Source organism: Ascaphus truei, chromosome 2, assembly GCF_040206685.1.
Source record: "Ascaphus truei isolate aAscTru1 chromosome 2, aAscTru1.hap1, whole genome shotgun sequence".
In the NCBI taxonomy this organism is placed as follows: domain Eukaryota; kingdom Metazoa; phylum Chordata; class Amphibia; order Anura; family Ascaphidae; genus Ascaphus; species Ascaphus truei.
Window position 1 is genome coordinate 489,727,642 of NC_134484.1, and position 72,089 is coordinate 489,799,730.

Sequence of the window (72,089 nt, forward strand, 5' to 3'; positions counted from 1 at the left end):
ACATCCCCCCCACCCCCCCACCTCATGCGCGGCTACGCCATCATGAACTTGCTGGCGGGCATATTTTAAGTTTTGGGGATACGGGTGGGAGGGAGGCACATGTCGAGGGCCCCCCGCGTATGCCAAACGGGCTGCAGCAGTGGGGACCTCCTGCCCCGGGCAGTAATCGGTGGATCGAGGGAAGGGGACAGGAGCAGGCACAGGAGCAGGCACAGGAGAGCTAACGCGGAGGCGCAAAGGGCAGGGGACAGGAGCAGGGGACATTGGAAGGGGACAGGAGCAGGGGACAGGAGCAGGGGACAGCAGAGCTAACGCGGAGGCGCAGAGGGCCGCGGTGGGGAGTAGGGAGCCATGTGGGGACCAGGGGGATCGCAGGGAAGGAGCAGAGGGGCCGCAGCATGGAGAGATTGGAGAGTACTTACTCTCCAACAGAGCTCCAGGCAGAACGAATGGCCGCTCGTTGGGGGCGGGCTCATATAGAGCCTGAGCGCGCGCCCACAACGCCTGGGAGCGCGCGCCCACCAGCTGTCAGGTAGGTGGAGTTTTTTTTTTCAACGCGAGCAGGGAAAATTTCAGCACGAGCAGGGAAATTAAAAAAAACAAACACGTGTGCTGCTTGGGCCAATATTTACTCGCCCGGAGGTTAAATGCACTCGCCCCGGGCGTGTAAATGTATAGAATTGTCGAACACTGTATATATGTATGTATACGAAAACCAACACAGAAAAAAAGAATCCCCTGTTTGTCTCTTCTGGATCCAGTGGTGCTTCCGCCCTACGCTCCCACTACACAGGGAGCTGAAGCAGAAAGAGGAAATAAGTGGCGAGGGGGAGGCGTGAACATAGAAAGAAGATCACAGCTAGCAGGGACACAGAGTATATCACCAGACCTCACTACACACACAGCACAGAGTATATCACCAGACCTCACTACACACACAGCACAGAGTATATCACCAGACCTCACTACACACACACAGCACAGAGTATATCACCAGACCTCACTACACACACACGGCACAGAGTATATCACCAGACGTCACTACACACACACGGCACAGAGTATATCACCAGACGGCATTACACACACGGGCACAGAGTATATCATCAGACCGCACTACACACACAGCACAGAGTATATCACCAGACCTCACTACACACACGGGCACAGAGTATATCACCAGACCTCACTACACACACAGCACAGAGTATATCACCAGACCTCACTACACACACAGCACAGAGTATATCACCAGACCTCACTACACACACGGGCACAGAGTATATCACCAGACGGCACTACACACACGGGCACAGAGTATATCACCAGACCTCACTACACACACGGGCACAGAGTATATCACCAGACCTCACTACACACACGGGCATAGAGTATTTATTTATTTATTTATAAAATATTTTACCAGGAAGTAATACATTGAGAGTTACCGCTCGTTTTCAAGTATGTCCTGGGCACAGAGTAAGACAAATAATACATGGTTACAAATACAGTTACATAAATGAACAGGGTATACATTATATACAAGACATTGCGTGCACAGTTAAAGAAAATATATATTATGGGCGAATGAAACAGTTACAGACCAGATTAAAATGTGAGACAGCCTTAGATTTGAAAGAACTTAAACTGGTGGTGGATGTGAGAGTCTCTGGTAGGTTGTTCCAGTTTTGAGGTGCACGGTAGGAGAAGGAGGAACGTCCGGATACTTTGTTGAGCCTTGAGACCATGAACAGTCTTTTGGAGTCTGATCTCAGGTGATAGGTGCTGCATGTGGTAGGAGTGGGTAGCTTGCCCATGAAGAATTTAAAGGCAAGACAGGAAAGGTGACCTTTGCGTCTAGACCCGAGTGATGACAAATCTAGTTCTTTGAGCATTTCGCAGTGATGTGTGTTGTAGTTGCATTGGAGAACAAAACGACAAATTGAATTGTAGAGGGTTCAAGTTTGCTAAGGTGGGTTTGAGGTACCGAGCCATATACTATGTCTCCATAGTCAATAATTGGCATTAGCATCTGCTGTGCGATGCGCTTTCTGACCAGGAGACTTAGGGAGAATTTGTTCCTGTAAAGTACCCCTAGTTTGGCATAGGTCTTGGTTGTCAGGGTATCAATGTGCATCCCGAATGTTAAGTGGGAGTCAAACCATAAGCCCAGGTATTTAAAACTAGTGATAGGGGTTAGGGTGGTGTTGGCATTGGTTCTAATCTGGAGCTCAGTCGCTGGAAGCTTTAAAAATGTAGTCTTGGTCCCAAATACCATTGTTACAGTCTTGTCAGTGTTTAAAAACAGTTTGTTTTGGGAAATCCAGTTTTCGAGTTTCAAAAAGTCAGACTGAAGTATGTGTTGAAGGTCAGAGAGGCTTTGGCTGTGTGCATATAGGATTGTGTCGTCTGCATACATGTGTATTGAGGCTTCCTGACAAGCTGTGGGAAGATCATTAATGAACACTGAGAAGAGTAGGGGCCCCAGAACAGAGCCTTGCGGGACACCACAAGTGATATCCAGGGGGTTCGAGTTAGAGCCTGAGATGGACACATGTTGGGATCTACCTGATAGGTAGGACTGAAACCAGTTTAAAGCATGCTTCCCTATTCCAGAGCTCTGGAGTTTGTTAAGCAGGATAGCATGATCAACTGTGTCAAAAGCCTTTGCAAAATCTAGGAATGCTGCACCAGTGAGTTGTCCCCGTTCCATTCCACATTGGATTTCATTGCAAACTTTTACCAGGGTAGTTACGGTGGAGTGTTTGGGACGAAAGACAGATTGGAATTGGCTAGGGAAATTTGTCTTGGTGTAGAAATCGCTTAATTGGGAGTGGACACATTTTTCCATTACTTTGGATAGAATTGGGAGAAGTGAGATTGGCCTGTAGTTTGAGACAGTGTTTTTGTCCCCACTTTTGAAGATTGGGACAACTCTGGCAGTTTTCCAGGTCTTAAGGATATGGCCTGCAGACAGGATAGAGTTGACTATGGAAGCAATTGGTTTGGCAATGGCTGGGGCACCAAGTCGTAGGAACCTAGATTGTAGTAAGTCAGGTCCGCATTGGCTGCTTAGTTTTAGTTTGAGGAGCGCTTGTGTAATCTCCTCTTCAGATACTGGTCCAAATTGAAAATTGTGGCAGTGTTGGGAGGGGGTTGGGCTATGTGTGTACTCCCAGGGTGAGATTCAGATTTGTGGTTTGGGCTGCGTTTCGCTGATAAGTTAGTGGCACACCCCACAAAGTAATCATTGAATGCATTTGCAATATCAGTGGGGTTTGTCAGAGTAGTATCCCCCTTAGTGATATTACTTGGTTGTTGATGGTTAGGAGGCTGGAATATAGTGTTGATAACCTTCCAGAAGTTAGCTGGGTTTGATGTATTTTGGTGGAGATAGTCAGAGTAATATTGTGCTTTTGCGTGCCTTGTTTGCCTTGATCACACGTTCCGCAGGCATCTGTAGTGATTGAGATCCTTGGTAGTGCCAGTTACTTTGTATCTTTTCCACAAGGCATCCCTGAACTGGTAGAGTGCAATAAGGTCAGGTGTAACCCATGGAAGGTGGGCCCCCCGTACCCTTATTTTGCGTAGTGGAGCATGGGTATCGCAGAGTTTTAAGAACTCGGATTGGAAATAGTCGAGCGCAGAATCAGGGTCGGGAATTAAATCGATTCTGTGCCATGGGCAGTTAGTAAGGTCATCCAGAAACTGTTGTGGGTTAAAGTTCTTAAATGTTCTAGTGAGGAGAACTCTAGGGCTTGAATGGGGAGGTTTAATTTTCCTTACACAGTACACTATTGCATGGTCACTGAAAATGTCAGGAAGGATGCCAGAGGATTGGATTCTGCTGGGTTTTGAGGAGAGAATCCAGTCTAGCAAGGAATGGTTATGTGATTTCAAGTTTGTCCGTGTGGGTTGGGAAATGAGTTGTGATAGGTTAAGTGACTTGAGTTGTATCTGGATTTTGTGGTTTTTAGGGTCAAGCCAATTGAAGTTGAAATCCCCAAGAACTAGCAGCTCACTCTTCTCATTCAGAGAGGAAATGGAGCCAAGAAACTGGGTGATATCAGTCAGGGATTGTAGAGGGGCTTTAGGGGGGCGGTAGACGCCAGCGAGCAAGATGGGCTTAGAAAAGGGAGGCAGATTTTGCCAACTAGAATTTCAAAAGAGGGTGTGCTTGGGGGGCAATTTAACAGTGTAAATTGTAATGTGTCTGCAATATAAAATAACACTTCTCCTCTCTTTGACCTATCTCTCCTAAAAATGGAGTATCCCTGAATGGCAATATTTGCATCAGGGGTTTTAGAGGTTAACCATGTTTCTGTAAGAACGATGGCTTTTGGTTAATGCATAAGGCACCATGCCCTTAGTTCATCCAGTTTGGGCAGCAGGCTCCGGATATTTATATGGGCGACAGATAGCCCTTTTTTGAATTTAAAGGTGGAATTCTCAGGGGCATGGGACAGATTTGAAATGGGAGGACTTGGGTTAGGTTCAATATCACCTGCTAAAGAGAGTAATAGTATGAGCACAAATTTGGGTAATTGTTTGCAAGTTGTAAATTTGTGATGTTTGCCATTTGAGTGTGCGGTGGTTGATGTGCTGGTTTTTAGAGTTCTCCGCCAACATTCAGTAGATAGTGCAAGGCTTTTGAGTAGTCCAGGGTGTATGGTGATGTTAGGTGTGGGCCAGGATGGAGGATTTTGTAGTGGATAGAGGGAGTAGCATCTCCATGAGGCCAGGAGAAAGAAAAATGTTAAGCTACATAGCAGGTTCATTTTGCCAGAGGTAGGCAGTGCTGCAAGGAGCTGTTGTGAGCAAAGTGAGTGTGTGCAGACTAAACAGCAGGGGTGAGTCTGTTCCTTGTCAAGTGTTTTGCTGCATTGCAATGCTAGAGTCAGTTCAGGGTTTCAGTGTTTTGTGCAGTCAGTTTTGGGAGAGGTTGCAGTGAAAGAAGTTGTAAAGGGGTGGGGGGTTAAAATATGCAGGTTAACAAGCATGGGATCATAGTGTGGTCATAAAAGCTCACCGCTCACAAGATGTCACTACACACACAGCACAGAGTATATCACCAGATGTCCCTACACATACAGCACATAGTATATCACCAGACCTCACTACACACACAGCACAGAGTATATCACCAGACACAGCACAGAGTATATCACCAGACATCACTACACACAGCTCAGAGTATATCACCAGACCTCACTGCACACACGGCACAGAGTATATCACCAGACATCACTACACACAGCTCAGAGTATATCACCAGACCTCACTGCACACACGGCACAGAGTATATCACCAGACGTCACTACACACACAGCACAGAGTATATCACCAGACGTCACTACACACACGGGCACAGAGTATATCACCAGACGTCACTACACACACGGGCACAGAGTATATCACCAGACGTCACTACACACACGGGCACAGAGTATATCACCAGACGTCACTACACACACGGACACAGAGTATATCACCAGACGTCACTACACACACGGCACAGAGTATATCACCAGACCTCACTACACACACAGCACAGAGTATATCACCAGACACACCGCACAGAGTATATCACCAGGCCGCACTATATGCGGTGGGAGATGGGGGTGAGATTGTCACTATGTTTCTCACCAGCCCACAGCCAGCACCCCGTGCATCTCCCACCAGGGGGCACTCACTGATTTTGCTTGGGAGCCCACCAGGGGTCACTATTCCATATGAACTCAGGAAGAGCTGGATAGAGGCGCTCTGGCCTCCCCTCTTCCCTCTCTATGGTCCCTCTGCTGCAGCCGGATGTCCTGGTGTGTGAGGTTTGATTCCGGCAGGAAACACTGACCCTGAGCACAGACTGTCCCACATCCTGAGGGGGGAATCCAGGTCACTCCCACAGGGAAGGACTGAGAGATCACAGGGGCTCCCCCCACCCTCCATAGGAAGTACACACACAGTGAGGGGGGGATAAAGTGCACATCTCAGGCACTGAGGGGGGGGGGGGGACACACTGAGGAATAGGCTCTGCAGCCTCTAAGTCCCTTTTCCTGTGCCCCCCTCACATTGCCCACCCCCTGCTGCACAGAGATCTTCAGCCTGTGTTATTGGGTAAGTGCTTTCCTCCTCCCTTGTGTGACCTGTGCACATTATCCCAGTGCTGCTCTGAGCTTCCTTACACACAGGAGCCTGAGAGGCTGAGCCTCTGATAGTGAGGGGGAGCCTCTGGCACTGGGGGGGTTACTCCTCCTGGTATCACAGGGACTGGGAGATAATGGGGGTTATTTTACATTGGGAATTAACATTAGGAATCAGTGAGGATAAGATTGGGAAAGTTATTAAATAGAGTTAGAAAGTAATTAGATTGAGGGAGTATTGGTTGGAGTTTAACCCCTTCATTACCACAGGGGCAGCATCCTGTGTGTGTTATGGGCTATAGCTTCTCTATACACGATACATAAAGCTTGGCCCCCTGCAGACGCACTTACCTGAACGCCCTCCTACTGTCTCTGTACGTTCTCCCCACCAATTAGATTGTAAGCTCCCCGGAGCAGGGACTCCTCTTCCGAAATGTTACATTTATGTCTGAAGCGATTATTCCCATGATCTGTTATTTGTATTATTTGTTATTTATATGATTGTCACGTTTATTACTAATGTAAGGGGCTGCTGGCCTAGTGTACCCCCACACTGTGTCCACAGTATAACCCCCTTGTCCCGTGGTCAGCGCTACCACTGCGTGAGTACTCTGTAGGTGGTGCTCGTGAGTAACAATACCTGCCCAGTGCGACGGCACCCAGGCGTTCAAAAGATCTTCAAAAAGGGTCCGACGACCTCCTGGTTCCACCAGCGGGATGATCGGTCAGGGTCGTCCACCCTGGGTACAGTTCCGCTCTCTCTGCGGAGTAGGCCTGATCCCAGGCCTCTGGGTAGGAAGCGCAGTGTCCCTGACTGGCACTGTATATGCTAAAGGGGCAGGTTCCCTAACCTCGGGCCTGTCCCTGCAGTAACACAATCTACTGAGTGGCTCGGGTGCTAACTGGGGCCTAAGGGGCTGCTGGCCTAGTGCAGTGGGTCACTGACCCCTGCACCCTCACCTCCTTCCCCTAGACTCTCCTGGCGCCGACTGACGTGTTTCCCAGCGCGCGAAATGTATCAATCCCTGAGAGCAGGGAGATACTGCAGCCCTATTGGCTCCCTGGTGTCATGTGGGGTACTCCTGAGCCTCATGTGACATGTAGTCCCTGCCCATAGCCTCTCCTGATTGGTGGGGGGTTCACGTGCTATAACTGCGCATGCGCGAGCTAGCCGAAGGCCTCCGCAACTACTGCCCTCACTGCGCATGCGCCAGGCAAAAGAAGATGGTGGTGTCCTGCAATGGGAGCCCCCGGGAGTACCTGGCTATGCGATCGCCGCCACACCAGCAACCGCCTGCACCCACTCTTGCGGCCAGCTGACGGGTCAGTTGCTGTGTTCGCAGCCAAGGTGAGTGGGGTACTGTAAAGCCCAAGGGGACCGGGATATATAATATATATATATACTTTTGTCAAGTCCATTATTACATGGAAAACCCTTAAGCCAATGCTTGCTGCTTTAAACACAGCTCTTAAACATAGCCTGGGATGAGATGCAAAGCCAATAAACCCACTCAGACTGTCTTATTGTGTTTACAATACTTGTATTATACGTGTGGATACGTTCCACAGATATAACACAGAGAATAGAGCTTTTCATTCAGTATCAGAATATAACTATTCCTCTGGAAATTTTCTGAGTCGGGAAGCAGTGATCCCGTCATAATAGGACGGGCTGATAAGGGTGTGAGCAGGTCAGAAGTCTGTGTCCTACCTTCAGATGGGCAGAGCCTATTCCCTCATGTCATGTGCTGACATTGAGAGACCAGGGGAAAATAAATAATCAGTGAGTAAAATGTCAGTGTTTCCCAGGCATTCCTTTATATAAGCATGTCCTGCCAGGTACAAATGTGCTGAATGTGAGAAACTGGAGGTGATCGAGGAACAAATTAATGAGGGTGTGAGGGATCAAACCCCCTATTTATTATGGTGGGGTAAGGTGAGGGGAAGTTACTGCACTGGTTCCTCTGCATTACCCACTTCTCACCGTATGAAATAGGAAAGTGAGACTGTGTCAGTATGGAGCAGAACTGCTGGACCTGAGAGAGTATCGGGAGTGTCATGATAATGTCATGAGAGATTGGGTATTTTTAATCCCTTTGGTGCTTGAGGGGTTAATGAGCTACACGTGTGTACAAAATACCAAATGCTGGGTTTGAAACTGGTCAGGACTGTTTTCTGTCTGCTCTGAATTTCAAAGGAACTTACTTGGGGCGGGGGTCCATCCTGGATAGCCCACTCAAGGTGTCAATTGTTTTAATCAAAGAAGAGCAGCTTCAAAGTATTCTGTAGAAAGGGGTGGGGTGATGACGGTGCCTTAAAGTATTGTATCTAAGGGCCTCATGCAGAGAGCAGCGCAAAAAGTGAAAGCGGCATTAATTGGCGGATTCTGCCTTCAGAAAGGCAGAAACCTGCAAGTTTAAAAAAAAGCGCCATTTTTTTTTTTCCCCTTCAAATTCGCCGCGCGCCTGGAGAGTTTAAATTCTCTCCAGTTTTTTTCTCTGCCGTATGCAGAGAGCCGCGAGCGCCATCTAGTGGCTGTTCGCGGCAAAAAAATGGCGCGATTTTCAACATTTTCCCTCTCCACCAAGCAGCTGGCGCTCCGCAGCCGGTGGAGGGGAAAAAAAAAAAACGCAATTTTTTTCCCCAGTAGTTTCAACAGCGCTCATAGCGCTCATAGCGCTGGTTGAAACTCTCCATATGCAGAAAGGCTTGTAAGTGCAGTTTTCTGCCCTTTCTGCATATGGACATAAAAACTCTCCAAAAAAGGTAAAAATTTTCCCCCTCTCCAATTCTGCATAGCGCTGCTCTCTGCATGAGGCCCTAAGTCTGGGAGTAATTGATGTTATTCCTGCTAATATGTTACTAGGTAATGATCTTGGCAAGATGTTTACCCAATATGAGACCGCTGTGACCCAACTAGCCCAGGAATCCGCTGAACAATTCCAGATACTGACGCACACTGGGGATCAGGGAAGGGTGACTGACAGGGGTTGTATCGGAGTGGGGGGGGCAAAGATGGTCTCCAAGTACAGCCTGCCATCACAGAATACCTCAGGGGGGTGTTCAAGGGGGATTGTGCCAAAGGGGGGGAGAGAGCTTCCCATTACAGCCTGTCATCCCTAGGAACCCAGAGGAAATGGTAAAGGTTTTATTTGTTTGAACGCGGGACTAGCGTGTAAGCCAGTCCCTTCGCTCATCTTAAGGAGGGAGATGTCATGATAATGTCATGAGAGATTGGGTATTTTTAATCCCTTTGGTGCTTGAGGGGTTAATGAGCTACACGTGTGTACAAAATACCAAATGCTGGGTTTGAAACTGGTCAGGACTGTTTTCTGTCTGCTCTGAATTTCAAAGGAACTTACTTGGGGCGGGGTCCATCCTGGATAGCCCACTCAAGGTGTCAATTGTTTTAATCAAAGAAGAGCAGCTTCAAAGTATTCTGTAGAAAGGGATGGGCTGATGCCGGTGCCTTAAAGTATTGTATCTAAGTCTGGGGGAGATTGTTACAAGTCAGATCTGTCCAGGGGCATGCTTGGAAAGCATGGCAGACCTCATCTTCTGAACCAGCGCCTCTCTGGGAAAAGTCCATAGCATGTGGTAATGTACTGTATAGGATTTTCTGTTTTACCCCTTTTATTTTAAGAAGCTTTTCTGCCTTATATTATAATTGTATGTTTATTTTGTAATACCTTTTCTGTAATTCAAGCACTGTATTTTTATATATATTAAACCATTTAATAAGTAATGCTTTGGGCTCTGAATGAACTTTGTGCACGCTGGAGAGAATAACTTGCTAAATTCAGGCACATGTTACTACAACTGATTGTGTGTTAGAGTGCATAGTTTTTCCTATCATAAACAGGGACCTGAGGCCCTGGTGGATATTTTAGTCTAAGATCTTTTATCATATGTGCATAACCTCAGGTGGTGGCAGTGGATGGTTATGATGTGCAATTGAGTAGGGGTTAATACTAACTTGCTGGTTCCTTGCAGAGGAGAAAGGGGGGTTGCTAGAGAAGCCTTTGTGTGTTAACCCTGGTTGCATATCTAAAGTCACGTGCTCACTTGTGCGCTGTTCGTGGCGGTGGTATATTGGGACGGCTTGAGGAGAGATACAACTCATTTGAGGGACCCTTGAGGGGGTGAAGAGTGGGGCAGCTTGCGGGTTGTGTATTGATCCTGGATCCTGTAAGAGGGGATACTGTCCATTTGACGGACCTTTGCGGAGGTGAAGAGTGGGTGCGCTTGCGAGCGTCGGTATTAACCCTTGTCCCGTATACAGGTCGCGTGCTAGCAGGGGGTCGTACGTGACAGGGAGCATTTATCAAAGTCTCACTCATGTACTGTATCTGCTTTTTATTCATACTATGGAACTGTACAGTATGTTACTATGTTACACTATGGGGACTTTACTGGTCTTTTGGCTGCTAATCTCCGACTCTCTTTATACTTTTGTAGATGGTTATGTTGTGACACAATCCTGAGCCATTAAAGTTTTGCAGTGTTTGAAATGAAGTTCTTGTTTGCGAATGGACCATATGTGTTTTTTCGTGCCCCTGTCTTCTCCGACTCCTTTGGGGTTAATTATTTAGGTGTGAAAGAGCTGATACTAAATGCTGTATATTTGTCCAAAAAAAATGATCATTCCAATTCTGTTTTATATACAGGCTCATTCTACAACCCAACACATATAGATTAAGTAACCTCCGGTCAGCACCTCCAGAGCAGCACTGCCCACTGCCAGCACCTCCAGAGCAGCGCTGCCCACTGCCAGCACCTCCAGAGCAGCGCTGCCCACTGCCAGCACCTCCCAGAGCAGCACTGCCCACTGCAGCACCTCCCAGAGCAGCACTGCCCACTGCCAGCACCTCCCAGAGCAGCACTGCCCACTGCCAGCACCTCCCAGAGCAGCACTGCCCACTGCCAGCACCTCCAGAGCAGCACTGCCCACTGCCAGCACCTCCAGAGCGGCACTGCCCACTGCCAGCACCTCCAGAGCGGCACTGCCCACTGCCAGCACCTCCCAGAGGACCACTGCCCACTGCCAGCACCTCCAGAGTAGCACTGCCAGCACCTCCAGAGTAGCACTGCCAGCACCTACAGAGTAGCACTGCCCACTGCCAGCACCTACAGAGCAGCACTGCCCACTCCCAGCACCTCCAGAGCAGCACTGCCCACTGCCAGCACCTCCAGAGGACCACTGCCCACTCCCAGCACCTCCAGAGCAGCACTGCCCACTCCCAGCACCTCCAGAGCAGCACTGCCCACTGCCAGCACCTCCAGAGGACCACTGCCCACTGCCAGCACCTCCCAGAGCAGCACTGCCCACTGCCAGCACCTCCAGAGCAGTACTGCCCACTGCCAGCATGGATCCACACTTGTTAAGTGAGTAGAGGAGATATTTTAGTGTCTTTGGAATATGCAAGAGGGGAATATATGATTATTTGGCAGTTATACGAGTCAAACACCCAAACTAATCTTGTTTTCCTATAGAACCATCAGCAGGTAAGAAGATTATATATCTTCACCTCTGTCATGTTCTGCCAGAAGGGCTAGTAATACATTTCTTTACAGGAATTATTATATTATACCAATATCAGAGGAGGTGAAATCACAAGAAGCGCCCCCACTCCCAGCTTTACATGATGGGTTTTCCTTTTCTTATTGCCAGGTTTCCCAGTGGTTGTACCAGAGAGGTTAGAGATTAAGTCAGAGAAAGAAGAGACAGACACTGAGGAACATCTGACCCCAATAAAGGAAGAAATAGATGCATTTCCTGCTTGTGGTAAGTACCGTTACATCCTCACTTATCTGTATTCAGTATGTTTAAAAATGGACTGAAATGTGTACAATATTTTGGGAAATAATATTAAAGCGTGCATACAATTATAAGATACCTGTCCTAATGAAAAAAATGATTTATCTGAGGTTATATTGAGGATATTATTGTTATTGAGGTTTGAACATTGGTAGCTCCAAAATGTTTTCAGCACTTGGGGGTAAAAACTTCTTCAGCACTCAAAGGGTTAATAACAAAGTAAAATCAATCCCTTCACCCCTCCCCCATAGGAATCAGTATAGAGTATTTCTGTATACTGATATCACAAGAAGCGCCCCCACTCCCAGCTTTACATGATGGATTTCCCTTTTCTTATTGCCAGGTTTCCCAGTGATTGTGCCGGAGAGTTTAGAGATTAAGTCAGAGAAAGAAGAACCGAACACTGAGGAACATCTGACCCCAATAAAGAGTGAAATAGATGCATTTCCTGTCTCTGGTGAGTACCTTTTCCCCTTTGTCTGCACAAAGGGGTGTTATCTTGTTACAAGGAGCATGGTCACATTTAGTGAATATTCATGGTTAATTGCCTCTCATAGGAAGTTCCCAGGCCTGCTGGGTGTTCTGGGACAAGCCACATGCAGCAGAGTTAGAAGTGCAATATGGCTCTCAAACACGTAGAAAGGTTGGAAATGCAGAGTTATGGGTATCTGACCATCAATAGATGCGATATAACGCCTTTTTCGAAAACAAATTCAAGGGACCCTTTCCTAAGTAACCTGGTTCCCCATCTTAACAATACCCTCTCATTTAGGGTCATTAGATACGCAATAATATCCAGTCTTTAGACATAGCTTAACTGATAGATGGGGGGACAGCGTCCCAAGAGTTCCGGCAATTCTTCCGGACAGTGAAAGTCATGATGGGGGCGTCCTCCCCGTACTGCATACAGCATAGCAGCGTGCCCCCAGCCTCCTGGCTCTAGGAGAGCAAATGAAGCAGCAAACCTAGCTGCCATAAATACCTGTTCCTTAATTAGAATAGCAGGTGAGGGAGAACTAGATGATTAAACTGACGAGTTTTAATCCCTCTGTAGGCAGCCTGTAGGACGACAGTTGTGACGCGTATACGCCGATAATTTTTTCTTTCCCTTCTTCCTTGGATAAGAGCTTTGCAGGGCTTCTGAATAATTTGAATGCTTTTCTCCCTTTTCAATATGTTTAGTACACTTGTGAGAGAATCCTGTTCCTTGCGTACATCTCGCAATTCTGCTCTCAGAGCCTCCATCTCTTCCTGGCGCTGGCTCTGTGTGCATGACCGTATCCCTCATTACGTTTAGGAACTCAGCCTTCATTACGTCTAGGGCATCTACAAATCCCGTGTCTAGGGCCCCATCAGCTTGCCTTTCCCAGGTTTCTTTCTCCTGGTCTTCCTGACTGTTGGGGATGGAGCAGCGTCTCTGCTCCTCTAGCTCATTCTTCAGTTTCTGGACCTTCTCGTGCTCCCTCTCATAATGCTCTGCGGGGACTCAGACGCTCATTCCTGAAAGGACACCACTTTGTGGTCAGACACATGACGCATTAAACACATATATTATTTCCTCCATTTTTGCACTTTCAAGTGTATTCTTCACCCTGACCTCTGGGGGTGCTATTGCGTCAATACTTTTCACACACTTCCCTGTATATGCTGTATGCAGAACTGGTAGTCATACACAGTAGGACAGACTTTACTCAGTCTGTACTTTACTTTGGCATGGCGGCCATTTTAAACCCCCGCATTTATTTGGAAACCCACTGAGATTAGTGTTGTAGCCACAGGGTTATAATATGCACCAAATAAACTGGGTTGAATTGAATACGACTGTGAGATAATAAAGAGATTTTATTCCTTAAAAGACAGGTGGACACACAATGTTGGACAAATAACGAACGGAATATATACACTTAGGGAAGGGCCAATCAAATAACCAGGATTCAGGTTAGCAGTTCAACAGGCTTCACGTATCATTCAGGTAGAATCACGAAGAACACTGGGAATAGAGATTACATTCGTTTTATATGTGGTTTGGGCTCTATCCCTATGTGATGGTAGCTTGTCCAGGGTTATAATAATACACACAAATAAAAATATCACTGGGTTGAATCGAATATGGCTAAGATATGATAAATTTTGTTTATTCCTTGAAAAAGGTGAACACACAAGATTATACAAATAACATAGAGAATATAGACACTTACGTTAGATGGAGCAATTACGTAATCTGGATCTGGATTAGCAATTCATTCATCAACACAGGATAAAAAACGAAGACATGATCGAAGACAATGGGCATAGACCTTACAATTGGTTATATAGGACTTAAGCCCTATACCATAGCATTGGGTGCCAGGTATTGGTTATCAATTACCTCTACCCAATTACCCTTTGCCACCTCACGTGGGAAGCAAGGGAATACCTGCCCCCAGGGGTGGGCATTCTTCTTATCAAGGGCTCATTTCTGTAGGCCTCTTCCCAACAGACTGGCGTCCCCTAGTCTGCTTTGGGCAGGAAAACCTTTGTCTGAAGGTGTGATTTATAACACCTACAGAACAACTCAGGTCCTGCTTTACTCCGCCCCAGCATATACAATCGGGGTGGTGGAGCCTTTGACCAGGGGGCCTGTTGTAGACCTACAGTCGCCCCCTGAACATTAACATACTGCAGAGCCAGTATCCTTCCCGGGCTTTTATGCCAGACACCAAATACAGTACATTTCCACAATTATATTTATATTAAAATAGTCCGTTTGGCTGGGCCGAGCGGACTACAAATTTCCAGATCCTCATGCCGGAGAGGATTCTATATGGTGGCCAATTTTCAGCTCGCTGGGACCCTCCGAACCGGAGTTACAGAAATACACCTTAAATGCACATTTACAGAAATTGCATTTCTCTGCCATTGATGTCAATGGCAGAAACCCAAACGAAACAATTAACCTGACTCCGTCCTGTTGCTCAGAGAGGGTCGGTATTTGCCATGCAGTCATGCCGGAACAAGGACTACATGGTGGCCAAATCCCAGCTTTCTATTCCGCACAGAACCGGAGTTATGGACTTCAGTTTTTAACTTAGCCGTTTACCTTGAGTCTTCTACCTCCATTGGAATCAATAGGGCCTCCGCTACTATTGGAGTCGATGGGCAACTCACACTTTTCACATTTAACCCTACTCCGTTTGCTTGAGGGGAGAGGGCTGGAAATTGCAGTCATGCCGGAACAGTGATTATATTCTGGCCAAATCCCAGCTCTCTGATCCCCATGGAACCGGAGTTATGAGTTTTCAGTTTACACTGTTTCATACTTAGTGTTTAAAAGCCACGCGGCTTCCCTCCGCCATTGCGGTCAACGGTAGGACTCTCATGGCCGGCGCGACCCTTTCTCGTCGCCATTAATTGTCGGACCTGATTGGGGTCGAGTGAGGGGCTAGGGTCAAAAATAATTTTATTTTGGAATGCCCTAGAACAAAAGTTTCCCACGCTAATTTGTGGTGAACTTGACCGAAGCTATGTTCCCACGCCAATTGTGTGATAAAAGCTCCTCATTGACATTGTATCCGCTTCTGCGGTTTTGCGGTCTGGCTGGCTGCCAGCTCGTTCCTGGAGGTCGGCTTCGAGGAATCCCATTGAAATACATTACCCCTGTCACTTTCAATGGGGAAGCTCCGCTCTTCCTCTCGGGCACCACCTGCAGGTCTTCTATGATATCGGGCCGAAACCACTGAAATTTCCATTAACTTGCATGGGCCTTCAATGGCGGCCTATGGACATGCTGCAAAATGGAGCCTGAAAAGGCGGGAAAGGGGTCAAAGGGCCATAAACCTGCAAATGCAATTAACACTTTCCCTCCCGGCCTGATCCCAGTGTATGTGGTTGATGCATTGTGACGATCGTGAGGGTTTGGCCCGGGATTAACGGGGTTACCCCCACAATTGGCCCCCTCTAACCTCGCCAGGGAGACAAGGGGTAAACTGGGCCGAGGTCCAGAAAGGTGATTTAACCCTTGTTATAACATGAAAATGCTTATTCTCCTGTGTAAATGTATTGTTGCTGGATCAGTGTCTGCATAACCCACCCACTGGGACTTAAGGGGTTAATCTTATATGCAGTGCTGAATAAACAGTTACCTGAAAACTGGTAATTTGGTAACGGAGTAAGCCAGCACCCTGAGTCTTGGGGTGCAGCCTCAGGGGAACCCCCCAAGTACCCACATATTAAAAATATAACTTTGTCATAAGAGGAACATATATTTTTGATATTTGTGCCTTTCTGGTGCAGTTTTGAAATGCATACCAGAACCAAATGTTGCCTCTGTCTGCCCTTTGTAATGCAAGCTTCCTCTCTGGAAGTGCATATCAAAAGGGACCCAGAGGATTCAGGTCTGGGCTTAGGTGTGACACGTAGCCCCAGTGAGCAAAAGGTAATTACCTAATTGTTTATGCGGGAGGCAGGCACAAGGAATAGTTAAGTGTAACAATTCACACTTACAATGGAAGCCAAAAGCCTGCTTCATAAGGTTTTATTGATGGGGCCAGGGTGGGGCTACCTCAAGCAGGATATCTGAATGGGTGACCTTATTAAATATAAGAATATTAGGAGATGTCCTTGGCTGAACATGATAAGAATTACATATGTGTATCCGTGGGATGTAGCCCATCTTTTTGAGTGTAAACATTGTATATTTAACCGCTACTAAGTGCCAGATATTAATATCTCTATTAATTTTCATATTACACTGTAATGTTTGGTCTCTCTGCGAGCGGCAGGTGTGACGGAATGTAGTAATATGTCTCACCTGCCTGTATGTGTGACGGAACGGAAGTTAGTAAGTGATTTGCAGTAAATATGAAATTTTGGTTGAGTTCTGAGAAACTGCCAACCCCCTGTTATGATAATGAGCAGGAAAGGCTAGAATTTACATTGCCTGGTCATCAAAGGCCGAATTGCTAATTGCTTATGCCTGGCCCAACTGACCAAAGGAACTAACCAGTTAAGTGTAACATTTCACACTGGTCAATGGAAGTCCCAAGTCCGCTTCAAAAGCTTCAAAGGGACTTTTGCTAGACGGCATGGTGCCGTAACTGGGATAGAAGGGGTAAAAATGATATATAAGTCAGAACCACCTTTTACCCATTGTTCTTCATGCAAATGTTCTTCATGTTCTGCATGTGTCCTGCATGTATTGCTGTGATGTCAACTGAAATATGGGAGAAATGGCCAAGTCTGTATCCTGATGGCCTTCTGTCCTAATCTTTAAGTAAATGTCTATATTTTGCTGTTATTTGTACATATCTGTTGTGTTCACCTATCCTAAGGAATAAATACAATTTGTTATATCTAAGTCTCGTCCCAGTTCAAACCCAGGTATATATATGCAAACAACAAGAAGAGAGGTATATATATATTTATATATAGTTTTGGTGTAAATTACAGCCTGTCACAAGCTACCGTGACATGCATACACTGTACAGGTACAAACGCCAATAATTGTACCAACATATACATCTAGCAATTAGAACTGAGTCAGGGGAATAAGTATACATGAAATCCCTTTAAATGTGGGAACCGGATAACCAAGGGACATACCTTTTGGTTAAGAAGCAGGGGAACATATGTATTATCGGTACATTTCAGGTTAACCCCTCACTTCCCAGACGGTGGGAGGGGGTGCCTAATGGGGGTGACCCCTTGATTACTCGCTTGGCACCCCTCCCCCATCACACCCTAACGTTGGGACTCGTGTACTGGATGACAATTATCTGGACCCAATTACCTTTTGCTAATGTGGAAAGCACTCTGGTACCTGCTGTCACGGTAGCTTATGACAAGATATAATGAACACCAAATATCTGGGTTGAACTGAACGAGGCTTGGCTATAATAAAATATAATGTATTCCTATAAATAAGGTGAACACAGCAATATAGTACAATTAACAGACAAGAACATAACACATAGGGTTGGGGGATGGAGAAGTATCCAATAGCAATTCTCCAGCAGTCCAGTGACATTCAAGATGGAATCAGAAGCACAACTCCAGCAATCCAGTGACATTCAAGATGGTATCAGAAGCACAACTCAAAACTGTAGGGTTGACACAGTATATAAACTCATAACTCCAGTTCCATGGGGATCAGAGAGCTGGGATTTGGCCAGAATATAATCACTGTTCCAGCATGACTGCAATTTCTAGCCCTCTCCCCTCAAGCAAACGGAGTAGGGTTAAATGTGAAAAGTGTGAGTTGCCCATTGACTCCAATAGTAGCGGAGGCCCTATTGATTCCAATGGAGGTAGAAGACGCAACCCTATTCTTAACATTGAACACAGCCTATTGGTGAACAATTATCTGTATCCACTCTCTAATATGGAGACACAGACTAACAGACTAACCCATGCCCTCAGGTAACAATTAAACTGGCAGAGTTTTGTTGATTGATTAATACTTAATCCCTAGACATTGGATAACAATCACGGCAGTTAACTTTTGATCACCGTGCTTAGGCTTTTCAGTCGTCTGCCCTTCATGACCTATTAGCCTAGCAAATGGCGTCTGCATTTTCAGAACTGATCCAAAATAAAATATATATACACTTTAATATCTACACATACTAATAAGTTCCATTCTGGTGGGCTCAGTGGGTCGACCTTTGCCAGTTTTTAATGCCTACAGTGACTCCACATATTGGCCAAATATCAACTCTCTGCGACCTCCAGAACTGGAGATAAAGAAATGCACTTTAAAACATTAATATACAGGCTTATAATGGAACATGGGAACATACATTTTCAAGGTATAACAAGGTGCAAACCTCATCCCTGGACCGCAGTCCAGTTAACCCCTTGTCTCTCTGGTGAGGTCAGGGGATGGCCATATGTGGTGCAACCACTTTAATACCGGGCCACCCCCTTTCTCCCTCTACATCACCCCTTCTTAATGGGTGACCTGTGGCCCACTGGCCCTAACGGGGAGTGGGGCGCTGCTGGCACCCTTAACGAACTCAGTCTCAGAGGGATAGTGCTGACGTGAAAGTCCATCAGCATTGCTGTTTTCACTACCCTTTTTGTGCTGAATAGTAAATTCAAACTCTTGCAAGGCCAAGCTCCACCTTAGCAACTTGGCATTCTCCCCTGATGCCCTCTGCAGCCAACTCAGGGGGTTGTGGTCTGTGAGGACCATGAAAGCCCTTCCGTACACATAGGACTGGCGTTTTTTGAGTGCCCACACAATGGCCAAGCACTCTTTCTCAATGGTGGCATAGGCCACCTCTCTGGGAAGTGGTTTTCAGCTGAGGTACACCACAGGGTGCTCTCTACCGTCGTCCCCCACTTGGCTCAACACAGCCCCAATGCCATAGTCCGAGGCATCAGTCTGTATGAGGAAATCAGTACAGAGTAGGTTGAAGCAACGCACAGCAAAGAGGGGGTGACAGCAGGTCTGGCAAAAATCTTCTTTATTGTGGAAGCATTAAAATGTGGAAGGCTGCAACCTTCTATGCGTTTCGTGCAATGAAAGTTGCACTTTATCACAATCTGCGTGCTGTCGCCAGAGGGTAGAATGCTGTGCGTTGCTTCAACCTACTCTGTACTGGATTCTACCCTCTGGCGACAGCACGCAGATTGTGAGTAACCCTGGTGATTTACATTATCATTTGTGAGTACTACTGGGGGCCAGCCCAATGAGGTTAGGGGTGGGTGTTTTTATGCAACTTCCCCTGCCTTCAGGGCAACTGGAGCCCTTCTTATAGTTGTACTGTATTCAAGTCCCAGGAGGTTACTTCATTACTGACTGTTACTATTACAAGCAATGGGACTACATACTTGAGCACCATATTACCCTTTTGTATGAGGAAATGTCTGGTATAGTCTGGGGCAGCCAGTATGGGGGCCCCAGCAAGCGCAGTTTTCAGTGCCTGGAAAGCAGTTTCACAGGCAGGAGTCCAGGTGATAAGCACAGGCAGTTGCTTCTTGGTCAAATCAGTCGGGTTTGGCCACGGCACTGTACTGTGGGACAAATTTCCTATAGTACCCTGCGGTGCCCAAAAATGTCATGACCTGTTTCTTGGTTTTTGGAACAGGCCACTGAACTATGGCTTCTACCTTGGCTGGCTCTGGTTTGAGGTACCCTCCACCCACCCTGTGCCCTAAGTACAGGACCTCTGCCATCCCTACCATACACTTAGTGGGTTTCAAGGTAAGCCCAGCTTCCCTGATCCTGTCTAGCACCGCAGCTACATGTCCTAAATGGGAGTCCCAGGAATTACTAAAGACAGCAATGTCATCTAAGTAAGCCCTGGCATAGCTCTGCATCCCTTCCAGTAACGTATTGACCAGGCGTTGGAAGGTAGCCGGGGCATTCTTCATCCCAAATGGCATCACTAAAAACTCATAGAGGCCACTTGGAGTGATGAATGCTGACTTCTCCCTAGCCTCCAGGGTCAGTGGGATTTGCCAATAGCCTTTGCTCAAATCCGTAGTGGTCAGATACTTTGCCCCCGCGAGTTCATCCAGTAACTCATCCATGCGGGGCATGGGGTAGGCATCTGACACCGTCCCAGCGTTGAGCAAGCGGTAGTCCACACAAAACCGGGTGGTCTTGTCCTTCTTAGGAACTAGGACTACCGGGCTTGCCCAAGGACTCTGGGACGGAAAAAATTCAGCATTAGGAATATTTTTTTCCTCTTTGATGTGGTCAAAGGTTTTGACCAATTTTCTTCCTTCCAGATCTTTTAGTCGGAGATACCCTGCCTGAATCCACTTTGAAAAATTAGAACTATCCATGCCTGGACCGAAGTCCGGGTTACCCCAAATGGGGGTCATCAACGAGTATGGTGTTGTTAGAGAACATCTAAATTTGGTAGCCTCCCACACCTTTAAGGAATTCAGCATGGCCTGCAGAGGTGTCTGCATTCTGGTCCGGCTTATCTTGGGTAACCAGATTAGGTTTCCCAACTCTATGGGTGCGCAGCACTCTCTCTGAAGCACCACCCAACTCCGGGGAGTCGGATCTGCGTGCCACTGCAAAATCTGCGTTAGCTGGGCCGCTTCGTAGTAGGCGAGCAAGCAAGGCATCCCCAACCCTCCTCTAGAGGTCGGCCTCCTCAAGATATTTTTTTTAATTCTTGGGCCCTTTTTATTCCAGATAAACTGCGTTATTGCAGACTGTAGCGAGAGAATTTCATCTTTTGACAGGGGGATCGGGAGGGCCTGGGAAAGGTATAGCACCCGCGGAAGGAGATTCATTTTTACGCTATGAATTCGTCCTATCCACGAGATGCCACACTCCGCCCATCTCCTGAGATCCTCTCGTAGAGTCTTAAACAACCTGGGATAATTTGCCTTATGTAAGGCTTTGTAATCCTTGGTTAGATATACCCCTAGGTATTTGATCGTGGAGGGCTGCCATTTAAAGTTAAAGTTTAGTCCAATTAGTTTTTCCACTGGTTTAGGTACATTTAGATTGAGGGCTTCCGACTTGGCCTGATTAATTTTGAACGCCGAAATTTGGTTAAACTTCCCCAGAGTTGAAAAAACATTGGGCAGAGAGGTGAGTGGTTTGGATAATGTCAGGATCACATCATCCGCGTACAGCGCCACTTTATGTGACTTCTCTTTTAATTTTATTCCCGAAATATCCGGCTTGTCAGTTGTGCCGCCAAGGGTTCTATACAGAGGGCGAACAACAAGGGGGACAACGGGCATCGCTGCCTCGTGCCACTGCGGATTTGAAATTGTTCTGATGGGAACCCCTGGTGTCGCACCCTTGCGGCCGGCCCCTCGTACAGCGCCATAATGGCTACCAATAGGCATCCTTCAAAGCCAAATGCTTCTAGCGTCCTCCTCAGGTAGGGCCAGTCGATCCTATTGAAGGCTTTTTCCGCGTCCAGACTTAATACCATTGACGGAATATTTCGCTTTTGAGCCAGATCAATCAAATCGATTATTCGTCTGGTATTGTCTGCCGCTTGCCTTCCTCTGATAAACCCCACCTGATCTGGGTGAATCAACCTGGGAAGGACGATACCCACTCTATTAGCTATAAGCTTAGAGAAATTTTTTATGTCCGTATTGATCAAAGAGATGGGCCGGTAGCTCTTACAGTCTGCCGGGTCCTTTCCAGGTTTATGGATCAGAGAGATAGACGCCTGAAGCATCTGTGCTGGGAACGAGGCCCCTAGCAAGACCGAATTAAAGAATTTCAGCATATGCGGGGCTAGAATTTTTACATATTTTTTGTAGTAGAGGTTTGAGAAGCCATCTGGACCGGGCGGCTTGGCTTGCTAAAGGGACTTTACAACTTCCGTTAACTCTTCTAAAGAGAAGTCTTTCTGTAACGCCTCTCTCTCCGTCCTGCTCAGTGTTGTCAAGTTTGCCTCTTTTAAAAATTCCCGTAGATTGTCCCTCGTTTTCTGATTGTGTATGACCTTACCACCATCGTAGAGCGTTTCATAGTAGTTTTTAAATTCCGCTACGATTCGCTTAGGATTCGAGATAAGTTTCCCCCCCCCCGCGTGCGAATAGATTGGATATGGTAGTTTGGTATTTTGTTTCCGAGTCTATTGGCTAGGAGGGTGTCCGGCTTATTCGCCTTCTCAAAGAATCTGCGTTTAGTCCTGCTCATCTCCTTTTCAGCCTGGGAAGCCAATCGTATATTTAACTATCGTTTGGTATCTAAAATTTGTTTCAGGACAGATTCATTTTTGGAGCTTTTATGCATTGCGGTGAGGGATACCAATTTCTCCCACAGCTCTTTGATCTGGCTCTCTTGCTCTCTTTTGCATCTAGCAGCTAGCCACATAAGAGATCCCCTGAGGGTAGCCTTATGGGCCTCCCACAAAGTGGTGTATGATGACGCACTACTCTCGTTCTCCGTGGAAACTAAATCAACGATCTCATTGGCTGTAGTCCCATGTGACAGCGCCATGTTGGTTTTGTTGATGTCATGTTAAAGGGAAATGAAGCACAGCCATTCTGATTGGCTGGCTTCATTTCCTTTAAATGACGTCATCATTTGTGTTGGCCTTATCCAAAATCACATGCTTTTCACGGACCAATCAGGACCGTGAGAACCATTTGATGCAAAATGTGACGTCATAGGCTTATAGAAGCCTATGTCGTCTCATTTTCCAACTTGACGCCGTGGGGAGAGGACCTCCCCTCTGAAGAAGATGGACGTGCGTCACAGAAGAAGCCAGCAGAGCCCGCAGACGGTGAAGAAGACACACAAAAGAAGACCACAGACGGTATGGATTATAAAGACAAGAAAGAACATTGAAACCACATTGGATTACAAAGGTTTATTATTTTATGGGTTGCTGGTTCCTGTCTTTGGATTTGTTGCAGACATAGCGGTTCCCCCTTAAGTCGGTCATTGGTCATCTAATGGTAAGTAAACTCAAGAAATGTATTTTATTTAAGTTGTAACTTTTTTTTTGTTTTTTTTTTCTCACAAGTCTGATTTATTTTTTTAATGTCCATTTCATGCCCATGTATGTATATATATCCGTCTGGAGCTATATACATACATGTTTATTAAAAGGTTGTTTTTCAAATGTTTATTGCATTTTTTCATGTCTTCTACAAGTCTTTTCCCTGTTTGGTTACTATTGTGTGTGTGAAATGTAATGTAGAATTACTTGTCATTTCAGATGATGATTGCATGGGTATATGTTGGGACCCTGCCTTAATTGTTTATTGTGGCTTACTTGGTGAATTTAGATTGTGTATGATCGTGTTAGTTAGAAATAGATTTGTTTTTGCAATGGTTTTGTGTTGGCATAACAATCTTGAATAGGGTTTTTTGTTTAGATTTGCTTGTAATGTATTTCGGATGGCATTAATTGTGTGTTGGTAATTTATTATTGTCGACTTGCTTTGTTAATATAGAATGTTTACTTTCAATCGTGTATTGGTTTTGGACCATTGATTGCTATTGTGTACATGATGGAAATATTATTTGCTTCATGTACATATTGTTCAATTGTAAGTTTTATTGCAATTTACTCTTTACTGGTTTGGATAGGTGCTTGCTGTATTCTCTTATGAGATGTGTTTTTAATTTCATTTGGCTTTGTTTTTAATTTGGCAGTGATGTTGTCAATTACAGATCTGATGTTTTACATTGCTACATGCATATTCTTTCCTATTTCTTTGTAGATTGCTTAATCATACTTATATTTTACATATATTTATAAAGATATATGTAAAATATTATATGTATATGAATGATGAAGCCACTCTACAAATGAATGGGTGCAGGGTGGCTTAACCCATTAATAACTTTAGTGCTTATTAACCGTTATTGTTATTAAGGGGTTAAGTAACACCACAATATATTTGCTATATGGTGTGGGTGGGTTATGTAAAGTTTATTAATAATTGTTATGCTTCTTGCGGGTGTGTGTATTGTTTTGAATGTGGGTATTGGGGGTAGGAGGTATTGTCCCCAAGGGACGGAGGGTAGGCCTCCCGGTGTGTTGGAGGTGATGGTGGTTATGCCTCACAGTGGTGGGTAGGGGGGTGGGGTGTATTTATGTTAAAGTATTTGTGTTTTTTAATTATTTTTTGGGGGCACAGACTTGATACTGCAGGCAACACCCGAGGGCCACCGCCAGCCTATAGTAACATTCCTGTGCCTAAAAAAATAACTATGGTTTATGTATAAAAGGGGGGTTTAGGTGTTGTTGGGGGCACAGAGCCTGATTGTCTTGTGTATTGCAATGTTTATTGGGGGCCATTGTCCCCAATAAACATGCTACTGTGACTTAACCCCTTCATTGCCTTAACGGATAGCCGCTACGGTAATGAAGCAGCATTACTGTATTTTTATTAATAGTGTACATGTGCAGAGGGTCTCCGGACATGAACCGTGTTGGTTTTATTTCCGGGGACCCCCTGCTTCCCGAGACCTTTATGAGGTGCCAGTATCTCCTATGAATGGAAATGTCCCGCGTCACGTGATCGGGCTATCTCAATGCATAGGAGATACCGGCACCTCAAAATGGGGCCTGTATCTCGGGAAGCAGGGGGTCCCCGGACATGAAACCAACGCGGTTCATCTCCGGAGACCCCCTGCACATCTACAATATTAATCAAATTGTTATGTAAACATTTTTTATTTGCCGGCGAGATTTGTGCAGAGAGAGGCAGATCTCGCCAGCGGAGCCCTTCTCGCCAGGCCTCGCCATCTCTCTGCCGGATTCCTCTCACAGATATGCGCACCTTCCTGCATACTGCGAGGGGAATCCGCCAAAAACATGGAGAGTTCTAAGTCTGGCGAATGGCCATTCTCGCAGTTTATTGCATAGGCCCCTAAGTCACAGTATTTATCAAGTTTTTCACTTTATTAAGTTAAGATTATTTACCACATTTATTGTCATCTCCTCCTCAGAGCGCCTTTTCCGTTTTCTATCACATGACCGCTTTCAGGTAAGAAGACGATACATCTTCAGCCCTAAGTCATTTTCTGGATACAGGTGGTTGGAAGGGAGCAAAAGTCGCAGGAACATCCAAAAAATAAAAGGAAATATAATAGTGCAATATGTTGTGATAAAGCGAATTCTGAGTTATCTTGGCTCTATAGAGTGTCTACTTACAATAAGTAGGTGTATATAAAGCGTTTTGCAAAGTAAGGTGGTGTGTAGCAGGCTGCAAAGACAGGATCCTCGCGAGTTTGAGGTGAAGGAGATCTCACTCAGGTACACATGCCACAGGAAAAAAATACAGAAAAGACCATGGTACAGATCGGACAAAAACAGTTTGTATTAAAAGCGGGGTTAAAAGTTGTACTTACAATAAGTACATAAACAATGTACACGTAGCGTTTACTTTAGAGGTGAAACCGGCGTCTATGTGGATAGCCTCTAGCTGCTGCAACTCCCAGTCCTCCTCGTCGGATCGCGATGACTGGCGTCTGACGTCACTTCCGGCGCAAGGGTGACGTCTTCCGATCCGGAACAACACAGAGGTTAGCAGACAGCAGGGGAACCGCAGACTCGGCACCTTCTCATAAAGCAAGTAGAAAACAGGCACAGAAAGATTACTGGTATCTGTTACCACTCCAGACAGCTGGAACACGCAGGGACAGCAGGTAAGGATATCTTAAGTCCACTTCCGCAATCTGCACATATATGGTATGCAATGTCCTCACTAGACACAAGGCACAATCGGAGAGTCCAGTAGTTGAAACCACCGTGTGTCTAGTGAGGACATTGCATACCATATATGTGCAGATTGCGGAAGTGGACTTAAGATAGCCTTACCTGCTGTCCCTGCGTGTTCCAGCTGTCTGGAGTGGTAACAGATACCAGTAATCTTTCTGTGCCTGTTTTCTACTTGCTTTATGAGAAGGTGCCGAGTCTGCGGTTCCCCTGCTGTCTGCTAACCTCTGTGTTGTTCCGGATCGGAAGCCGTCACCCTTGCGCCGGAAGTGACGTCAGACGCCAGTCATCGCGATCCGACGAGGAGGACTGGGAGTTGCAGCAGCTAGAGGCTATCCACATAGACGCCGGTTTCACCTCTAAAGTAAACGCTACGTGTACATTGTTTATGTACTTATTGTAAGTACAACTTTTAACCCCGCTTTTAATACAAACTGTTTTTGTCCGATCTGTACCATGGTCTTTTCTGTATTTTTTTCCTGTGGCATGTGTACCTGAGTGAGATCTCCTTCACCTCAAACTCGCGAGGATCCTGTCTTTGCAGCCTGCTACACACCACCTTACTTTGCAAAACGCTTTATATACACCTACTTATTGTAAGTAGACACTCTATAGAGCCAAGATAACTCAGAATTCGCTTTATCACAACATATTGCACTATTATATTTCCTTTTATTTTTTGGATGTTCCTGCGACTTTTGCTCCCTTTCAACCACCTGTATCCATTCCATTTGAGGGGGATCTGTACATATCTCCCACAGGAAGGTTGAGACATCGTTTCAGTTACCTATATATATTTTTTCCTGTGTGAATCTATCACTGTATCACTGCACTTTTATTTAGCGCCTATCTAAATCATTTTGGTTTCATCACTAAGTCATTTTCTGCCAGAAGGGCTAGTAATACATTTCTTTACAAGATGTATTATATTATACAAATATCAGAGGAGGTGATATCACAAGAAGCCCCCACTCCCAGCTTTACATGATGGATTTTCCTTTTCTTGTTGCCAGGTTTCCCAGTGGTTGTCCTGGAGATTAAAGAGTAAGGCGGCCCATTGTGGCGTGCATTGGATCTTTGGGAGATGGTTTGTCGCGATATGTTAATGATGTGTTACAACCGATAGTTAAACATCTACCATCCTTCTTGAGAGACTCCTACAGATCTGTTATGTGCTAAAAAAGCTGTTCAATCGCATAAGAACTATAGATGAGTTACGATGGACGTTATGTCATTATACTTCATCATTGATCATGACCAGGGTATTAAAGCTACTCAATTTTTCCTTCAGTCCTCCTCATTATCTATTTCACTTCGCACTTTTCTTTTAGATTCCATCACATTTTTTGGACTCACAATGATTTTTTATTTGATTCAAAGTTTTACTTGCAGACACGGGGTACGGATATGGGTACCTCCTTTGGCCCGTCGTATGCTAATCTTTTTATTGGTCTCTGGGTGTTAGGTCCAATCTACCTGGTACCTAGGGCAGGTAACCTTACTCGACCCGGGGAGTTTTCATCACGGCACCTGCTATATTCTTTTGGTCTCAGATATGATAGTTACGAGCCCCGAGTGCGAGAAAGCAGTAACACAGGGATGCTGAGTTCTCACAACTGATTTAATATGTGGACGGGGCGGTCTTTTATATATAAGGCAAGGACAAAAAAAAGTTTTCAGTTGTATTGTATGTCTTTATTTATATAGCGCCAAAAGTGGACTCAGCGCTTCACAAAGAATACAGTACAGGGAATTATAATAATACAATAAGTGCAGCAAAAATCAGACAATAGGAAAGGAAAACCCTGCCCCGAAGAGCTTACAATCTAAGAAGTTCATTACATCTGTTACAAATTGAGTTCCCACATATAGATCACACATCTAAATTTACATGTAACCTTTAAAAATGCCTTTACTTAAACATTTTACTGCTGAGCAACTGGTATTTAACGGGGTCATATAAAGCTTTAGTGGTCGTGCTTCTTGTGTCGATGACATGTTGAGCCAGCTGATCTAAAACTTAACGGAGACTAAAATATGTAACTATTTAAGTCCCTGAGTAGAATGAAGCTGACACATTGCTTTAACCTTTTCAGTCCCTGATGGGAACAAAACTGACATATACAATTTTTAACCTTACACTGGGGATCCACATTTATTTTTGGGGATTCTAATCCTTTTCGGCATCACATATTTTTTTTTACAAGCGTTATATTGATGACCTGATTATGATTTGGGAAGGGGATTCACATTCACTGGACACTTTCATTAATCCACTTAATTCCAATATGTTGAATCTTAACTTTACTTATGAGCAACATATTCATCACATTATTTAGATATCACTTTATTTATTGGCATTACAGGAGAAATACAGACTGACATTTATAGGAAACAAAATTCCAGGAATACCTTTCTTAAAGCGGATAGCAAGTAACCCTAGGTCACTCATCCGTGGTATACCCAAGGGCCAATTCCTCCGCTTAAGGCGGCTTTGCTCTAACGAGGATTCTTTTGATCAACAGGCCACCGAATTGGCAAACAGATTTTCTGTCAGGGGCTGCAGAACAGGGATACAGAGGAGGCTTACATAAATGCCAAACTCTGTACTCATGCTGAGTTACTGTCTTATGGTTCGACTGGTTCTAGGCAGGGAGTTTAAATCAAGGAGAGACCAGGGCACTCCAGAAGGGTCCAATCCGCTGTTACACGGCATAGATCAAATCTGCTCAATCATCCAGAAACATTGGGAAGTGCTCAACTTGGAGGAAGACTTTAAAGAGTCAATTGAACCAGGACACAAAATTGCATTTAGAAAGGCTAAATCCTTGGCAGACTATCTTTCGCCTAGTTTATTTACCTCCAGGTCAGACAGTGTTCATGAATCAAGTTTAATACACTTTATTTTATTTTTTTTCAAATGTGGTAAATGTTGTATTTGGTGCTATGCCAATCCTATCAAATCTATTGATATTGTACACAGAAAACACACACAATTCCAGTTTTTATTCATTGTAATTGTAATTTTGTGATTTATTACTTAACCTGCGGTTGTGGTCGAGGATTCGTTGGGCGGACAATTAGACCAGTGAAGGTCAGAATTATGGAGCACATTCGTTCTATTAAAAAACTAGATCAGATGCTCCCAGTTTCCAAACATTTTACACATTGTACATTGGGAAACTTGTCCACCATTCATTAGCGATTGAATCTATACCTGTTTCTACACGAGGGGATTGAATCTACAGTATACCTGTTCCTACACAAGGGGATTGAATCTATACCTGTTCCTTTACGAAGGGATTGGATCTATACCTGTAACTACACGAGGGGATTGAATCTATACCTGTTCCTACACGAGGGGATTGAATCTATACCTGTTCCTACACGAGGGGATTGAATCTATACCTGTTCCTACACGAGGGGATTGAATCTATACCTGTTCCTACACGAGGGGATTGAATCTATACCTGTCACTACACGAGGGGATTGAATCTATACCTGTTACTACACGAGGGGATTGAATCTATACCTCGTCCTACACGAGGGGATTGAATCTATACCTGTACCTACACAAGGGGATTGAATCTATACCTGTTCCTACACGAGGGGATTGAATCTATACCTGTTCCTACACGAGGGGATTGAATCTATACCTGTGCCTACACGAGGGGATTGAATCTATACCTGTTCCTACACGAGGGGATTGAATCTATACCTGTTCCTACACGAGGGGATTGAATCTATACCTGTCCCTACACATGGGGATTGAATCTATACCTGTTACTACATGAGGGGATTGAATCTATACCTGTCGCTACACGAGGGGATTGAATCTACCTGTCGCTACACGAGGGGATTGAATCTATACCTGTTCCTATACGAGGGGGGTGATAGAATTAAACAGCTTAAATCAGCGTGTGATGTTTTGGATCCACTCACTTAATACTCTATCCCCTTTTGGGATTAATACAGAATGGGACCTAAAACATTTTCTCTAAGATATATTACTCCTTTGCCCATTCTCAGGTTATATAATACTGTGTGTTTTTCATATACATTTGTCTCTATCATTGAGATACAAATGTGTCTCTCTAGTCACATTTGATGAGTAGTATTGTATCCTTAATGTGGCAATTTTCTCAGTGTGGTTTGTTTATTTACATCTTATTCATTATGTACAGTTAGGTCTGTAAATAATTGGACACTGACACAATTTTCATAATTTGGCTCTGTACGCCGCCACAATGGATTTTAAATGAAACAACTTTAAATGAACTTTCAGCTTTAATTCAAGGGGTTGAACAAAAATATCATATGAAATGTTTAGGATTTGCAACCATTTTCATACACAGTCCCCTTATTTCAGGGGCTCAAATGTAATTGGACAAATTAACACAATCATAAATAAAATGTTCATTTTTAATACTTTGTCGATAATCCTTTGCATGCAACACTTTTCTCTCACCCATTTCTCCATTTCTCCTTTTCCTTTCTCCAACTATCACCTCATCTAATTTTCTCTCTCTCTCTCTTCTCCCCCTCTCCATCTCGCCCTCGTTTTTGCAGGAACCTGCGCTCTATTAACCTACCAGCTTTTGATTCCACTTTACGCTCCTCCCTCTCCTCGCTCAGTTCTGCCTCGGATCTTGACAACCTGGTCAGGAACTACAACTCTGCCTTATCTTCCTCTCTTGATCTACATGCCCTGCTTTCTCTCTGCTGTCCTCTCCCTTCTAACCCCAGACCCTGGCTAAATTGCCACACACGCGCGCTGCGTTCCTCCACTCGTTCCTCTGAACGCCTCTGGAGGAAGTCTCGCACTCTCGCAGACTTCCTTCACTACAAATTTATGCTGTCCTGTTTCAACTCTGCCCTCTCTCAGGCTAAACAAACCTACTTTTCATCACTAATCAACACGCACAAGTCTAACCCATGCCGACTCTTTTCTGTCTTAGAATCTCTACTCAGACCACCCTCAGCTGCCTCTTCTTCCTCCATCTCACCTCAGGACTTTGCTGACTTTTTTAAGGGAAAGGTGGAATCCATACGTCAGAACATCCCATCTGTTGCCGCCTCCCATCCCACACCGCTTCCTAACTTTCCTCCTGCCTTTCTTGACTCTTTTTCTGCTATCTCAGAGGAGGATGTATCACTACTGATCTCCTCTTCTCCCTCTACCACCTGCCCTCTTGATCCCATTCCTTCCCATCTCCTAAAACCTCTTGCTCCTTCTATAATCCCTATGCTCACACAGATTTTTAACTCTTCCCTCTACTCTGGTACCTTTCCATCCTCCTTCAAGCATGCAACCGTTATACCATTACTCAAAAACAGCAAGCTTGACCCTACCTGTCCTAACTATAGACCTGTCACCCTCCTGCCTTTTGCATCCAAACACCTTGAACGTCTTGTATTCTCTCGATTGCTATACTTTCTCAACACCTATTCTCTTCTAGACCCTCTACAATCTGGCTTCCGCACTGCTCACTCGACTGAAACAGCCTTCACTAAAATAACCGACGACCTTCATGCTGCCAAAGAAAGAGGTCATTACACTCTACTTATATTACTCAACCTCTCTGCAGCATTTGACACAGTGGACCACCCTCTTCTCCACATTCTCCATACTCTTGGTATTCGTAACAAAGCTCTATCCTGGATCTCCTCTTACCTCTCCCATCGTACTTTCAGTGTCTCTTTTGCTAACACCTCCTCCTCTATCGATCTCTCTGTGGGGGTACCCCAGGGCTCTGTCCTGGGACCCCTTCTCTTTTCTCTTTACACACTCTCTCTAGGTGACCTAATCATATCTTTTGGGTTTAAATATCACCTTTTTGCTGACGACACACAAATTTACATTTCAAACCCTGACTTGCTATACAGACCAAAGTTTCTGAATGTCTCTTTGGAATATCATCCTGGTTGGCCATCTGCCGACTGAAACGTAACATGGTAAAAATAGAGCTCCTTATACTTTCTCCCAAACCTTGCCTTACTACCTCCTTCCACATTACTGTTCAAAATACGATCATTCACCCAGTAGCCCAAGCACGCTGCCTAGGGGTCACACTCTTCCTCTCTCACATTCTCCTCTCGCATTCAAAACGTTTCTAAAACTTGTCGCTTTTTCTTCCGCAATATCACAAAGATACGCCCTTTCCTCTGTTACTCGACTGCTAAAACTCTGACTCGGGCCCTCATTCTCTTCCATCTCGATTACTGCAACCTCCTGTTGTCCGGCCATCCTGCCTCTCACCTGTCTCCCCTACAATCTATCCTAAACGCTGCTGCCAGAATCACTCTACTCTTTCCGAAATCTGTCTCCACGTCTCCCCTCCTGAAATCCCTCTCCTGGCTTCCGACCAAATACTGCATCTCACACTCAATTCTCCTCCTCACTTTTACAGCTTTACACTCTTCTGCCCCGCCTAACATCTCAGCCTTGATTTCTCGCTATGCACCATCCCGACTCTTGCGTTCTTCTCAAGGATGTCTTCTTTCTACCCCCTCTCCCGCCTTAAACCTTTCTCACTGACTGCCCCGCACCTCTGGAATGCCCTTCCCCTCTATACCCGACTAGCACCCTCTCTATCCACCTTTAATCCCCACCTTAAGACACATTTGCTTAAAGAAGCATATGAATGGCACTGTGGATAATCCTCGACACATGATACATAAAGCTTGGCCCCCTGCAGACGCACTTACTGGAATTCCCTCCTACTGTCTCTGTACGTTCTCCCTACCTACCAATTAGATTGTTTAGTACCTCGGAGCAGGGACTCCTCTTCCTTAATGTTACTTTTATGTCTTAAGCACTTATTCTCATGACCTGTTTTTTATATATTATTTGTTATTTATTTGATTACACCACGTATTACTACTGTGAAGCGCTATGTACATTTTTGGCACTATATAAATAAAGACATACAATACATGCAATGACTGCTTGATGTCTGGAACGCATGGACATCACCAAACGCTGGGTTTCCTCCTTTGTGATGCTTTGCCAGGCCTTTACTGCAGCTGTCTTCAGTTGTTGTTTGTTTGTGGGTCTTTCTGCCGTAAGTTTTGACTTCAGCACGTGAAATGCATGCTCGATCGGGTTGAGATCAGGTGATTGACTCGGCCATTGCAGAATATTCCCCTTCTTTGCCTTAAAAAACTCCTGGGTTGCTTTTGCAGTATGTTTTGGGTCATTGTCCATCTGTAAAGTGAAGGGCCGTCCAATCAACTTCGCTGAATTTGGCTGAATCTGAGCAGACAATATATCCCTATACACTTCAGAATTCATCCGGCTGCTTCTGTCTTCTGTCACATCATCAATAAACACTAGTGACCCAGTGCCATTGTAAGCCATGCATAACCATGGCATCACACTGCCTCCACCGTGTTTTACAGATGATTTGGTATGCTTCGGATCATGAGCCGATCCAAGCCTTCTCCATACTTTTTTCTTCCCATCATTCTGGTACAGGTTGATCTTGGTTTCATCTGTCCAAAGAATGCTGTTCTAGAACTGGGCTGGCTTTTTTAGATATTTTTTGGCAAAGTCTAATCTGGCCTTTCTGTTCTTGAGGCTTATGAATGGTTTGCACCTTGTGGTGAACCCTCTGTATTTGCTCTTGTGTGGTCTTCTCTTTATGGTAGACTTGGATAATGATATGCCTACCTCCTGGAGAGTGTTCTTCACTTGGCTGGATGTTGTGACGGGGTTTTTCTTTATCATGGAAAGGATCCTACGATCATCCCCCACTGTTGTCTTCCGTTGACATCCAGGCCTTTTTGTGTTGCAGATCTCACCAGTGCGTTCTTTTTTTTTTTTTTTTTTCTCAGAATGTACCAAACTGTTGATTTGGCCACTCCTAATGTTCCTGCTATCTCTCTGATGGATTTTGTATTTTTTTTTCCAGCCTAAGGATGCCCTGTTTCACTTGCATTGAGAGCTCCTTTGACCGCATGTTGTGGGTTCACAGCAACAGCTTTCAACTGCGAATGCCACGCCTGGAATCAACTCTAGACCTTTTACCTGCTTAATTGATGATGAAATAACGAAGGAATAGCCAACACCTGTCCATGAAACAGCTTTTGAGTCAATTGTCCAATTACTTTTGGTCCCTTGAAAAAGAGGGGGCTACATATTAAAGAGATGTCATTCCCAAACCCTTCCTCCAATTTGGATGTGAATACCCTCAAATTAAAGTTGATATACTGCACTTTAAGCCCATATTCATTACTTAACTGTAACTTGAATTTATTTGCGGACACAGATGAAATAATAAAACTTGTATCAGTGTCCAATTATTTCCGGACCTAACTGTATATTCCCTTTATCAAGATTCAAATTGTTCTTTGCCTTGGTAGTTGAGTTTACATTTATTATATGTATATTATTACGTGATTATATTATATTATTTGGTGTTATAGTTAATTTAATTTAAATAATTTTATTCTCTCCACATCCTATCCATTTTTAAATTTGATGCTTTTTCATTTAATTTTTATTATCCTTATGAGTCTATTTAAGTTTATTGTTATTGTATTCTTTATTGTGTCCTTTTGCTGGATTTCTCCCCCACTGCCTTCTTTCCGTGGTTACATTTTCCCCGGACTGTTTTGTTCCCATGGTACGTTTCTACCTGGCATACAGGTAGGCAGTGTTTCTGGATGGGAGTGCCTATAACGTGACACGTGAAGCAGTCTCAGGGGTTCCTCCCATGGACCACAGCTCTCCCACCCCCCCGGGGGTGGAGTTTTTGTTGTTATTTATTTTGTAGGGTGGATTGAGTGAGAGGGGTAATTGACGGAAGGTAGGAGAGTGAGAGTAAGCGAGTGAGAGGGGGCAGGAGGGTGTGAGTGAGGAAAAGAGTAAGAGTGAGACGCAGGGGATAAATACATGTGAGGGTGGGAGACTGACTGAGTGAGACGGATGGGAAGAGAAATACATAGGTAGAGGGTGAGAAATAGAGGTGTCTTGTGAGGTGTGAAATTTTGTGATTTACCCCAATCGAACCTATTATGTGTCAGCCAGATAGGGGTTCCCCGAGATTTTTCAAAATACTTCAAGGGTTCCTTCAAATAAAAAAGGTTGGGATACACTGCTCTAGACAGTGTTTCCGACGGGAGTGCCTATAGACACCCTCTAGACTCGGGAAACCACTCTTTGATAAAGCGCCCACGGTGAGAAACGCGTTGGAGGTTTCTCTTTTAACTTAGGCTGTGTCTCAGTAACACTCTTTTTTATTTTTTCTACTTTTGCCTCCGGTTCTTCTTTTCTGCAGTGCTCATTTTTTCTTTGTTTTGAATGTGAGAGGAGAAGGAAAGAGAGGAGTCAAATATTACACCAAGGCCGCGTGCTTGGGAAATTATATGAATAGTATTTTTGACTGACAATATGACACAAAATGGAGCAGTTTAATTTGTGGCTCTTATGGCAGAAGATTACACCCGGTTACGCAGCAGGGAAGCATTGTCTTAGCAGGAGACTTTAATATGGTCCTACAACCTCACATGGATAGATCAGGTGGAGTTACCCTACACAATAAAGGAGCAAGTATATCCCTACGCAGAGGTCTCAAAAGTAACCAACTAATAGACATATGGAGAGAGCTACATCCAGCAGATAGGAACTACACATTCTTCTCGCACCCACATGGCTCATACAGTAGGATTGATTACTTCGCAGTGTCCTGTTACCTGGTCTCCAAGGTCACCCAAGCAGAGATCCGTGATATTTCATGGTCTGACCACGCACCCATAGAGCTCCGGTGCAATAATATTCATACGGTTAGGCCAGGAACAAGCTGGAAGCTAATGAATCCATTCTAAAAATTCCAGAGATCTGTGATACTGTGGGTAGTGAGATAGACCAATTTTTCAAGGTAAATGCCGGTTCTGTCTCCTCACATCTGGTCCTCTGGGAGGCGCATAAAGCGACTCTCCGAGGTACCCTCATAAATATCACAGCTAGACGAAAAAAAGAGAGGGAGGCAAAAATTGTCACGCTCCAAACTAAATTAAAGGCTCTCTCCACCAAGCGCAAAAAGAACCTAGATCCGCAAACCCTACAAGAGGTAAAAGACACTCAAATTGAATTAAACATGATACTGACCTCCAGGGCTGACAATTCATTAAGTTGGTCAAAGAGGAAATTTTACGAAAAAGCAAACTGGCTGGCCCGCATGCTGAAAGACAGGCAAACTAAATACAACATCCAAGCTTTACGCTTAAAATCTGGTACCCCTACTTCCAACCCCCAGAAGATAGTAGATTAATTTGGTTCCTTCTATGAGACACTCTATAATGGTGAGAAAGTGGCACATAATCCTAACACGAGCAGTAAACTAAGAGATTTCCTGGCTAGCTCCAATCTGGTGAGATTGACGGAATTAGACAGAGCCTCCCTAAATGCCGACTTGTCACATGAGGAGTTGACACAGGCCATTAAGGAACTTAAACCTTCAATGGCACCGGGGCCAGACGGCTTCTCAGGGTTATACTACAAGAAATTTATCAAGTTGCTTGCCCCTAGGTTGCTCCAAGTATTCAACGCTGTTTTAGCGGGAGCCCCCATCCCCAAGGAGATGTTACAGGCGTCTATATCAATCATTCCTAAACCAGGGAAAGACCCGCTAGACTGCAAAAATTATAGGCCCATATCACTAATCAATACGGATATCAAGCTGTATGCTAAGTTACTGGCCAATAGACTATGTCTTATCCTACCCAGACTTATACATCCAGATCAGGTTGGATTTATCAAGGGCCTACAAGCCGCAGATAATACCCATCGATTTATAGATTTGATAGATTTGGCCACTATTGACACCGCTCAAAGTATGTCGTTAAGTCTGGACGCCGAAGGAGACGCTTGCGGCATTTGGCTTTGGAGATCGGGTGAGTGATGCAATTTTATCGCTGTACTCTAACCCCACCGCCAGGGTTGTACACCAAGGCTACCCCTCTCGGCCCTTCCAAATTAGGAGTGGTACGAGACAGGGCTGCCCACTATCACCCCTCCTATTCGCCCTCTGTATCGAACCCATGGCGGCACAAATCAGATGAAACCCTGACATCTCAGGGTTAAACGCATACTCCCAAACCCATAAAGCGGCCCTGTACGCAGATGACATCCTCTTGATGATCACTAAACCCCTCACTTCACTACCGAACCTATTTGACCTGCTGGACCGGTTTTCTAACATTTCCATCTTCAAAATCAACCAGTCGAAGTCTGAGGCTCTCAATGTCAATCTCCCCAGACACATAAAAAAATTATTAAAATTAAACTTTAAATTTCACTGGCAATACAGGTCTATAAAATATCTGGGTGTCCACATCACCAGAAACGTCAAAGATATATACGACGCAAATTATCCCAGCCTAATCCGGACCCTAAAATCAGACCTACAAAAGTGGACATCTAAAAGGATCTCCTGGATAGGAAGAATCCATAGTGTCAAAATGAACTTACTCCCCCGTATCTTATATCTCTTCCAAACTCTCAGATTGAAGGACCTGCACTCACTTCAATCCGACATCTCCAAGTTTATATGGGGAGGTAAAAAAACAAGAGTCAGCAAAATCAATATGAAAAGGCCGGTCCTGGCTGGGGGCGTAGCGGTACCCTGCCTGTTATCATATTACAAAGCGGCACAATTGAACCAAACTGTGCAATGGCAGTCTGACCCGAGATCTAAGAGATGGGTCGAATTAGAGAGCGCAGCCTATGAGCCTATAGAATTACGTAATCTAATCTGGCGGCGCAAAAAGGTGCTAATATGCCGCTATCCTCAATGACAACTCATTGCCAATCTGGGAGGCCACAAAAATTAAGAATTCCCTCACAACAACACGCTCTATGATGTCACCTCTGTGGAATAATTCCGAGTTAGTGCCGGGCCTCTCGGTCGGTAATATATCAGTTTGGAGAAAGAAAGGTTATAATCGGATTAAAGATCTGGAAGGCCATGACAGAAAAATTAAGACGTTTGATCACGTCAGATTAGAAAAAGATCACCCACCCAGAATTTTTTAGATACCTCCAGATCAGGGCGTTCTATAACAAATTTGCCCTGTACCCACCATTGACATATTTCGAAAAGCTCTGTCTGGCAGAGACCGACACAAAGGGACTTACCTCACAGCTATACAGCGAAGTGATCAGTACTAGCGTACAAGCCCATGAGATACCCTCATTTAGATCTCGATGGGAAACAGACATCGGAGAATGTCTGGAAGACGAGGACTGAAGTGCTATTTTTCTAGCCACAGCAAAGTGTTCCATATGTACCACCCTCAAGGAGAACGCATATAAGGTCCTGATGCGATGGTACCTTACCCCACTGAAATTATCAAGGTTCGTGCCGGGATCCTCCCCGCTGTGCCCACGCCAGTGGGGAGGATCAGCAGACCTACTACATAGGCTGTGGTCTTGCCCGCGGATCTCCCCATTCTGGGAGACAATTAGACTTTGGATACAGAAACTGTTCGATCTCACTATTCCCCCGGATCCGTGGCTGTTCCTCCTAAACAGACCACTAGCGGGTCTCTCTAAACTCAGAATAAACTCATTGCTCACTTTGCACTTGCAACGCTGTGTGAGATGGCCGCACTATGGAAAAGCTCGGACATACCAACCATCCCAAAAATTCTGAATCACATTTGGTTTATCTGCCAGATGGAAAGGTTAACGAGTGTGGTTAACGACACTGGTGACAATTATCTAAAAGTCTGGACGCCTTGGTTGGCACAGACAGACATCCCGGGGATAGAAAGGGCATCAATCTGGCTATGATAGTTATCAGGTCCGTTCTCCTTGAGAGAGGTGTGCTACACCCATGCTCTGCACCGGATGCCCACAATTCAGCCAGGCAACATACCTAGAGAGGCCACTTAACAACTCTGAGACACACTCACGATCACTTGCACCTCTCCCTACCGCCCTACCTCCAACCCCCTCTTTTCTCCCCCTCTCTCTTCCCCTTGGTTCAATGTTTGTCCACCGGTTTGTATGTCTGTATGGTTGTTTGTTTGTCGGTCTTCACATTTGTTTGTCTACCCGTGTGTTGTCTACCTGTCGGTGTATACGTCGTTTGGATGAGTCGTGTGTCTGTCGGGTAGTCGGTTGGGCTGTTAGTGAGTCGGTAACAGAGCCTGTGCACCTGATCCCCCCTGGTTAGAAGGGGGGTTTGAGACTTTAATATCGACTCCGGATTGGGAGCCGTGTCTCGATGCCCCTCTAGGCTCACCAGTTTGACTACAGGTCGAAGTTATGTTACACTACTATTAGTATCGTTATAGTTCCGGATACAATGAGGATCACCACGACATAATGTATCTTGTAATGTATTGTACTGTATACTGTTATAAACTAATAACAATTTAAGTTACAAAAAAAAAGATTGTAAGCTTTCCAGGGCAGGGATTCCCGTTCCTATTGTCTGATTGTGTTTGTTGAACTTATTGTATTATAATTCCCTGTACTGTATTGTTTCTGCTGTAAAGCGCTGAGTACACTGTGGGCCTTATATAAATAAAGACATGCATACATGGGCATCTACAGTATCTTTACACTATAGATTGCTGTCTGGTTTAGTTGATATTATTCCTTAACTTTACTTCTCATGGGCATTTTAATGTTAATTATTTGGAAGATGTACATGTATCCTTAAATAATGCATACAGTAATAAATACAAGTTATATATGTATCAATGATTTCACTGTGAGAGCTGCTACAAATACATTTCAGGCCTTCGGGAACAACCACCACAATCATTAGGGGCCACTGGATGTCCATGTGCCACAATTTTAAAACCCTGGGTGAAGAGAATATTTTGTTAATTAAGTATTGGTGAAATAAATTCTTCAGTGTTTTGGATTTGTAATTTGCGTTCAGTAATTTGATTTACAGATTGAAAACATTTGTTCTGTCTTTTTTGTTTACTTCTGTTAGAGATCGGCCTGAATGAGGAACAGAACTTGAGCTCTGATACATCCAGAAGCTGGCTGACTCCTCGCAGCCCAGAAGTGCCAAAAAACAATGATTCCTGCCACATTTTAGATACGTGCAAGGAACCAGTGCCACATGATGGTGACTTTACAGACCTTGTACAGCACACAGCAGAGACAAACTCTAAATATGGGTCCAGCAAAAGGTATGCGAGAGATTTAAGAAGAAGCCGCGGTGCTCTGCCTTTTCTCTGTTGTCAGTGTGGCAAAAGCTTCTCACTGGACAGGGACCTGCTCACACACCTTTGTGTCCCCGCTAGAGAGCAAACCTTTACATGTACAGGTGGTGGGAGCAGTTTCTCACTGAAGGGGAAACTTCTTTCACACCAGATGATTCAGACAGCAGTGACTCCTTTTACTTGTACAGTTTGTGGGAAACAGTTAGGTACTAAGAGGAACCTCCTCATTCACCAGAGGGTTCATACAGGGGAGAAACCATTCACATGTACAGAGTGTGGGAAACATTTCACAGTTAAGAGCAATCTCCTCATTCACCAGAGGGTTCATACAGGGGAGAAACCATTCACATGTACAGAGTGTGGGAAACATTTCACAGTTAAGAGCAGTCTCCTCATTCACCAGATGACTCATACAGGAGAGAAACCATTCACATGTGCAGAGTGTAGTAAAAGCTTTTCTACAAAGGCGGAGCTCCTCAACCATGAGCGGATTCATACAGGGGAGAAACCATTCATATGTACAGAGTGTGGGAAACAATTCCGTATTAAGCGCCACTGCCTCAGACACCAGATGACTCATACTCGAGAGAAAACATTCACATGTACAGAGTGTAGTAAAAGCTTTTCTCGGAAGACAGAGCTCCTCATCCATGAGCGGATTCATACAGGGGAGAAACCATTCACATGTACAGAGTGTGGGGAACAATTCAGTATTAAGCGCTACTGCCTCAAACACCAGATGACTCATACTCGAGATAAAACATTCACATGTACAGAGTGTAGTAAAAGCTTTTCTCGGAAGACAGAGCTCCTCATCCATGAGCGGATTCATACAGGGGAGAAACCATTCACATGTTCAGAGTGTGGCAAACAATTCACAGTTAAGAGCAGTCTCCTCATACACCAGATGACTCATACAGGAGAAAAACCATTCACATGTACAGAGTGTGGGAAACAATTTCGTATTAAGAGCTGTCTCCTCATACACCAGATGACTCATACAGGGGAGAAACCATTCACATGTACAGAGTGTGGGAAACAATTTAGTATTAAGCGCAGTCTCCTCAGACACCAGATGACTCATACAGGAGAAAAACCATTCACATGTACAGAGTGTGGGAAACAATTTCGTATTAAGAGCCGTCTCCTCATACACCAGATGACTCATACAGGAGAAAAACCATTCACATGTACAGAGTGTGGGAAACAATTTTGTATTAAGAGCAGTCTCCTCATACACCAGATGACTCATACAGGAGATAAACCATTCACATGTACAGAGTGTGGAAAACAATTTAGTATTAAGAGCAGTCTCCTCATACACCACATTACTCATACAGGAGAAAAACCATTCACATGTTCAGAGTGTGGAAAACAATTTAGTATTAAGAGCAGTCTCCACAGACACCAGATGACTCATACAGGGGAGAAACCATTCACATGTGCAGAGTGTAGTAAAAGCTTTTCTCGGAAGACAGAGCTCCTCATCCATGAGCGGATTCATACAGGGGAGAAACCGTTCACATGTTCAGAGTGTGGGAAACAATTCACAGTTAAGAGCAGTTTCCACATGCACCAGATGACTCATACAGGGGAGAAACCATTCACATGTGCAGAGTGTAATAAAAGCTTTTCTCGGAAGACAGAGCTCCTCATCCATGAGCGGATTCATACAGGGGAGAAACCGTTCACATGTTCAGAGTGTGGGAAACAATTCACAGTTAAGAGCAGTTTCCACATGCACCAGATGACTCATACAGGGGAGAAACCATTCACATGTGCAGAGTGTAATAAAAGCTTTTCTCGGAAGACAGAGCTCCTCATCCATGAGCGGATTCATACAGGGGAAAAACTATTCACATGTACAGAGTGTGGGAAACAATTCACAGTTAAGAGCAGTTTTCTCATACACCATATGACGCATACAGGGGAGAAACCATTCACATGTGCAGAGTGTAGTAAAAGCTTTTCTCGGAAGACAGAGCTCCTCAACCATGAGCGGATTCATACAGGTGAGAAACCATTCCCATGTTCAGAGTGTGGGAAACAATTCAGTACTAAGAGCCACCTCCGCAGACACACGATGACTCATACAGGGGAGAAACCATTCACATGTGCAGAGTGTAGTAAAAGCTTTTCTCGGAAGACAGAGCTCCTCAACCATGAGCGGATTCATACAGGGGAGAAACCGTTCACATGTTCAGCGTGTGGGAAACAATTGAGTACTAAGAGAACCCTCCTCAGACACCAGATGACTCATACAGGGGAGAAACCCTTCACATGTACAGAGTGTGGGAAACAATTCACAGTTGAGAGCAGTCTCCTCATACACCAGATGACTCATACAGGGGAGAAACCATTCACATGTGCAGAGTGTAGTAAAAGCTTTTCTACAAAGGTGAAGCTCCTCAAACATGAGCGGATTCATAAAGGGGAGAAACCATTCACATGTGCAGAGTGTGGGAAACAATTCAGTATTAAGAGAAGCCTCCTCTGTCACCAGTTTACTCATACTGGAGAGAAACCATTCACATGTACAGTGTGTGGGAAACAATTCAGTATTAAGAAATACCTCCTCTGTCACCAGTTGACTCATACTGGAGAGAAATTATTCACATGTACAGAGTGTGGGAAACAATTCAGTACTAAGAGAACCCTCCTCAGACACCAGGTGACTCATACAGGGGAGAAACCATTCACATGTACAAAGTGTAGTAAAAGCTTTTCTCGGAAGACAGAGCTCCTCAACCATGTGCAGATTCATACAGGGGAGAAACCCTTCACATGTACATAGTGTGGGGAAAGCTTTTCACAAAGGATCAGCCTCCTTACACACATGAGGATTCCTACTTGAGATAAAATATGTGATTGTTCAAAGTAGGGTTGGGCAATATACCAGTAGCATAGTAATACTGCAGTAATAAAAATGGACGGTAACGCAATACTTGCAATTACTTCTTACCATGGCATTCCTATCAGCAGCTGCTGGGTGGGTCTGGCAGAGAGGCGTGGGGGTGGGGACTGTGTCAGAGAGGGGTCTGAGTGTGGGTCTGGTAGAGACAGTGTAGTGGGAGTGAGTCTGCGAGCTCCTTGACATTCACATGCTACAGCTATAAGCAGTGTTCGACAATTATATACATTTACACGCCCAGGGCGTGTGGATTTAACCCCCGGGCGAGTAAATATTGGCCCAAGCAGCACACGTATGTTTTTTAAATTTCCCGCGAGGCGGGTTCATGTTGTTGGGGAGATTACCCCGCCTCCGGCTCTCTGAGCAGTGCCGTCGCTCCTCCCCCGCCTCTCAGCAACTTTCCCTCCTCAGCGCTTCTACTCCTCCCCCTTCCGGCAGCCAGCCCCTTCCACGCCTGTCTACCTCAGGCCCCTGCAGGGCCATCTGGGGGGGGTGCGCGCGCACACGCTGGAGTGGGGGGGGGGCGGCACGTGGAGTTCCCAGCCAAGTTTCCCATCAGGGAGGTTGGTGTGGCCGTGCGGCTGTTCCCTGCTCACCACCGATCCCACCGTCGCAACTAATGCCCGACCTCCCCCTGACACCCCTCCTGGCTGCAGCCTGGGCGCACGCGCGGCTTGCCACGTTTCCCATCGGAGAGGTTGGAGGCCGTGCGTCTGTCCAGCTGGCCCCCCCGATCCTCCCGCTGGCCCCCCGACCCCTCCGCTGGCCCCCCGACCCCTCCGCTGGCCCCCCGACCCCTCCGCTGGCCCCCCGACCCCTCCGCTGGCCCCCCGACCCCTCCGCTGGCCCCCGATCCTCCTGCTGGCCCCCCAATCCTCCCGCTGGCCCCTAGATCCTCCGGCTGGCCCCTAGATCAACCCGCTGCCCCCCCGATCCTCCCGCTGCCCCCCTGATCCTCCCGCTGGCCTCCCGATCCTCCCGCTGGCACCTCGACCCCCCCTCTTGGCCCACCAATCCTCCCGCTGTCCCCTCGATCCTCCCGCTGGCCCCCCGATCCTCCCGCTGGCACCTTGACCCCCCCGCTGGCCCCCGATCCTCCCACTGGCCCCCGATCCTCCCGCTGGCCCCTCGATCCTCCTGCTGGTCCCCCACCCTCCCGCTGGCCCCCCTATCCTCCCGCTCGCCCCCCCATTCCCCCGCTGGCCCCCCCATTCCCCCGCTGGCCCCCCCATCCCCCGCTGGCCCCCCGATCCTCCCGCAACTCCTGCCCGATCCCCTGGCATGTGGAGCAGCATGTGGAGGACAAGCAGGCCCTGGAGGAACGGGTGGGCCCCCTCCCTTCCAATGAATACCAACCCAGTCACCCACCCAGTGAGTGTGTGTCTGTGATTGTTTGTGTGGGTGTGTGTGTCTGTGTGTGGATGTGTGTGTCTGTGAGTGTGGGTGTGTGTGTGTGTCTGTGGGTGGGTGTGTGTGTGTTTGTGTGTATGAGTGTGTGGGTGTGTGTGTGTGTGAGTTTGGGTGTGTGTGTCTGTGAGTGGGTGGGTGGGTGTGTTTGTGTGTATGAGTGGGTGGGTGTCTGTGAGTGTCTGAGTGACTGAGTGTGTGTTTGTCTGTGAGTGTTTGTGTCTGTCTGTGAGTGTCTGTCTGTGAGTGTCATCTGTAAGTGTCATCTGTGAGTGTGTGTGTGTGTGTTTGTGTCTGAATGTTTGTGTCTGTCTGTGAGTGTGTGTGAGAGAGTCCATGAGTGTGTGTCTGAGTGTGTCACCCTCTCCCTGAGCCTGAGGAAGCCGATATGTCGGCGAAACGCGTTGCTCTAAACCACCAGATGATTTTGACCTAAGGAGGCTTCCGTAGATAGACCGTGGAGCAGCGTTTGCAGCCCAGCAGGACAGTTTTCTCTTCCTGCATCCCGGACGCGGGAAGGGCGCACAAAGCTGCTCAAACTCGATCCTGGACTGCGTGAGGAGGCCAGGGGTCCATTCTATATGTATGTGAGTCCCGCTGCTGTTTTATTTAATTAATAAATGCGATTTTATGTGATCACTTAACTGGAACCGTGCCTCACTCGTTTTTCCCATTACCCAACCCCCCCCGCCCCCCACGCATCACAACACTTGAGGGGAGAGTATGGCTGACGCCTGGGATTTAGCACTGATCTTCGTGCTGCCCTGAAACACTGAAGAAAATCCCCATTGCGTGGCGAATAGATGTGGATGGGTTAAACTTAACCCCAAAGTAACCAAATTCTACATCAGCTCACACTGGGCCGTGTGAGTATAGCCTTATATATTATATATCATTTTCCCCTAACCCTATCAACATACATCTATATGTAGCTGGGAAAGGCAAAGCTCGCCATCAAGGAGGTTATCACTAATTGTGGTTGCTTACACATGGCTGTGTAAGTATTATTATATTTACAACCTGCCCCCCACCATTGGAACTACTGTCAATATTCATAGTTATTGTATATGTCTTTCTAATCCCATGCTCCTCCATTGCTTGTTTGTACCCTCTCCCTGTGTCACCCTCTCCCTGTGTCACCTTCTCCCTGTGTCACCCTTTCCCTGTGTCACCCTCTCCCTGTGTCACCCTTTCCCTGTCGCACTCTCTCTGTCTTTGTCTCTCAATCTCTTTGTGTCTCTCATTGTCTCTCTGTGTCTCTCTATCTCTCTGTGTCTCTCATTGTCTCTATCTCTCTGTGTCTCTCATTGTCTCTATCTGTCTGTGTCTCTCATTGTCTCTATCTCTCTGTGTCTCTCATTGTCTCTCTGTCTCTCATTGTCTCTCTATCTCTCTTCCTCCGTGTCTCTCTCTTTCTCGGTGTGTCTCTCTCTTTCTCGGTGTGTGTCTCTCTTTCAATGTGTGTCTCTCTTTCAATGTGTGTCTCTCTCTTTCAATGTGTGTCTCTCTCTTTCAATGTGTGTCTCTCTCTTTCTCTGTGTGTCTCTCTCTTTCTCTGTGTGTCTATCTCTTTCTCTGTGTGTCTATCTCTTTCTCTGTGTCTCTCTCTCTCTGTCTCTCTCTGTCTCTCTCTCTCTTTCTGTGTCTCTCTCTCTATTTCTGTGTCTCTCTCTCTTTCTGTGTCTCTCTCTCTGTCTCTGTCTGTCTCTCTCTCTCTGTCTCTCTCTCTGTCTGTCTGTGTCTATCTGTCTGTCTCTCTGTCTGTCTGTCTCTGTCTGTCTGTCTCTCATTGTGTCTCTCTCTCTCTCTCTCTGTGTGTCTCTCTCTCTGTGTCTCTCTCTCTCTGTGTGTGTGTCTCTCTCTCTCTCTCTGTGTCTCTCTGTGTCTCTCTCTCTCTGTGTGTGTCTCTCTGTGTGTCTCTCTCTCTATGGGTGTCTCTCTCTCTGTGTGTGTGCTGCTCTGTGTGTGTGTCTCTCTCACCCACTCTCTCTCTCTCACACTCTGGATCTCTTATTTACCCTATATATCTTAACTGCCCTATACTTCACCGAAATAACCTATACTGCTTTCTTCCAGATCTGACTCAAGCTTCACACGGAAGACATCGGAACCCCCCCTAACCCAGAAGACAGGTAGGCAACACCTCCCCTCCAATGTATAACATTGCGGGAATGAGGGTACCTGGACATTGAGGGACTGCGGATCAGGTAAGATCCCAGGCGGGATTGCTGCTTTAGATTTTGTGACGCGTGGGCGTCCAGGCACTGGTTATGGGGTTCAGGAACATTTACACGCACACACACACGTAACAAGGACTAATTGTAGTATAATGTAATACAATAAATAAATTAATGTCAAAAACGAATGTTGTTCTTACTATGAATTTATTCACTTTTTTTTTAAAGTGGGCCTGGGGGTGGGACTAGGTTGGGGGCGGGACTAGGGCGGGGTTGGGGGAGGGGTTGGGGCGGGACTAGGTGGCAAGTAGATTTTTTGGTTGGGCGAGTAGATTTTTGGGTGATTTGTCGAACACTGGCTATAAGGAATCCTCCTGCTGGTCATCGCACTCCTCCATATTAACCACTTCCCCTCTGCCATGCCTCTTACCCCTTCCCTTCCACCATGACTCAACCCCTTTCTCTCCTCCCCCATATTTCTCTTGGCTCTCACCGGTGCCTCTTCACCCCTTCCTTCCACATACCCATTAACCCACGCCTCCCTATGCCCTATTAATGTGTACAGGAGAAGGGGGGTCGAGGGGGTAATTATAAACTTTCTTACCATGCACCCCAAAACTGGAACAACCTACCGGAGACTCTCGCATCCACCACCATTTTAAGTTCTTTCACAACTATGGCTGTCACACATTTTTATCTGGTTTGTTACTTACACCTATAATATATATTATCTTTAACTGTGCATGCAATGTCTTGTATATAATGTATACCCTGTTCACTTATTTAACTGTATTTGTAACCATGTATTATTTTTCATCGTAACTCTATGCCCAGGACATACGTGAAAACGAGAGGTAACTCTCACTGTATTACTTCCTGGTAACACATTTTATAAAAAAAAAAAAAAAATGGTGAAGAAAGGGGCTTTAGTGTGGGTGTAGTTAGTGTAAAAAAAATTATGGAAACATTTGTTATTATAATATACTAAAATGTATTTGCTTTTTTACATTTTATTAAGAATGAAATGCATTTGTATAAGAAATATGTTTCACAATAAATGACCTTGAACATTTTGAGGACTTTTGCTTTTTTGCTTTCTATTGGGTGTTAATATATTGCTGAATATTGTTATCACGATAAATTACTTAATACTCTTATGGTGGGAAGTATTTTTGTTATTGTCTAACCCAAGTTCAGGGTGTTGGAAACAATTCAGTACAAAGTGTGACCTCCTGTCACACCCAAGTATTTACAGTGGATAAACCATTTGCTTGTTCAGTGTGGGAAACAATTCAGTGTTAAGGGTCCCCTCTTCAGAAACCAACACATTCATGCAGGGAGAGGCCTCACATGGACAGAGTATAGGAGAAACGTTTCTTGGATGAATGACCTCACACACCACATGATTCACACAGGGGAAATAATTTGCTTGCTCAGAGTCGGGTAAACCATTTTATACAAAGTGGGACCTCTTGTTACACCAACAGATTTACACAAGGGAGCAACTTTTTAATCCTACAGAATTTGGGAAACATTTCAGCACTGAGAGGTACCTCAACACACACCAGACAGTTCATAAAAGGGGATTACATCATAATCAGTTCCGTAATAGGAGGACAGTCCTCAGACACCAGAGCATTTACACAGGGGAGAAGTAGTTAATTCTACGAAACGCGTTGGATGATATCTATTATTGCCTTATATTTGCTATTGCCTATTTATTGGCTTCGCCCTGCATCTACCACTCATTTGTGTTGGTTTGGGTTTTTGAGAGACTTTACTAGCTCCCTGCCGATTTTAACACTGCTGCGGGGACTGTGACGTCATCACACAGCGTCCCGCGACGGAGCGGCAGCGTGGCACGCTGAGTGCGCCCCTGCAAGTTGAGGTCTAACCTCCGTGAAGCGGATCTGCCTGTTGAACCACACGAGCTGCCCCGGACGGTTTGGAAGCTTGAGCGGTCCCACCAAGCACCAATACCTGCAGCGGAGCCCGGCTGCTTAAAGGGAAACCCCCTTGGGAGCGAAGCACTGCTGGATGAGGAGTTTAGGCAAGAATCCTGCCCCAGAACAAGCGTAGCGGCTCCCGCTGAGAGAAGCAAACATCAGACTCTCCTGACAACAGCTGCAGAGTGGTAACCAGTGTGATACACACTAAATGCACTTATTCCATTGATATGATGTACGCAGAATAATTACCTTTTAATTAACAATACATTGCAATACTTGCTTCACTATTTGGCGTTGTGCGCTGTTTCTTTTGTTTCCATTACACAGGGGAGAAACCTTTCCCATGTGCAGAGTGTATAAAATGTTTCTCAGTAAAAAAACCTTGTCACCCCAGTGTTTACATAGGGTAGGTATCTAGGGCTTTATTTATATAGTGCCATTAGTGTACATAGCGCTTCACAGCACTAATACACGTGACAATCATATAAATAACAAATAAAACATAATGGGTATTAGTGCTTCAGACATAAAAGTAACATCTAGGAAAGGGAGCTCATGCTCCAAAGAGCGTACAATCTAATTGGTTGGTAGGAAGAACATACAGAGACAGTAGGAGAGCGTTCTGGTAAGTGTGTCTGCAAGGGGTCAAGGGTTATGTACGAGTTGTAAATTATCAGCCATGGAGCTACTCGTATGCTTCCTTAAGCAGGTGGGTCTTGAAAGTGGATAGAGAGGGTGCTAGTCGGATACTGCGGGGAAGGGCATTCCAGAGGTGTAGGGCAGTCAGTGAGAAAGGTTTAAGGCAGGAGAGGACTTTAGATACGAAAAGGGGTAGAGAGAAGACATCTTGAGCAGAACGCAAGAGTTGGGATGGTGTATAGAGAGAAATTAGGGCTGAGATGTAAGGAGAAGCAGAAGAGTGTAAAGCTTTAACAGTGAGGAGGAGAATTGTGTGTGATACGGGATTTGATATGAAGCCAGGAGAGGGATTTCAGAAGGGGAGACGCTGAGACAGATCTAGGAAAGAGTAGAGTGATTCTGGCAGCAGCGTTTAGGATAGATTATAGGGGAGACAGGTGAGAGGCAGGAAGGCCGGACAGCAGGAGGTTACAGTAATTGAGACGGGAGAGAATGAGGGTCTGTGCGTATCTTTGTGCAAGAGATGTGTGCAGAGGTGCATAGCATGGGGCTCCCGTTGACCCTGTTGGTTCCTCCCGGGTTCCCCTTCTTTCCCTTACCTGCCGCTGTGGCTGTGACCGACAACAGAGAATGGGGAGGGTGCGGGGAGGGCTGTGGGTGGGAACTGAGGTACAGAACAGGTTGCAATGGCGATCACATCGCTGATGGCTACCTTTGCAGGCACCGCCATCTTAGAGGCAATTGCATGTGTGTGAGACGCTGCGAATTTGCAGAACAATCGTGCAAATGGCGGCCAATAGGTAGAGGCTCCAAGCAGGGACTACATATCCCATGAGCCTCTGGGACAAAGTCACATAGCGCGTATCAGCCAATAGGGCTCCTGAATCCTCCTGCTCTACAGATAGATACTTTTTTTTTGCTGCAAGCCGTGCCAGTCGGAGCAGGGACAAGGAAGGGGTAAGAAGTATGGCCAGATATCTCCTATTAGGCCCCAGCTAGGCCATAACTCCCCTGTGTAGCTTGTGGTTGCTGCAGGGACACTGCCCAGTAGAACCAGAGCATAGGGACAAAGCCAGGACTTGGCTGCATCCTGGACCAGGGTGATCTGGGACCAGATCATCCATCTATGCCCACAGAGACTTCAAGGTGGTACAATCGACGCAGGACCCACCCAACGTAGAGGCGGAGGCATTGTGGTTCATCGCTTAGGATCCGTGGTTCCCATATTCATTCTTGCGCGCACAGGTGTAGACACATCCGGCAGGTACTTCATCTCACCAAGTGCACCACCCATGCACGGGCTAGTGGGACAGTGATGTCACACACACGTCGGAGGGTGATTGACTCTGTGGACACCAGAGTGTTGGGTGCTCAGGGACATTTTAGTACTTGGGAGTAAACCCCACGAGGGTGAGATCACGGTGCAAAGGTGAAGGAGTAAGACCCTGCGAGGCATGTATGTTTTGGAGTGTTATTATTATTAGTCTGTGCAGTAAAACTATTATACCTATACAAGTGTGTTTTTTGTTTCAAATTTTTTTATTGGTTGTCACAGGGATAAACAAATTAGTAATATAACAGCGTTTCAAAGGGGTATCTTTACAGCATTTTTTTTCTATACAAAGACCCAGAACCTTGTACTCAAACAGAAACAGCTGTATATGTACTAATTCCTGGGATTCTTTAAACCATGAACCATTTTTCAATTTTTCTTTGAAAGGCAGAGTCCCCTTGCATATCCCTGTAGAGACAAATGAAAGAATAGAGGGAGGAAAGGACAGAAGGAGAAGAGATAAGGGGGGAAAGAGGTTGGAGGAGGGAAGGGAAGGAGGGGAGGGGGATATTCATGGGACTGGGATAAGGATTATTCCCAACCCAACTTAATGTTACATTTTTCTTTTCTTGTTCCAGGAATCATGAATAAAGTATTTCTCCAAGAGAAAATAGTGCCAGAGATTGTTGAATACATTACTCGTGATTTCCCATCTTGTCACCGTTTCTTCCAGGACAATGATCCGAAACACACCGCGTCTCCTGCCCATATTCTTGCCAGCGGTATCAACTGTGTTAAGATGCCACAGGAGTAAGTTCGGTAACCGTTTCTCATTGTTTTAATTCACCTTTTTTCCCCTCCATTTCAAGATCTTCAGACTTGAATCCCATCAAATTGGTATGGCATCAGTTGAAGGATTATATCAGAAAAGTGGTGAAACCATTCAAAAAGGATGAATTAGGGAGGCGCATTCGCGACGGACACGGAGATGGCAGCATAGGATTCTAGCTCCGTGCCGCGCATAATAAAAAATAACTTTAAAACACCCCGAAAATAAAGCAATCCACACCAAACAGCGCAGGCATCCTCTATTAACACCCCAGGATGGCCCCGAAGAAACCGGGTTCCCAGAAAAAGCCGAAATCGGCTGATGTTAGGAACTTTTTCGGCGGCGCCGGCACAAGCGGGAGCCGGGAAGAAATGGCGCCATCTTCAAACCCTGACACGGACAATGAAATGGAGGGTGAGGAAGATTGCCCCAGTGATCAAGCTTTATTACCTGTCAGGAGATGTGATTTTGAGCGGTTATACAATGACCTCAAATCACTCCTACAGGCAGAAATAAAAGAAGTGAAGCGGGATGTAGGGAAGCTGGGCACCAGAACGGACGATTTAGAAAGAAAGGTAGACCAGACAATAAAAGTGATTAAAAAAACAGACAAAAAAACGGGACCTGCAGAGGCAAATAGACGAGCTGCGGGAGCGGCAAGAAGATACAGAGAACCGGGATAGAAGGAATAATCTGCGGATCCGGGGGGTCTCAGAGGAGGTGGGGGACTGCAGTGATTACATCACCCGCTGGATAGAGACCCTTCTCCCCGATCTCAACAGAGACGTCCTGGCATTAGATAGATGCCACAGAGCCCTCCGAGCGCGCCCAGTGCAAAATGAACAACCACGGGACATTATTATAAGGTTGCACTACTTTACCACAAAAGAGGCCATATTAAGACAAACACGGCCCCTGACGTCTGTGGATTTCGAGGGTAACAGGATGCTAGTCTTTCAAGACTTGTCGCCAGCCACACTACTCAGGCGCCGCAACCTGTTTCCCTTTACAAAAGTCCTCCGCGAACAAAACGTGAGGTACAGATGGACCTTCCCGTTCGGGTTGCAAGTAACAAGGAACGGGAGGTCATTCCACATGAAGGACCCCGCGGAGGGCCCAGAGTTTCTGGTAAAATTGGGCCTAAGAGAAGCTCTGCACCGGCAGTGGAGGAGACGGAGGTGCTGGATCCGGAGTGGAGTGGAGGGTCTGGTTCTCCAAAAACAAAGGGGGAAAAGCGCTGAAAAACAGCAGTTATAATCCCATAAAGGCGCACGGTTGCGCGTATTCAAAGTTATCCAGTTGACAGCAAGTTACATTGCCCGGTAGCTACCTCCCGTGAATACCAGCCTATTTGGTTGAAAGGTCTGCCGATTAACAGCCCAGGTTAACCCAAGCCTGCATCTGCTCCTGACTTGTCAGCCCCAGGACTATTAAACTGAAAAGTCGTAGTTACGAATCCAAGATCAAACCCGTCCTGGGAGACCAACAGCGAAGGAAAGCCAGACCAAAGATGAAAAGAGGACGGATTAATCCCTGTAAAACAAATCCCTGGGCACTTACCTTCAAACAGCAAAAGATGGCGGCGAGGCTAGAGTACGGAGAGAGCCAGCGTGAGGCGCAGAATGCGGAAGGACTCCAAAGGCGGGAAGAAAAAGCGCGCACTACCTCCTCCTCGAGGCAGAACATCCCTCAAAATGGCGACCGGAAACAGGAAATCGGTTAGCAGCTCCAGCCGGAAATGCAGCGACGGATGCCATCTTGGAGGAGGCAGCGGAGACAGAGGACGTCATCACCCGGAGACGCACCGTCATGGCGGAGGTCCGAAAAAGATGGGAGGGGCTGAGGGAAGTAGGTTATGGGTTCGGTACGGAAGTAAGGAAAGTGAGAAGTCAGAGAACTGATAAAGAAGGAGGAGGTAAGTTATAATAGGAGGAAGAAAGTTTTAGACAGAGTAGGGAAAGGTAAGAAAGAAAGTGGAAATAGAACATAGTAAGATAATGGCGACGGAGAGGATGAGAGAGTAGAGAGTAGGTGGCTAAGGGTTAAGGGAAGTTTGAAGTGGGTGGGGGGATGTGTGAGAATAGAACAAGGGAAGCATGGTTAGAGAGGTTTAAGGTTAAGTGGAGTAGGCCTAGGGAATGAGGAGAAGATCTAGATGGGTCGAGATAGATTAAGGCAATAGGCGGCACAACAATAGTCAAAACAAGAACGGGCAGCCAGGCAAGAGAAGCTGCTGTCAATCCTAGTTATACAGTTAGGGGATACAACCCCAGTTAACAATTAGGGTGTAAAGGAAGCGCGGACATGAGGTGGGAACCAGTTGGTCTACCCCGGAGTCGGCATGAACCACGATCAGGGGGGGATGGGGGATGGGCCCCCAGAACCGCCTAAAGTCCTTTGGAGCGAGGGGAGGGGGCGAGGTCTGGGACCCGCTAGGTCCCCTATCCGAAAGGCAGTGATATGGGTTGTAGGACAGGGAAGTCCTGGAACCGATATCATAATTGTGTATGTATATATGTATTTGTGTTTTGAGTTTTCTGTAATTTCCCCTGATGTTTTTTCCCTCTGTGCCACTTTCCCCCCCCACATACCCTATCCACCTAGCAGGATGCAGAAGAAAAGCTGCAACGAAAAGAAAGACACTGTGATCGGGATCCACACGCCTTCCAGAAGGCTCAGAATGGCTCAGGAATTCACAGACAGAATCAGGTCACAAATAAAATACTATGAGTAATGAGGTCAGGTGCATATCTCACAATGTTAAAGGTTTTAATGGCCCAGCAAAGCGCAAGCTGGCTCTAAGAGACTACAAACGTCTCAAAGCCGACCTCCTCTTTCTCCAAGAGACGCACTTCTCCGGGGACAGTTATCCAAAGTTCTTAGACAAAGATTTCAGGGTAGTACATTTGGCATCCGCCCAAGTGAAAAAGAGAGGGGTAGCAATAGCCATACACAATAGATTAGATTTCAAAGTTGAGAAGAAAGTGGCAGATAGAGATGGCAGATTCTTAATCCTGGTAGGTTCACTACAAGGGAACCCGCTTACATTAGCATCAGTCTATGCACCCTGTGAAGCCTCAGTGGATTTCTTTTCCCTTTTCTTCCGAAAACTCCAAAAGGAAGCTAGGGGAAATATGATCATAGCGGGAGACTTAAACAGGACTCTAAATCCCAAGTTAGATCGGTGCACAACTGCATGTATCCCCCCTAAACTAGATATCCAGAAAATCACAAAGGGGTTAAAAGATTGCCAACTAGTAGACATGGCGGGAACAGCACCCCCAAAGTAGGGATTATACCTTTTTTCCCACCCCCACAACCGATACAGCCGGCTGGACTACTTCCTCGTATCCAACAGATTGGTCCCAGTGGTCTCCCACACAGGGATCCACGATATTTCGTGGTCCGACCACGCACCCATTGAGCTGCGGTGCACTCTAAATTTACTAGACAGACCTGGAGAAAACTGGAGGCTTAACGAGCTGTTGCTAAAAATTCCAAACATACAGAGAGAGATAGGTGAGAGGATTACAGAATTCTTCTCTGAGAATGTAGGGAGTGTCTCGTCCGACACCACCATATGGGAGGCCCACAAGGCAACTGTCAGAGGCTCCCTCATGTGCCTAGCCGCTAGGCGCAGAGGGATCAAGAGAAACAGATAAAAGTCCTGCAGGACAAGCTAGCGAACCTATCAAAGGCGCATAAAGTATATAGGAATATGGACACCCTGCGTGCATTAGCAGAGATCAAACAGCAATTGAACATCAGGCTGGCCTCCCGGGCAGAAAAGGAGATGAGCTGGTCCAGACGTAGGTACTTTGAGAAGGCGAACAAGCCGGACACCCTATTAGCAAACAAACTGCGAAACAAAATCCCTAATTATCATATACAAACTATACGCACACAAGGGGGGGAACTTACTTCCAATCCTAAACGGATCGTAACGGAGTTTAAAAACTACTACGAGACGCTATACGATGGAGGTAAGGTCATACACAATCAAAAGACGAGGGATAATCTCAGGGAATTCTTAAAAGAAGCCAAATTGCCGACACTGAGCAGGGTGGAGAAGGAAGCGTTACAGTCGGACTTCTCTTTAGAAGAGTTAATGGTAGTTGTAAAGTCACTTAAGCCGGCCAATTCGCCCGGGCCGGATGGCTTCTCCAACTTATACTATAAAAAATACTTGAAAATTTTAGCCCCACATCTATTGAAGCTATTTAACTCTATACTACATGGGGCCTCGTTCCCAGCTCAAATGCTTCAGGCATCAATCTCCCTGATCCATAAACCTGGAAAGGACCCGGCAGACTGTAAGAGATACCGGCCCATCTCACTGATTAACACAGATGTCAAAATCTTCTCCAAATTAATAGCTAACAGAGTGGGTATCGTCCTACCCGGGTTAGTTCATACAGATCAGGTAGGGTTTATCGGAGGAAGGCAAGCGGCAGACAATACCAGAAGGATAATAGATTTGGTGGATCTGGCAAAGAAACAGAACATCCCGTCAATGGTACTAAGTCTGGACGCCGAAAAAGCCTTCGACAGAATAGATTGGCCCTATTTGAGGGAGACGCTTGGAGCATTTGGCTTTGAGGGACGCCTCCTTGAGGCCATTATGGCACTCTACGAGGGGCCAGCGGCAAGGGTGAGACATCAGGGTTTCCCCTCAGAGCAATTTCTAATTAAGAGCGGAACACGACAGGGATGCCCGTTGTCCCCCTTGTTGTTCGCCCTATGCGTGGAACCCTTGGCGGCACATATCAGAAACAACCCGGACATTACGGGAATAACTGTAAAAGGGCAATCACACAAAGTGGCGCTCTACGCAGATGATGTGATCCTGACATTGTCACAGCCTCTCACCTCCCTGCCTAATGTCTTCTCAATCCTGGGGACCTTTAAACAAATTTCTGGGTTCAAAATTAATCAGGACAAATCGGAAGCCCTCAATATAAATTTATCCAAACCAGTAGAAAAACTAATTGGACTCAATTTTAATTTTAAATGGCAACCCTCTATGATCAAATATTTAGGGGTATACATTACAAAAGAGTACAAGGCTTTATATAAAGCAAATTATCCCAGGTTGTTTCGGACCCTTCGTGAGGATCTCCGGAGATGGGCGGAGTGCAGTATCTCGTGGATAGGCCGTATTCACAGTGTAAAGATGAATCTCCTGCCACGAGTGCTGTACCTTTTCCAGGCCCTCCCGATCCCCCTGATAAAAGAAGACATCCTCTCGCTGCAGTCCTTAATAACAAAATTTATCTGGAATAAGAAAAATCCACGAATTAACAGAGCAATCTTGAGGAGGCCGACCTTGAGAGGAGGGTTGGGGTGCCATGCTTGTTCGCCTACTACAAGGCAGCTCAGCTGAGCCAGATTGTGCAGTGGCACACAGATCCGAATCTTCGGAGGTGGGTAGCATTAGAAAAAGAATGTTGCTCACTAGTAGATATTAAGAATCTAATTTGGTTGCCCAAAAAAAGTCGGGCCGTTATGCAGACCATGGTCAACTCCTTGAAGGTCTGGGACGCGGTTAAGTTCAAGTGCCATCTTACGTCCCTACACTCTCTGATGACTCCCATTTGGGGGAACCCAAACTTTGCTCCAGGTGTGGATAGTGCTATTTTCTCAAAATGGATTCAAGCAGGGTATCTCCGTCTAAACGATCTGGAGGGCAGGCTACATATAAAAACATTTGATCATATTAAAGAGGAGAAAAATATACCTAATACAGAATTTTTTAGATACCTCCAGATCAGGGCCTTCTACAATGAAGCCCCAATTCGGCCCTGGAGAACAAATTTTGAGCAGCTCTGTTCAAGAGATACGGACACAAGGGGACTAACATCTAGAATGTACAGGGAAGTAGTATGCCCGGAGACAGATGACCAACCCAAACTTACTTACATGAGACAGTGGGAGGCGGACCTAGGAGAGACATTAGAAGACGAGGACTGGGATGGGATCCTGCAGATGGCAGCCAAAAGTTCCATCTGCACCACATTAAAGGAGAATGCATATAAAGTCCTGATGAGGTGGTATTACACGCCCGCTAAATTATCTAAATTTGTCAAAGGCTACTCCCCGCTCTGCCCCAAACAGTGCGGGGAGAGAGCGGATTTATTCCATATGCTGTGGTCTTGCACAAAGGTAAACCCGATTTGGGAGGAAATTAAAGATTGGCTTCAAAGACTGCTAAATGAGGAGATCCCCTTAGACCCGTGGCTGTTCCTATTGGGCAGACGAGTCGAGGGGCTATCAAACGCCACACATAAATTGATCGCACATCTGGCCACAGCCACCAGATGCGAGATCGCAGCAGTATGGAAACAAACAGAGATTACAATTATTCCAAAGATTAGAAACAGAATTTGGTTTGTGTGCCGGATGGAACAGTTGACGAGTCTGGTCAACGACACCGGCTCAAATTTTCTAAAAGTCTGGGAGCCTTGGTTGGCACAGACAGACATCCCGGGAATAGATATCACCACAATCCTGCAATGATTAACGGCAAATACGTTCTCCGGTAATGAAAGGGATCCTTGACAACTTAGAGACTGAAAGCCCAGAGTAAGAGAGAGATCCAGGTCACAAGAGATACATAGAGACGGAGGCGACCAGAGGGGTCACAGTGAGAACGAGAGGATTAATGTCCCCGGAGAGAGAGGTCTAAATCAAAGCACAAGCCCGAAGCCCGAATGGAAGATGATAGGTGGAACACCCCTTGAGCATTCCCCCCTCCCCCCCTCCCTTCCTCCTTTCCTTCCCCATTAGTTAATGGGTGTGTCTTCCCCCCCCCCTGTTCGTCTTGTGAGTCTAGTATGTCAAATTTTTGATGGTTTATATAACAAAAGAAAGAACTAAATGCGGTGATATGTTTGTAGACAATGGATGGTGTTACCATGTACGATGTAATTCACCCAATAAAATCAAAGTTATAAAAAATAAAAAAAAGGATGAATTAGCTGAAGGAATAATGAGTTTCTGGAACAACATACTCACCGTACAAAGATGCAATAAATATATCTATCATCTTGCAACCACGTTGACTATTCTTTTAAAGCGTAATGGGCAGGCCACAGGAAAATAGTACGGTACTGTAGTATGGTAAGTACAGGTTTCACTTTTTATATCAGTCCTTCCTCTCCACTTTCTACTGTACAGTATGCAATATTAAATCCAGTACAGGATGTGTCTAACCTACAGTAGTATAGTTATACAGTATATACAGTAGTTACAATACAGTAGTTACAGTACAGTATACTGTATGCAGTATAAATAGGTGACTTACAGTACAGTAGTTTGGCCTACAGTAGTTTTAAAGTTATACAGTAGTTATACTGTATATAGTTTGTCTTGCTAACATGTACCAGACACTTTTGATATTACGAGTATCTTTTCTTCAAGCAAGATCCCCATTGTTTCAACATATACATATTGGAACTTTTCATTATATAATGGTACCAACGATTCATAGAACATTGTTCTTTTTTTCTCTCTAGTTTGTCCAATATACAGTAGTGATTACTGTACGCAATGCCTTAAATGCACTTTACTGCACTAATTTTTTCTTTTCAGAGCTGCTGCAGACCAGGAAGGGGGGGCATGTTTAAAAGTATTGTACTGTGTGTATAATGTAGCAACTTTCAGTAATTTACACAACCCATCTCTCAATGACCAAAGAACTACAGCCATTACGAAGAAGAGAAAGTCAAGAAGAGGCGACATACTGTCTTTTTTTATAAATTTTTCCATGAATATCCTGCACAAATAAAATTGTTCCTTTAAATTCATGAGCATCATTTAAATGTTGTGTGTGTGTGTGTGTGTGTGTCTGTGTGTGTGTTGGGGGGGAGAGAGAGGTGTCTACACAGTCTGTAACAAATGAATTGCTTTGGGGTAGGTGTGGATAACTGTAAACAAAGCCTCAAAGATTTTCATGAATGGCTCTCGGGGGGGGGGGGGGAGGTGTCGATAAGAAGTAGAAAGGCTTTTCACACGTACGCATGCTCGTTTGAACCAGGGCTCGGGAAGATTACACTAAGCCACAAAGACTCCAACTACAAATGAATGGTTTTGGGGGAGGTGTCGATAAGAAGTAGAAATAACAAACACAAAATAGGCGTTCCCCGGCGCTGACAAATAAAATAATGTCCAAGATACCGTAGTCCAAATGACAGTCCTTAAATGAAAGACAGAATCCGGAACACGTTGTTGGAGTGACCAGGAGATGTCTTGGACGGATGAGAATGTCCCTGTATGATGTCTCAAAGGGTGATCCTGCAACTTACAGTAAACAGAACAGACCAACAGGGACATATATCTAGAGCATATAAAATCCTACTCACAAGAGATTTATCTTGCTCAGACAGGGGATAGAATCTGTGCTTGTGCCACATCTTCACCTCGTTCTGCCACAGACCCCACGTTGTCTGACCGAATGGTTCCCCTTTTAAGATGTTAGTCAGGGCTCATAGGTGATACCGATAGCAGCAACACCCGATGATAAAAAAGGAAAAGGGCACAGCGTAGTGTAATACGTAAGTACACTTTTAATAAATGATAAAAACACAAACTACCCACACTTACAATGTGTAGGAAGTAACTGCACAACTCACGGATGCAGTCCGAAACATGTAATGAAAACAGCCGGCTAGCGTGCATGACAACTCCCGCAGCTCGGCGATGATGACGTCAGCGGCAGGCGTCTCGCTTCCGGCGTCGGGCAGCAACGGTGGGTGAATAGGCACACACAGTAATAAGCTCCTCCTCCCTACGTGTTTTGTGACTGAACGTCACTTCCTCAGGGGATGGTGGAGCTTCGTGAAGACCTTGCTTATATACATAAACAATAAGGGCACACAAAGGGGCAGAAAAGATACTGGGACTGACAGGCTGTGTAATAGACAGATACCAGCAGTATAACACCAGATCGCTGATGGGGTCAATTAAGTCTGTAAACACGTCGCTGTCAATACATAAAACATTGCGTGGAATATAAACTAAAACATATTGATGCATAAAAAATAAAATTTAAATGAAATGCATAAAACGTTAAAAAGGATGGAATTGTAATGAGAACTTATTGATCTTTTAGAAAGGCTGCTAAGTCAAACTCTATATTAAGCCCCAAGGGGGATAAGGTTTTCAACACATAGATCCAGTAAATTTCACGTCTGGACACCGTGTTTAACCTATCACTCCCGTGCCAATTGGTTTTGGGATTATCAATGCCCATGCAGATAAAGCCGTCTGGATTTTGATTGTGTTTTATTCTAAAATGATTAGAGACACTATGAGGGGGGCTATGCACTAAGCTCAATAGTTTTGCGTTCTGATTTGGCCAAAAAGCAAAAGTTTGTCATTTTTTAACGTACCTGCTCAAAATAGCTCAAAACAGCTCAAAACAGCCACAACGTACGAGTTGCTTTTTTCCCCCTGCTAGCGTTCTGAACCTCTACGTTCGCTAGCTGATAGGAAAAAAATCCGCTTGTAACATTTGCATGGAGATTTGCGATCTCCATGAAAGACAGTTACAGGCGATCGTACACTAAATAAATACATTTTAATAATAGTGTACATGAGCAGGGGGTGTCCGGAGCTGAACCGCATTGGTTTCAGGTCCGAGGATCCCCTACTTCAGGAGATATAGGCCCCGTTATGGGGTGCCGGTATCCCCTGCAGTTTAAAGCTCCCGCGTCACGTGGCCGGGACATTCACATTCTGCAGGGGATACCGGCACCCCATAAAGGGGCCTATATCTCCTGAACTAGGGGGTCCTCGGACCTGAAACCAATGCAGTTCAGCTCAGGAGACCCCCTGCACATCTACACTAGTATTAAAACATACATAACAATAAACAATAATTCATTACAGTAGCGGCTATCCGCTATGGTAATGAAGCAGCATTAATGTATTTTAAATAATAGTGTGCGGGAGCAGGGGGTCCCCTGAGCTGAACCGCATTGATTTCTGCCTCAGACCCCCTGCTTCCCGAGTTACAGGCCCTGCTATGGGGCATCGGGTGCCAGTGCTGCCGCCATCTTTATAGCGTCCAAGACGCAACGTGGGGTCTATAAAGATGGGGTTAAGGCACATTAGCATGTTTATTGGGGACAATTGCCCCCAATAAACAACACACATCCCTCCCGCTCCCTAACACATACAGTACTGTAATGGGCAAAATTACTATTATCCACATATGGATAATAATGCATTTGCCCATTTTAAATACATATAAGTTACAATAAATACAGCCAAAACATTTAACACGTACGTTTTACAGGCACCCACGATGAAGGCCGTCTTCATCCTCATCTTCATTCTGCCCATGCCCCTCCAGTGCTGCAAAACATGCACAACAATTACAATAGCCAATGTAATGTCCCCTAACCCCTTAATCACCATAGCGGATATTAACCGCTACAGTCATTAAGGGGTTAACCCACCCTCACCCACCACTCGGGAGGCCTACATACCCTCCCACTCTAACCCCCCACCCCGTGAGGGTGAGGCCTAACCACCCTCACCCACTACCCACAAGGGAGGCCTACCCACATACCCTTGGGTCCAATACACCCCCCCTCCAACACATGCAGTACAATAATGTGCAAAATAACTATTATCCAGATATGGATAATATATTATTTGCCCATTATGAAACACATAAAACATGCATAAATCAAAACATGAATTTTTAATCTTAAAATCACCACATTGCATGTTACAATAAATCCAGCATCTATTGCAAATATAAGTCAACAAATCAGCAGCTCCACAAATGTATATGAAATGTCACACAATTGCATAGAGAATTGCATGTACAGTATATGAAATGTCACACAATTGCATGTCAAACTCAAAGGCTAACACGGGCCAAATAAACAAGGTTTAAGTTTAGGTGGGCCGCAAAAAAACAAAAACTTTAATTTTCATAGAAACGTGGTTTATTTCGAAAAGTACACTATAAAAAAAAGAACAACGATAAAATTAATGTTTTCTTCCTGACACTTGGCATCTCAGACTCTCTCTCTCACTCTCTCAGACTCTCTCACTCTCTCTCAGACTCTCTCTCTCAGACTCTCACTCTCTCTCAGACTCTGTCTCACTCTCTCTCAGACTCTCTCTCAGACTCTCTCTCAGACTCTCTCTCAGACTCTCTCTCAGACTCTCTCTCTCAGACTCTCTCTCTCAGACTCTCTCTCTCTCTCTCTCAGACTCTCTCTCAGACTCTCTCTCACTCTCAGACTCTCTCTCTCTCTCAGACTCTCTCTCAGACTCTCTCTCTCTCTCTCTGACTCTCTCTCTCTGACTCTCTCTCTGACTCTCTCTCTCAGGCTCTCTCTCTCTCTCTCTCTCTCAGACTCTCTCTCTCAGACTCTCACAGACTCTCTCTCAGACTCTCTCTCTCTCAGACTCTCTCTCTCAGACTCTCTCTCTCTCAGACTCTCTCTCAGACTCTCTCTCAGACCCTCTCTCTCTCAGACTCTCTCTCTCACACTCTCTCTCTCATACTCCCTCAGACTCTCTCTCTCTCAGACTCTCTCTCTCTGACTCTCTCTCTCTCTCTGACTGTCTCTCTCTGACTCTCCCTCTCTCTCTGACTCTCTCTGACTCTCTCTCTCTGACTCTCTCTCTGACTCTCTCTCTGACTCTCTCTCTCCGACTCTCTCTCTCTCTCTGACTCTCTCTCTCTCTCTGACTCTCTCTCTCTGACTCTCTCTCTCTGACTCTCTCTCTCAGACTCTCTCTCTCAGACTCTCTCAGATTCTCTCTCTCTCAGACTCTCTCTCTCTCTCTCTCTCTCTCAGACTCTCTCTCTCAGACTCTCTCTCTCAGACTCTCTCAGACTCTCTCTCTCTCTCAGACTCTCTCTCTCAGACTTTCTCTCTCTCTCTCTCAGACTCTCTCTCTCTCAGACTCTCTCTCTCAGACACGCACTCTCAGACTCGCTCTCACTCTCTCAGACTCTCTCTCTCACTCTCTCAGACTCTCTCAGGTTCTCTCTCTCAGACTCTCTCTCTCTCTGACTCTCTCTCTCAAACTCTCTCTCTCTCTCTCAGACTCTCAGACTCTCTCTCTCAGACTCTCTCTCTCTCAGACTCTCTCACTCTCAGACTCTCTCACTCTCAGACTCTCTCTCCCTCAGACTCTCTCTCTCACTCTCAGACTCTCTCTCTCTCTCTCTCAGACTCTTTCTCTCAGACTCTCTCTCTCACACTCTCTCTCTCTCAGACTCTCTCTCAGATGCTCTCTCTCTGACTCTCTCACTCTCAGACTCTCTCTCTCAGACTCTCTCTCTCAGACTCTCTCTCGGACTATATCAGACTCTCTCTCTCTCAGACTCTCTCTCTCTCTCTCATACTCTCTCTCTCAGACTCTCTCTCTCAGACTCTCTCTCTCTCTCAGACTCTCTCTCTCAGACTCTCTCTCTCAGACTCTCCAAGACTCTCTCTCTCTCTCAGACTCTCTCTCTCTCTCAGACTCTCCAAGACTCTCTCTCAGACTCTCTCTCTCTCAGACTTTCTCTCTCAGACTCTCTCAGACTCTCTCTCTCTCAGACTCTCTCTCTCTCAGACTCTCTCTCTCAGACTCTCTCAGACTCTCTCTCTCTCAGACTTCCTCTCTCTCAGACTTCCTCTCTCAGACTCTCTCTTTCTCTCTCTCACACAGACTCTCTCTCCGTCACACCCTCTCAGTCACACTCTCTCAGAAACACTCTCTCAGACACACTCTCTCTCAAACACACTCTCAGACACACTCTCTCTCTCAGATACACTCTCTCTCTCTCAGACACAATCTCTCTCAGACACACTCTCTCTCAGACACACTCTCTCAGACACTCTTTCTCTGACACTCTCTCTCTCTGACACACACTCTCTCTCTGACACTTTCTCTCTCTCTCTCTCTCTCTCTCTCTCTCTCTCTCTCTCTCTCTCAGACACACTCTCTCTCTGACACTCTCTCTCTCAGACACACTTTCTCTCAGACACTCTCTCTCTGACTCTCTCTCTCTCACACACACTCTCTCTCAGACACACACTTTCTCTCTCAGACACACACTCTCTCTCTCTCAGATACTCTCTCTCTCTCAGACACACTCTCTCTGACACACTCTCTCTCTCTCAGACACACTCTCTCTCTCTCTCTCTCTCTCTCTCAAACACACTATCTCTCTCTTTCTGATACACTCTCTCAGACACACTCTCTCTCAGACACACTCTCTCTCTCAGACACACTCTCTCTCTCAGACACAGACTCTCTCTCTCTCAGACACACTCTCTCTCTCTCTCTCTCTCAGACACCCTCTCTCTCTGTCAGACACTCTTTCTCTCAAACACTCTCTCTCTCAGACACACTCTCTCTCTGACACACACTCTCTCTCTCTCTGACACACTCTGTCTCTCAGACAGACACTCTCTCTCTCAGACACTCTCTCTCTCACACTCTCTCTCAGACAGACACTCTCTCTCAGACAGAAACACTCTCTTTCAGACAGACACTCTCTCAGACAGACACTCTCTCAGACACTCTCTCTCAGACACTCTCTCTCAGACACTCTCTCAGACACTCTCTCAGACACGCTCTCTCAGACACTCTCTCTCACACAGACACTCTCTCTCTCAGACAGACACTCTCTCTCAGACAGACACTCTCTCTCTCAGACACACTCTCTCTCTCAGACACACTCTCTCTCTCAGACACACTCTCTCTCTCAGACACACTCTCTCTCTCAGACAGACACACTCTCTCTCTCAGACAGACACTCTCTCTCAGACAGACACTCTCTCAGACTCTCTCTCAGACAGACACTCTCTCAGACAGACACTCTCTCAGACAGACTCTCTCTCAGGCAGACACTCTCTCAGACACCCTGTCTCTCTCTCAGACACCCTCTCTCTCTCAGACACCCTCTCCCTCTCAGACACCCTCTCTCTCTCTGACACACTCTCTCTCTCTCTCTCTCTCAGACACCCTCTCTCTCAGACACCCTCTCTCTCTCAGCCACCCTCTCTCTCTCAGACACCTCTCTCTCAGACACCCTCTCTCTCTCAGACACCCTCTCTCTCTCAGACACCCTCTCTCTCAGACACTCTCTCTCTCAGACACCCTCTCTCTCTCAGACACCCTCTCTCTCTCAGACACCCTCTCTCTCTCTCAGACACCCTCTCTCTCTCTCTCAGACACCCTCTCTCTCTCAGACACCCTCTCTCTCTCAGACACCCTCTCTCTCTCAGACACCTCTCTCTCAGACACCCTCTCTCTCTCAGACACCCTCTCTCTCCCAGACACCCTCTCTCTCCCAGACACTCTCTCTCTCAGACACTCTCTCTCTCTCAGACACTCTCTCTCTCTCAGACAGACACTCTCTCTCTCTGACAGACACTCTCTCTCTGACATACACACACAAAGATACACAGATACACACACACACACAGGTGCAGATACACCCACACAGAGATGCAGATACACACACACACACACACACACACACACACACACACACACAGATACACAGATACACACACACACACAGATACACACACACACAGATACACACACAGATACACACACACACAGATACACACACACACAGATACACACACACACACACACACACACAGATACACACACACAGAGATACACACACAGATACACACACACAAAGACACAGACACACACACACAGATACACACACACAGAGACACGAGAGCAGCAGTGGAGAGCAGAGGCAGCGACAGATGTGAGTGACTGGGGGGGTGGGGGGAAGGGAGGAAAGGCATGCGATCTGTGCAGGACAGGCAAATTTACAACTATCTCCCTCCCCCCCTCCCCTACCTTCTCCTATCACCCGGGGCAGAAGGGGACGGGACAACGCGCAGACAGAGGAGCCGGAAGGCAGACACACACACTCACCGTGTGCTCTGCACAAAGCGGAAGCCCCACCCCGCCGCTTCCTCTCTGCCTGCAGCCAATCCCCTGCGGCCCGGCCGGCATGAAGGAGGGATAAGTGGAGTGATGATCGGAGGAATAATCGGAGGGATAATCGCGGCGCCCCTCTAGCCAAACCACGGCCCACAAGGGCGCCGGGGCGCACAGATTGGGGACCACTGGGCTGCAAATATGTTCGTTGTGGGCCGCATGCGGCACGCGGGCCACGAGTTTGACATGCTTGCTGTAGAGACTACTGGAACAGTAGGTCCCAAATGCAGGGGGACAGGGGCTAGTTCTGCTGCGATCCTTGCTGACTGGCTCCTGGTGATCGCTGCAACAGGCGCCAGCTCAGTGGTAAAAACACAGGTAACATGTCCTAGGTCGTTACCCAGCAAGACCTCGGCATCTAACCCAGGCAAAACCCCCACCTCCCTCATGTCACGTCCGGCACCCCAGTCCAAAAAGACCCGGGCAACCTGGAGTGACCGCGGTCCTCCGTCTTGCATGGTCACTTGCATCCCGGTGCCCGGGAGCAAATCCTCTGGCCGCACCATATAAGGGCGAACCAGAGTCACAGTGGCACCGGAGTCTAGCAAGCTGTCCGCCTGCCGGACTCCAATGGTCACCTTCCGCAGATGCTTCTGCCGGACATCGTTGGGCTGCATCCCGACTGGAGAACCTGATGTCACCCGCTCTCCGATGCTGGTCCCGAGGTGGCATGTGCTGTCTCTCCGCTGGGCATCCCTCTGTGGGCTGGTTCCATGGCTGTACTTGGCTCCTCTGTGTGTGCCAGCCACACACGGGCGACCAGCCTCGCAGCTGGTGAGCGTTGCCTCTGATGGGGTCCCTTGGACTGGTCCCGGTCCGGACAATCTGGCCTGAGATGTCCAACTTTATTGCAGGAATAACACCGGCTCTCATGCTTGAACTCTGCAGTCTTGGGTGTGCTGTTTGGTGCCGCAGGCTGGTGTGTCCACGGAAAGGTAGTCTTAGTGCCCTGGGCCGCATGACCCACTCCTTTGGGTGCTACAGGGTCTTTCATTGCAACTCGGCTGGCCACATACTCATCTGCCATTTTTGCTGCATCCTCATAGGTCTGAGGTTTATGGTCATAGACACATCCCCTCACATCTGTGGGAAGCTGCTGCAGCAGCTGTTCTTGAAAGAATAAGTCCAGCAGGGTATGGAATTTTGTAACCCCATTTCCCTCCACCCACTGAGTCCCATGCAAAGCCATCCTACCAGCATAGGTGCTGTATGACTCTACGGGGAGTACTACCCCCATCCGGAACTTGCCCCTGTAAGATTCTGGGGTCAGGGCATACTGGGTTAGCAGCTTGCTTTTCACATGACCGTAGTAATCGGCATCCACGTGTGGAATACCCATCACAGTCCGTTTGGCTTTGCCAGATAACAGTGGTCGCAGTCTGACCACCCAGTCCCTCCTTGGAATTCAGAAACGGGAACACTGCGTATCGAATTCATTCAGGAACGCACCGAGGTCATCTGTGCCATCCACGAACTTGCTAAAGCTGTGATGATCCGCCCGGGAAAGACCTTGTTCCCCGTTTTCAATGTAGGAGTTGTGGGTTCTTCCAAGCACTGCTGTCAGGAGCTGTACCCGCTCCGCAGTGCTAAAACCCATTCCCCATGTTGCCAGAAGTGCAGTGAGCCCAGGGACGGCACACTCGGCAGCTGCCACTGCTACCTCGTCCGCAACCCCTAGCGCCAAGCCACTCACGACCGGGGGGTCACTAGCACTCTCCTCATGTTCTGGAAAGCCCCTTAGCTGGAGGGACCTCATGCACTCTGGGTTGCATAGCATCTGTGTGACAGAGTGAAGTCAACTCCTATCAGTTACGCCTAGGAGACATATGTCTGAGTGCTTCATCCAGCACTCATAAGGGTTAACTCAGGTGGAAGTTAGGTAGTCAGGATGTAATCTGACACCTGAGAGCCAGCAAGGTAGAAAAGGATGTTGTTACTAGCAGTAGCTGGCTCTCTCAGACCAGAGCACATGGATATATGTGCTGCTAGACAGACGGATACAGCACACTACTTATTGCAGCCAAAGTAAGATTTGTTTCATGACTGCTTAAAAGACTCTGAAGGTTTGGTTATGGTTTAGCCAGCCAGCCTGCTAGATAGGTCTGCTGTGTTAGTTAGTTTTTCTCCCAACATGGAGCAGGATTTATTTGTTTAAAGGGACAGTGTACCCGCATGTTATGTTGTAATGGAGAAATAAAGCCATTGAACGTTTTTCATTATCCTGAAACTACACGTGTGGACTGTTCCCTGACCTCGGCTACAGACCGTCCTGCCACAAGTGGTGTCAGAAGTGGGAAGTCGGACGGCCCGTGTATCTGAAGGGCCACACGGGAAAAAAATGGAGACAATTTTTTCTCAGTTCCTTGAGCAACAGCTCCAGCTAGCAGAGAAGCAAGCTGAGCGACAAGCCCAGCAAGATGAGCAACAGGCCTGGCGAGAGGAAAAGCTACTCCAATTGCTGGCCGAAGGCCCAGCCCCAGCCCCAGGCAGACCAGGGATTCCAAATAACCCACCGGTGATGCTGCCTAAAATGAAGCCAACCGAAGACCCAGAGGCATTTCTCCTCACTTTTGAAAGGGTAGCCAAGGCCCACGGCAGGACAGTTGATCGCTGGGTAACGACTCTGGCTCCACTCCTCATAGGGGAAGCTCAAGCAGCCTACCAGGCTCTTCCAGCGGACGAGGCCATGGACTATCAGAAACTAAAGGCTGCTATTCTGGATCATCTAGGCCTCACGCCAGAGACCTACCGACAGCAGTTCCGGACAGTCAAATATACAAACAGAGACAGACCCCGGGTCGTAGCCCACCACTTAGTAGACTTATGTACCAGGTGGATACAACCGGAGAAGCATACCAAGGCAGAAATCCTTGAACAGTTTGTGCTCGAACAGTTCATACAGATACTGCCCCCTCCTCCCGCTCCTGGGTAAAAAGACACGCTGCATTTTCCCTGGAGTCAGCAGTCCGCTTGGTGGAAAACTTCCTGGGCAACGACACCCAACAGGATAGCTGGGAACGGCCGGTGCAAACAGCAGTTGCTTCCGGTGATGCTAGAGGCAGGAGAGCAGACAATCGAGGGGTCTACAACCCGCCAGCTCGGGAGATCCAGTCAACCCGATCGGAAGACCCTTTCCCATCTCGGAGGGTTCCTGGTACAAACTCCTGCAGAGACGCCCGTCCCGGGTCAGAGGCCACTGGATCACTCAAGGGAGGCCGCCACCCACAGTATTCCCCGAGAACCTGGACTCCTGTCACCCACCCGGTGGAGAGGATAACCCCACCAACCAGAAGGGAGGATCCCATCCAACAGCGGAGAGGTCCAAACACCGAGCCCTGTCGAGAGCTTCCGCTGACGACCGAGGTTGCGGACTCAGGAGATGATGAGATGAACTGTTCATATGGCAGAACCACTGCCACAGCTTGTCTCCGAGGGGACCACAATCCGTGGTTAGTCCCAGCATCTCTGGAGGGGACAAAAGTAAACGCCATGCTGGACTCAGGCTCTGGAAAAACCCTGATCCTAGAGGGCCTAATTCCAAGCAATAGACTATCTTATGACTCTCCTTGGAATATCGAGTGTATCCATGGGGATACAAAGAGATACCAGACGGCGAACATTCTACTGCGTATCCAGGATCAAGAGGCTAGCCTACTAGTGGAAGTTGCTCCCTGGCTACCTGCTCCTGTTCTACTTGGCCGAGACTGGCCCTACCTCGAAACATTGTTGGCTCCTACTCCTACGGAGCCTACTTCTCTGGTACCGGAGAAGCCCGGAGACTTGTTCCCTTTTTCCCCAGAGATTTTTCCCCGTAGACACCATGTCCCAAAGACACGTAAACAGAGATGTGCGGAAAAAGAGGACTGGTTAAAAAAGGCTGGGACTCTTGGTAACATTAGTCAGCCCAAAGGACTGCAGGTCATGGCCGGGGATGACCAGGGTCGGGAACAGATAGATACGGGAATGTTGCCAGACCTGGATCTTCCTAACTTCCATCAGAGGCAGAGGGAGGACCCAGCTCTGGCTAGACAATATGAGAAGGTGGTACAGGTCAACAACAAGATAATGGATGAACAAGGTGTAAAAGTGTTCCCACATTTTGAACTGTTGAATGACATCCTATATCGTGTGAATAAGGTTACACAAACAGGGGAGGTCATTCGACAGATGCTAGTCCCTAAAGGGTTAATTAAAACAGTGTTCACCCTAGCCCATACTCTCCCATGGGGTGGTCATTTGGGCAGAGATAAGACCACGGACTGCATCTCGTCCCGGTTTTACTGGCCAGGCATACATGGTGACATCATGAAACTATGTGAGACATGTCCTGAATGCCGAGAAAATAAAATAACTGCGCCAACCGTATAAAATGGATTCAAGGTTCAGTCCCTCATGGAGTATAGTCCTGCTGCCAGAGTATCTTTAAGAGGTGATTCACCAACTCCTTAGTTGTCACAGAAAGGTAGAGAAGGGGGGGGGATCCTCTGGCGCGATGTCTTACTCAGATTTCCAGGACACATGCAATGCAAACAGACAAAGGGACCACAATCAGGAAAGGTTAAATCACAGTAGTATGCTGGAGATAAGATGTTAAAGAAGCACACTTACATAAAAACATCAAAGTCCACCTTGAGTGTAGTGTGTGTTTCTTAGCACAACCTCAGGAGAAGGGGGAAGACAAGGAAAACATAGTATAATACTGTTTTATTGAACAAAATTGGTTAAAAAAGAGATTGCCAACTCACAAGCGGCCATTAAAAAATGGCATAGAATGGTGAAGTTTTCAGTCTCTGCCGGACTTCCTCCCAGATGGTTAGGTGTCCGCGTAGAGTCTGTCCCAATGGGTTAGATGGAAATGCAGCGGTGTGGGTGAAGATCGGGTGGTTCGCCCAGACTTGTGCACAGCCTGGTCTCCCTCCCGTTCGTCAGGCTCCCTGCTGCTGCTTCTGCCGTCCGCGCATGCGCATGCGCTCCGGTGGAGGTGTTTGCCAAATTGTGATTTCACTCTGTTCCTCAGTATGGTGGCTTGCGAGGACCAAAAGCCGTCAGACGCGTTTCGCTAAATGCTTCCTCAGTGACGTAGATACATGCAGGGTAGCAGCACTTCTTATATTTTTCAGTTCATTAGTTGTCCGCTGTTTCTCACTCTATCTATTTGCATAGGTAATTACATTGTTTAGATCGCTCTATTACATATCTATAAATACATAAAATGAATATTAAAACAATAATTTATATAATTAATTAAATGAATGTTAAAACTTTAATAACTTCCTAGACTTACTGTGCCATGGGATTTATATATAAATGAATTATCAGGATCCTATAATTAAATATTAAATGAATGATGTCAGTTCCAACTCTAGATTTAACCCTTTGGGTGTAAGTGTTTGGAGGGAGAAGATCCAAAAGGATTCCCTTTGTGATATTTTTTGAATGAAATCTCCTCCTCTCCAATCTGCTCTCACCTGTTCAATTCCAAGGAACTTTAAATAGGCAGGGTTTTTGTTATGTTTAATCCTATAATGGTTTGACACACTATGGGTTTGTAAACCATTTTTGATGTTCCTGATGTGTTCTCCAATTCGTGTTTTTAATTTCCTTATTGTTCT

General features: G+C 46.2%; 1 protein-coding gene across 1 annotated transcript; it reads left to right on the top strand.

Moving 5' to 3' along the window:
- The first annotated feature begins 5,580 nt into the window (after positions 1–5,580).
- Positions 5,581–44,128, top strand: LOC142488426 (uncharacterized). The gene is made up of 5 exons (XM_075588927.1): positions 5,581–6,114; positions 10,808–11,525; positions 11,812–11,925; positions 12,302–12,415; positions 40,064–44,128. Exons 2-5 carry the CDS (start codon positions 11,507–11,509, stop codon positions 43,090–43,092), a joined length of 3,276 nt encoding a protein of 1,091 aa, XP_075445042.1. The 5' UTR covers positions 5,581–6,114; positions 10,808–11,506; the 3' UTR covers positions 43,093–44,128.
- Positions 44,129–72,089: the final 27,961 nt, after the last annotated feature.

Bases quoted from the DNA above. Each gene is read 5' to 3' on its own strand.
- LOC142488426 (XM_075588927.1), top strand. The intron at 11,926-12,301 runs GTAAGTACCGTT...TCTTATTGCCAG, and splicing joins AGATGCATTTCCTGCTTGTG to GTTTCCCAGTGATTGTGCCG. The intron at 12,416-40,063 runs GTGAGTACCTTT...TACTTCTGTTAG, and splicing joins AGATGCATTTCCTGTCTCTG to AGATCGGCCTGAATGAGGAA.